The 72,089-nt window shown below is 41.8% G+C and overlaps 1 protein-coding gene, 1 long non-coding RNA gene and 1 other non-coding gene across 3 annotated transcripts; 1 reads left to right on the top strand and 2 right to left on the bottom strand.

Annotated features, from left to right (window-relative positions):
- Nucleotides 1-2,553: 2,553 nt before the first annotated feature.
- LOC141642553 (uncharacterized) lies at nucleotides 2,554-6,198 on the bottom strand. The gene is made up of 3 exons (XM_074451393.1): nucleotides 5,957-6,198; nucleotides 4,065-5,561; nucleotides 2,554-3,939 (listed from the first exon to the last, which is right to left on the bottom strand). The coding sequence occupies exons 2-3, from the start codon at nucleotides 5,555-5,557 to the stop codon at nucleotides 3,057-3,059; spliced, it is 2,376 nt and encodes a 791-aa protein (XP_074307494.1). The 5' UTR covers nucleotides 5,558-5,561; nucleotides 5,957-6,198; the 3' UTR covers nucleotides 2,554-3,056.
- A 38,295-nt stretch (nucleotides 6,199-44,493) lies between these two features.
- Nucleotides 44,494-44,931, top strand: LOC141629099 (uncharacterized). The gene is made up of 3 exons (XR_012537226.1): nucleotides 44,494-44,577; nucleotides 44,677-44,725; nucleotides 44,828-44,931. It is a non-coding gene; the product is annotated as an uncharacterized LOC141629099 (long non-coding RNA).
- Nucleotides 44,932-70,899: 25,968 nt separating this feature from the next.
- On the bottom strand, nucleotides 70,900-71,005 carry LOC141644899 (small nucleolar RNA R71). Its single transcript, XR_012544501.1, has one exon. It is a non-coding gene; the product is annotated as a small nucleolar RNA R71 (small nucleolar RNA).
- Between the last annotated feature and the right edge of the window lie 1,084 nt (nucleotides 71,006-72,089).

The following is a 72,089-nucleotide window of genomic DNA, read 5'->3' as shown; positions in this document are numbered from 1 at the left end:
TTTGAGCATTAAGATAAACTTTTTTGAGTTTTATTATAAAGTTTTTGAGTTTATTTACTTAAACTTTAATCTCAATAATTTACATTATAACTCAAAAAACTTATATATAAGCTCAAAAAAAATTGATTTTTGACATCATAAAACTAAGATGTAATTTATAAACTTTATAATACTCGAAAAAAATACACAAAAACTTAAAAAAATCATTAAGTATGATGTAATACATCTGATGTACAATCCTTTTTCTCGAAAATGTAACTTCATAATTTAATTTGATTTTTGATCTCGATTGTCCGTATTAGAAGTGCGCAAACATTTATATTGCACCGAACTACAAAATTATGCTTTAACTTTTTAATAATTTTGAAACTAGACTGTTATTTGTAAAATAAATGACCATCATAGGGAAAAAAAGAGTAGCTAAATACAATTACGGAGTACGAATGTTTGAGCCAAAGTTAATTCAACTTAAAAATTAACACAAATTCTCATTTAAAACGCTATTATCCGTCTTAAGATTAAAACGGATCAAGGATCATACCACTTGTATATATAAGACAAATTTATTGTTTCATATTCTCTATGTATTCTTATATATATAAGTGATATATGTTTGACCCGTCTTAAAGTTTAAACAAATAGTGTCGCCGTAAGGGAGACTTTCCGATTAATTAAAGATTATTACATATACAAGTTTTGCCCGTGACACTTGTTTTATTAATTTTTTTGTCATGTACTCGTACAACTCATTTTGTTGACTTGAAACATTTATGATAGATGAAATAACGTCAGCAATGTATATATTGTATTCAACGTTTAATTATGGGTTAATGGTAAATCCAAAATGTTTCATACGTCAATAGTCGTACAAAATGGTCATACGTGAGATAAATTCTCTACCTTACACGTTAACAATATTCACAAAATTCCACTCGGTATAATATATACTTATATTGATGAAAAGCTTATACTTCCACATCAGTAGCCAAAACATAACACATGTATATTTCTAACGCCAACTTATAAGTATAATTCCGAAGTAATAATAGGTTTTATTCTACACCCATTTTCTCTTTACTTTCATGCATAAAATTGGAGCCTTTGGATGAAACTAGAATACGATCCGTTCCGTTAAAAAGAAATGGGTCATCCATTTCTTTTAGAAAATGGAGAGAACCTTGATTGTCGTGTATGCCACTCGAAAAAGTGATAGCTAACATCAATCAAACAAACAATTAAAAAGTATATAAGCTAGAAATTAACATAGGATAAACCATTAACCACCACCAACAAACTTGTCGTCTCAATACAAATATATTCCGAAGCAGGGAAGAAGTTAGAATAAAATTATGACCGAGACATATCATCATTATTTTAGCAATTTCGATATATTAATTTTTACGAAACATACAATTAATATATATTTTATATAACTATTGAATTTAATATTTGTTTTTTCAACATACACTTTCGATATACACTAAAACTTGGGAGAGACGGTCTCTCACTAAGTTATTGAGAGACCAATCTTTCGTACCCTTTTATTTGTATTTCGTACCATTTTTATTGTAAATCGTGACATAGTAATTTCGTACCTATTTACACAATAAATTCACACATTTTATCATTAATCATGATTTGTACCTTTTATTATCTTTAGTACCATTTTTCCTAAAAATTGTACAATGGTTTCTCAATAGTGCTTATTAAAAGACCTTTTCTCAGGAGACCTACTCTTCGATATACACTAAAACTCCATGACGAGCAATTAAGAGTTGCAATGAAACTAAAATAAATAATAAATAAAATCCCTCTAAAAAAACCCTCTCTAAAAACCTAGCCTCCATTATTATTCGGGGGCTTCCATCGATCATCCATCGATGGTAAGCCCCACAAAAGCTTTCTTAAACAACTAATATTATGCAGATCTATCTTATTTTCAATAATAGTCTCCCTTTTGGTGAGATCTGTTGTTCCGTCCCTTCTTTCGGGGTTTTTCCATTTTTTCGTGGGATTGTTATCAATATAATAAGTTTTAATCGACGGGGAGATTATCAGATTTGTTTCGTGGATGAATACATCAAGACGGCTACACTGTTTCCCTCCATCAAGAAGGATGCAAAGACATCGATTATTCATAGATTCAAGAAATTTATGATTTTGGAGCGGCAGCCATTACCATATTTAGATAGTTATTTTGAATGTATTTTTTACGTTAGCAATCTTGATTTTCCTTTGTCTATTTGTTATCTTCATTGTAACCTACGCTTAGTTGATTATTAATGAGATGACAATTTCAAAAAAAAAAAAACTCCATATTTTATGTATAGAGTTTTTTTTTATCTATACAATGAAATAAATCCAAAACATAAATGCTAATCAACTTTGTAATTACAATGGTACTTGTTGACGTTAAAAATATAATAGGTCGAGTCATTGAGGGCGGATTATAATCAACGCTTGAGTTGTTGAAGGCGGATTATAATCAACGCTCGAATCTTTGAGGGCGGAGTATAATCGGCGCTTAATAAGAAAATTGTAAAAGAACAAAAATAACAAAAAACAAAAGCAAATGCTAAATATAATAGGTTGAGTCGTTGAGGGCCAATTATAATCGACTCTCGAGTCATTGAGGGCGGAGAATAATCGACGCTTCATAAGAAAAATTTTAGAAGGAAAAAAAAAAGAACAAAACAAAAGCTAAAAAAGGCACAACCGTGAGTCGAACCTACAACATCAGAGAGGTAGTCCAGGCAAGCGTAAACGTTCAAAAGGCCACCCGGGTCCCGGGCCATGGCCTATTCGGCTATAACCAAGCTTCGTTTGTGTTCCAAAGATTAGTTCGCTTATTAGCAAAACTTCCAATACATAAGTTAAACCTCTGTAAACTGAAGTTTAGAAACCTTCACATAGTCATTCTTACGAAACAAGTCTCATTCCTCAGCATGGGCGTCTTAAAATAAATGGAGATCCGGTACACCGAGAAAAAATGAGACCCTAAATATAAATGCACAAGGGTATCATACTTCAATTTTTCAGACATTAATCGATCAATATCACTCGGTGTTCGAAAGCTCAGGCTCGGTTCCTTCGCCCGTGATTGCACCGGGTGTTGGACGCCGATATTTCTGAGACATTAATCGATCAACATCACTCCATCGTACAGACACTTTAATGCTATAGTTCCCGCGCTCAATAATCTGCTGTTTCACAGAACCCGAATTAAAACAAACATCCAATTTCAAATCTTGTTCTAGCTGATGTTCAGGAGACAGCAGTCTTGCATGCAAGTTGACAGCAACCATTAAGACCGCACCACTTGGCACAGCAACCAAAGATTTTGAGAGTGGTAATGTACAACCTGATTCGAGATCTGAAGACTTACCTCGAAAAAGGACACTTTGATAATATGCCTTGTCATGTTCAGTCAAGTATGTTCCATTACTGTGTCTAGCAACAACACTGCCATCAAGACAATGTCTAGCATCCGGATATCCATTGCATTCGAACGAAATTTTGACTTTAGCCTGCACTGCGTTGGAAAATATTGTATAAAACACCGTCGCGTAACCATGTACACCTCGAATGATGGAGCAAGCACGCTTATCATACCAAGACATCGGGTTCTCAACACAGTATTCAGACCAGCTAATTTGTCCTCTGATAAATACCCGACCTTCAACATCCTTAAACTTTAGTCCCATAGACAAATAATCGGACATAAGAAAACAACGGCTTTTGACATCTATAGAAAGGGTTTCCTCATTTCCAGAAATTTTGAGAGGATTCAGCCCTTTTCTGTCAAATAATAATAAACTTGCCAAACCGTCACGAATTCCAATTCTTCCGGTGATTTCTAACTCACTATTAGTATCGTGATGAATCATAACTGTATACACCTCCATTAGATAATACCACGGATTACACGAAAAATTTTCCCTGCCAACAAAAAGTGGTGTCAAAAAGACAATCATTTGATAAAAGTATACAACACCAACAAACGGAAAATAATTGTGACTCAATGTAAGAGTCAAACAATAAGAGTAAACCTGATAAAGAATTACCTAAACGGCTGCCTAGTTTCAGGCTTCAGTTGATATGGGTGAAACCATCGCACATTAAAATGGACAACAAAATTTTGAGCCTCAATATAACGATCCTCTTTAAAAAGGTGTGTGGCAAAGAAGTCTACGCAACAATTAATATCTTGTTGGTGTGGATCATGTTGAGATAGTTGAAAATCAATTCTGAGAAATGAATACCCAGGCACAACAACTACATCTCTGCCAAGCTCAATAGGATCATTTGCCTCAATAGGCTGATTAGACACATGGTTAAGAAGCAGTATCCCGGGATACTTGTGACCATATGTGTTCCCACAACGAGCAATAATTTTTCCTGATAGATTAAGAGGCACTGGAGCAGCACTATCATTTTTCTTAATAAGCGTGATTTTAAGAATAGCCACAACTGCAGCAGGGAAGGCAACATAAGTGACAAGCACAGGACTATAAGCAAGTTGTCGGACTTTGTTGTATTGATTGATATCGGTCAGTTTGTCAAAATACAAATCCTTTTCGACAATGACACCATCACCAGCCTTATCCTTAAGATTCAAAGATATATGCGACCAAGAAGTGGAAACAAGACATTCGGCAGGCATATCAAGAGATAAGAGATTGTGTTGGGGAGTTAAAGTCTCGGGATAATCAGAGTCTCGACAATAGACTTGATAGGGAGTGCCATCTTCATCAGAAATTGTAATAGTACCATAAATCTCAATCTTATCACGATTCCCAAAATACTTGTGTTCAACTGCCACATAAAATAACTCAGAAGAAGGTGCAGCAAGAACATGACGGAGGTATGGTTGCTTCTTCAGATGATCAAACCATTTCTCATTTTTGACTGGAATTTCTTTAGGTGTGCGCACATCATCCCCGGCCACAGAAAATAACTCAGAAGCAGGTGCACCAATAATATGAGGGAGGTATGGTTCCTTCTTCACATGATCCAACCACTCCTCATTTTTTTTGATTGGAATTTCTTTAGTTTGAGGGATGTATGACCCAGGCACCATAATTGTAACATCAACAGCAAAATAAGTGACAAAAACAGATTTATAATCAATTTGTCGGACTTGGTTGTATTGATTGATATCGGTGAGTTTGACAAAAGATAAACCCTCTCTGACAATGACAGAATCATCAGCCTTATCCATAAGGCACAAAAATATAAGCGACCAAGAAGTGGAAACAAGACAGTCGACAGACATATCCAGAGATAAGAGATTGTGTTGGGGAGTTAAAGTCTGGGGATCATCACGGGATCGATGATAGAGTTGATAGGTATTGTAATGTTGATCATATAGAGTAATAGTACCATAAATCTCCAACATATCACGCTGCTGAAAATACTTGGAGTCGCGGCAGACTCCCACAGAAAACAACTCAGAAACAGGTGCACGATTAGTTTGAGGGAGGTGTGTCCCAAGCGCCTTAAGATTAAGCAACCAATCCTTATTTTCGATTGGAATTTCTTTGAGGGGACACGCCATAATTCTAACATCAACAGCAAAATCGTAATTAACAACACGGTAGAGAGATTGAAATTGAAGCAAATGAAGATGGTTATTCAATGCATCAATTGAAACTATAAATTAAGCGCACCTGAATTAAAAATCAAGTTACACAGTAAATATCATCAAATACTTGGAATTGAAATCCTAAATTAAGCACACTTCAATTAAAAATAAAGTCACACAGTAAATATCATCAAATAATTGGAGATGAGATAAAATCGTCTTTTTAGAACATATATGATCACAAAATCTCGCGCACGATATTCAAATACTTGGACATGAGATTAAATTACAGTTTTAGCACTTAGGCATAATTGAATTGAAAAATTGATGAGAATATAAAAAATTTACAAAGAAAATCAGGAGAAAACTTACCACAATAACAATCTGGAAGCGCAACAAAAAAAACAAAAACAATAATAATCTGGAACAAGATATGCTATTAGGTAATGATTTAGAGAACCAAATTGAGAATTTGATGAGAGAGTTAAACCTACAGAATGACGCAATTTGAAAACTGCAGCTTAAAGGGACTTGCTAAATTCCGCGCACTAATTTACTTAAACACGCGCATTTTAACCCTCTATTCCGAGTATACCCCTCCCATTTCTCACCCCCACTAAGAAAAACAGGAGAGGAGTTAGAAGAGGAAATCCTAAACCCCAAAAAAAAAAAGAGAAATGTTAGAGTATAAAACGAATCAAGGAACTTCAACCATCAGCTTAAGCTTTTGGTTGAGTTGGTTTCTTGACATGGTATCAGAGCCAGGTGACCAAAAGGTCACGGGTTCGAATACAGGCAAGGGAATCCCGCCTGCACCCACACTTCAAGCCCAAAAAATGGGCCTTCGTGTGAGGAGGAGTGTTAGAGTATAAAACGAATCAAGGAACTTCAACCATCAGCTTAAGCTTTTGGTTGAGTTGGTTTCTTGACAAGAAACCCTAACTACAACATCTTAGAATAATCAAATTTTATCAACCACAAATGTTAATTTGAAATTAAAACATGAATTTAAATCTGTAATTGTAAATTATTAAGTGGATTAATATTTTTTTATCATGTTTTTAAAGGTTTTTTCTTGTTAGGGTTTTGAATTTCTAAAATTAGATTATGGTTGACTGATTGTTTGGTGGAGGCGTGGCGGCTCGGGTGGAGGTCGACGGAGAGAACGACGGCGTGTATGGGTGGCTGGCGCCTATGGCTATGGTCTATGGATGGCGGCAAATGTTGATTTGTGACGGCGAGGAGAACAAGTGGTCGGTCTAGCGAGGGAGGCGGCTGAGTCTCCGAGTGGTGGCGCGGCTGGGTGGCTGGTAGTGGAGTGGTGGTGGTAATATGGCTGACGGCAACGATGAAAGGGTGGTTGACGGCAGTCGAAACGATGGTGGTTGACTATGGTGGTACGGCAGTGAGGTTGACAAATTAAAGGTGAAAAGCAAGAGGGTGGGAGGGATATTTTTTTTGAGGCTAAATTATCAATTACTCCATTTTATAATGCACTTTTTCAAAATTACTCCCTTTTAAAAAAAAATTAAAAATTACACCCATAAAATTGTAAAATTTTTGAAATTGCTCCCAAATTCCTATATTTCTACTTTTATGACGAAAATGCCCTTGATTTATTTTCTTCTCCTTCTCCTCCTTGTCTCCCTATTTTCTATTCTCCTTTTGTCTTAATCCCTATACACCGTTCAACCACAACAATCACCGTCTTTCACCGCCAACCACCACAATCACCCACTCTCTCTAAACTCAACCTTTCAATGATGAAATGAAACCCAACAACATATTTAATAACAAAATAAATAAAAAATTAGCCGAATTAAACGATAGGAACCAAGTAATAAAACTGTTCCGGGTGTAATTCCAGAGCAAGTATTGTTACCACCCGTGGCTTGTAGAATGACGTCTTTGCTTGAATCCTCCTTGCGGTCTCCTGAAACAATGAACAAACTGAGGGCTCGGCTTTGGCCGAGCGTACTCATCTCTAAACTTTCGAGGGCTTCTTTGTCTTCTAATTTTCAGAGTTGTTACTCCGGCGGGTATTTTTCTTCAAGGTAAACAAACAAACTTTCTTTTATTTTGTTAAGTAATTGTCGTGAACATGTCTTCTGCCGATGCCGGGACTAGTACTTCTGCGCCGGGGGGTTCCCCGTCGCGTCTTGATGAGGGCCCTAGGTCTCCTTTTCCTGAAGTTGATCCTCAAATTTTGGAGGAATGGGAGGATGATGATGATGATGACGATTTCGGTGATGGTGCTGGAAGGGCTCATCCTGATGAGGGGAGGCAGTACGTCATGGATCACGGGGATGCCTGTAAGGTCCGCCTTGACCGTGCTTGGACCCACAAGTTCGCCAGTTGTTCCGGCGAGACATTTTTCGAGGGCCATTTCCACTTTGGCAGTGGATACAAAATTGTTGTCCCTGAGGAGGGTCAGGCCGTTTGTTGCCCTCCACCGGGTTACATCGGCGTATACATGCGGCACTTGGAGTACGGGCTCCGGCTCCCGCTGAATGAATACGTTATGGCCATTATCAGGGCCATGAACGTCGCCGTGGCCCAACTGCACCCGTTGGCCATTAGGACCATAGTCGGCTTTGTCTGGCTCTGTCTCTTCAAGGGAGAGGCTCCAACGGTTAATTTATTTCGTCGTCTTCACCACCTTAAGCCGTCGTTTTCTGGTCGCGTCGGATGGTACAGTGTTCAGATGGAGCCGGGTTACGTCTCCGTTGATAAACTTTCTTCCTGCAAAGACTGGAAAGGTCGGTGGTGTATGTGGAGGTGCCAAATGACTATCCGCTGCCCCGGTATTTCCAGCACCAAGTTAATTTGCGGTGCGAGACTAAGGCGGAGCATGATAGATGGGTCTCCCAGAAAAAGCTTAAGATGGACGCCAGCAAGGTTCCTCTTAAGGCGGATGAGAAGCTGGCGATGAGGCTTTTTGAGGCGGACAAGAGTGGAGTGCCGAAAAGATGGATTCCCCAACGCAGATCATTCTTCAGGATGAGCCGCTCTGCCATGTCGGCCTCATACCGGCCCTAGCGTAGGGTGAGTGGGGTCGGTGTGAGGCCCATCTCTGCTCTCAACGTTTCTGTTTGAACCTCGACTTAATTCTTCTTCTTAACTCTTGCCTTGTTTCCTTTGCAGACCATTTTGGACCGGACCTGTCTGAGGATATCCTCCGGAGAATGGGGCTGAACAAGGATAAGACCGTTGCTGATTTGCACCCTAAGGCTTTGACTCGTGACCGCAGAACGTCGCCGAATGATCTCATGGATCAACAGCTGAAGGGCTTGAACATGGTGGAGGCCCAGGCGAAAGTCGTTAGCAGCATGGCGCGCCGGATGCGGAAAACAGAGTCTTTGGCGGCGGCGGCATCGACACCGGTTCCACCTCCCATCCCCCCCCTAAGAAGGAGACGGTGGAGATCGTTGATATTACCGATGGGGGGACTCTGATGCGGAGGAATCTCCCCTTGTCCGTAAGAGGAAGGAGCCGGCTACTGCTGAAACTGCTGCCAGCAAGGAAATGCGTCCTCCGGCCAAGAAGGCCAAGCACGGTACGTATCTATCCCGTGGCCCAGATTTAACCGGTTTATTAGACATGGATGCTTTAATTAAATTTCGTGCAGATCACTTGTTGTCGGCCGTTGCTCTTAACGAGCAGCGAGTGGAGAAAAGCCCCGTGCAGGCTGGTGATCAAAACGTCACTATTGTCCCTTCATCCCAGAAGGCTTCCCAGCAGGTGCAGGCTGGTGATCAAAGTGTCACCATTGACTCTTCATCCCAGAAGGCTTCCGTCTCCCAGCTTATAGTGGAAGGCACGGAGCTAATCAAGGAGCTGGCGAGGTGGAACGAGCTGACCGGTGCTCGTATCATAGAGCAGGAGAAAACCGTGGCTCAATCTGTTTTTGAGCTTAATGCTACTAAGAAGGTGGCCGTGTCGGCGAAGCTGGATCTCCTCAATGAGCAGATGCTTAGGGGAGATGCTGAAAAGGCGCTCTTGGCTGAGAGAAAACTCAGGGAGGACGCTGAAAAGGAGGTCCTTGCTGAGAGAGCCAAGGCCGAGGCTGCGGCGGCCGAAGCTGCTAAGCTGTTGGAGAAGTGTAACCTTGTTCAAAGGCACGCTGACCTTTATCTCCAGCAGAGGAACGAATTCAGGGGCCAGTTTCAGATCCAGGGGAAGGTTATTCGGAGCAGAGAGGCCGTCATTAGGCAAAAGGAGGAGGACATTGAGATGCTCCAAACCGTCATGCTCCCTAACATGTGTGTCGAATACCGGGATCTGGCCGAAGAAGCTGCCCGGGAAGTGATTGGGGAACTCTTTCCTCTTGATGGTTCCTTTCAGTGGGGCAAATTTGACGAGCTATTTGACGATAAGCTCGAAGCTAAGGAGAAAGCCGTGGAGGAGAGGGCCAAGGAGGCGGTGAGGGTGAAGATAGAGAAAGAGGCGGCCGCGGAGAAGGCGGCCCTTGCTGAGAAGGCTAAGGCGGCCAAGGATGAAGCCGAGAGAATGAGGGCAGCTGAGGCTGCTGAGGCTAAGGCTGAGGCTGCTGAAGCTGAGGCTGCTAAGAACGCTGCTGGGTTGCCCATTGAAGAAGATGCTGCTACCGCTGCTGATGGCAAGCAGCGCCAGGCATAGGGAGACGGGCGGTCGTCACCAGGCTCACCCGGCGTCTCGGATAGCTTCAGCTGTTCGGGAGCCAATTATTAAGCCCTTTCTCCCTGCCATCTTTTGTCGCTTCAAATGACATATTTGTAACTTTTTGCTTTTCCTTCCCTGTATTTTGTACAACTTTGGTAGGTTGTGTTTTGGCTTATCCCTATGGGGACGGCCGTCGTCTGTATTCTCCTCACTTGTAACTTTGTTATCATTTTTAATAAGAGTTCGTTTTTTTTGCCTTCGGCTTGGCCGAGGTCTTTACCTCACTTTGAGTTTCCTTGCGCTAATAGTTGAGCGTATCAACTGTACTTAGCGTCTTCACTTTGCCTCTGGCTTGGCCGAGGTCTTTTTTCGTCTTCGTCTGAGTTGTCTTTTTGTTTCCGCCTCGGCCTGACCGAGGCAGTCTAGAGTGCGCATCCCAACTGTGCTTAAACGCTTTTAAGTCGTTTTGATCATTTTTGCGGGTATCAACTGCGCTGGCCGTAACTGCCGCGGTTATCTGCTTCCTGTTGATGACTGCCGCTCTTGTCGGTATGACAGTGTGAGCTGGCGTCTGCTTCTTGGTAATGACGGCCGCTCTTGTCGATGTGACAGTGTGAGCTGGCGTCTATTTCTTGATGATGAAGGCCGTGGCGTCTACCACTTGGAGTGACTGCGACGGCGTCCACCTCTTGGGGTGACTCGCCGTGGCGTCTCGCTGGGGTGACTGCGACGGTAATCTGCTTCCTATTGATGATCGCCGCTCTTGTCGATGTGATAGTGTGAGCGACGTCTTCTTCTTGGTAATGACGGCGCTCTTGTCGATGTGACAGATGTGGTGGCGTCTATTTCTTGATGATGACGGCCGTGGCGTCTACCACTTGGGTGACTGCGACGGCGTCAACCTCTTGGGGTGATCGCCGTGGCGTCTACTACTGGGGTGACCGCGACGGTAATCGCTTCCTGTTGATGATCGCCGCTCTTGTCGATGTGACAGAGTGAGTGGCGTCGCTTCTTAAATGACGGCGCTCTTGTCGATGTGACAGTCGAGCAGGGCGTCTATTTCTTGATGATGACGGCCGTGGCGTCTACCACTGGAGTGATCGCGACGGCGTCCACCTGCGGGGTGATCGCCGTGGCGTCTTCGCTGGGGTGACTGCGACGGTAATCGCTTCGTTGATGACTTCCGCTCTTGTCGATGTGACAAAGTGGTGGCGTCGCTTCTTGGTAATGACGGCGCTCTTGTCGATGTGACAAAGATGTGGTGGCGTCTATTTCTTGATGATGACGGCCGTGGCGTCTACCACTTGGAGTGATCTGCGACGGCGTCCACCTCTTGGGGTGATCGCCGTGGCATCTACTACTTGGGGTGACTGCGACGACGTAATCTGCTTCCTGTTGATGATCGCTCTTGTCGATGTGACAGTGTGAGTGACGTCGCTTCTTGGTAATGACGGCGCTCTTGTCGATGTGACGTGTGAATCGCGCGTCTATTTCTTGATGATGACGGCCGTGGCGTCTACCACTTGGAGGATCGCGACGGCATCCACCTCTTGGGGTGATCTAGCCGTGGCGTCTCTTGCTTGGGGTGATTGCGACGGTAATTTGCTTCTGTTGATGACCGCTCTTGTCGATGTGATGTGGTGGCGTCGCTTCTTGGTAATGACGGCCGCTCTTGTCGATGTGACAAAGTGTGAGTGGCGTCTATTTCTTGATGATGACGGCCGTGGCGTCTACCACTTGGGTGATCGCGACGCGTCCACCTCTTGGGGTGATCTAGTGGCGTCTGCTGGGATGATCTACGACGGTAATCGCTTCTCGTTAATGACTTCCGCTCTTGTCGATGTGACAAAGGTGAGTGGCGTCGCTTCTTGGTAATGACGGCCGCTCTTGTCGATGTGACAGTGTGAGCTGGAGTCTATTTCTTGATGATGACGGCCGTGGCGTCTACCACTTGGAGTGACTGCGACGGCGTCCACTTCTTGGGGTGACTGCCGTGGCATCTACCGCTTGGGGTGACTGCGACGGTAACTGCTTCCATTGATGATTGCCGCTCTTGTCGATGTGACATGTGAGTCGGCGTCGCTTCTTGGTAATGACGGCCGCTCTTGTCGATGTGACAGTGTGAGCTGGCGTCTATTTCTTGATGATGACGACCGTGGCGTCTACCACTTGGAGTGACTACGACGGCGTCCACCTCTTGGGGTGACTGCCGTGGCGTCTACTGCTTGGGGTGACTGCGACGGTAATCTGCTTCCTGTTGATGACTGCCGCTCTTGTCGATGTGACAGTGTGAGCTGGCGTCTGCTTCTTGGTAATGACGGCCGCTCTTGTCGATGTGACAGTGTGAGCTGGCGTCTATTTCTTGATGATGACGGCCGTGACGTCTACCACTTGGAGTGACTGCGACGGCGTCAACCTCTTGGGGTGACTGCCGTGGCGTCTACTACTTGGGGTGACTGCGACGGTAATCTGCTTCCTGTTGATGACTGCCGCTCTTGTCGATGTGACAGAGTGAGCTGGCGTCTGCTTCTTGGTAATGACGGCCGCTCTTGTCGATGTGACAAAGTGTGGTGGCGTCTATTTCTTGATGATGACGCCGTGGCGTCTACCACTTGAGTGATCTGCGACGGCGTCCACCTCAGGGGTGACTGCCGTGGCGTCTCTTGCTGGGGTGACTGCGACGTAATCGCTTCCTCGTTGATGACTTCCGCTCTTGTCGATGTGACAGTGTGAGCTGGCGTCTGCTTCTTGGTAATGACGGCCGCTCTTGTCGATGTGACAGTGTGAGCTGGCGTCTATTTCTTGATGATGACGGCCGTGGCGTCTACCACTTGGAGTGACTGCGACGGCGTCCACCTCTTGGGGTGACTGCCGTGGCGTCTACTGCTTGGGGTGACTGCGACGGTAATCTGCTTCCTGTTGATGACTGCCGCTCTTGTCGATGTGACAGTGTGAGCTGGCGTCTGCTTCTTGGTAATGACGGCCGCTCTTGTCGATGTGACAAGTGTGGTGGCGTCTATTTCTTGATGATGACGGCCGTGGCGTCTACCACTTGGAGTGACTGCGACGGCGTCCACCTCTTGGGGTGGCTCGCCGTGGCGCTTGCTGCTTGGGTGACCTGCGACGGTGATTCGCTTCTGTTGATGATCGCTCTTGTCGATGTGACAAAGTGTGAGTCAGCGTCGCTTCTTAGTAATGACGGCCGCTCTTGTCGATGTGACAAAGTGTGGTGGCGTCTATTTCTTGATGATGACGGCCGTGGCGTCTACCACTTGGAGTGATCTGCGACGGCGTCCACCTCTTGGGGTGATCTAGCTGTGGCGTCTCTGCTGGGGTGACTGCGACGGTAATCACCTTCTGTTGATGACTTCCGCTCTTGTCGATGTGACAAAGTGTGAGTGGCGTCGCTTCTTGGTAATAACGGCCGCTCTTGTCGATGTGACATGTGAGTGGCGTCTATTTCTTGATGATAACGGCCGTGGCGTCTACCACTTGGAGTGATGCGACGGCGTCCACCTCTTGGGGTGGATCGCCGTGGCATCTACTACTTGGGGTGACTACGACGGTAATCTGCTTCTGTTGATGATCGCCGCTCTTGTCGATGTGACAAAGGTGTGGTGGCGTCGCTTCTTAGTAATGACGGCCGCTCTTGTCGATGTGACATGTGAGTGGCGTCTATTTCTTGATCATGACGGCCGTGGCGTCTACCACTTGGAGTGATGCGACGGCGTCCACCTCTTGGGGTGACTAGTGGCGTCTCTCGCTGGGGTGACTAGACGGTAATCTGCTTCTGTTGATGACTAGCTCTTGTCGATGTGACAATGTGAGTGGCGTCGCTTCTTTGTAATGACGGCCGCTCTTGTCGATGTGACATGAGGTGGCGTCTATTTCTTGATGATGACGGCCGTGGCGTCTACCACTTGGAGTGATCGCGACGACGTCCACCTCTTGGGGTGACTGCCGTGGCGTCTACTGCTTGGGGTGACTGCGACGGTAATCTGCTTCCTGTTGATGACTTCCGCTCTTGTCGATGTGACAGTGTGAGCTGGCGTCTGCTTCTTGGTAATGACGGCCACTCTTGTCGATGTGACAGAGTGAGGTGGCGTCTATTTCTTGATGATGACGGCCGTGGCGTCTACCACTTGGAGTGATCTGACGCGTCCACTTCTTGGGGTGATCTAGTGGCATCTACCGCTTGGGGTGACCGCGACGGTAATCCGCTTCCTGTTGATGACCGCCACTCTTGTCGATGTGACAAAGTGTGAGTCAGCGTCGCTTCTTAATGACGGCCGCTCTTGTCGATGTGACAAAGTGTGAGTGGCGTCTATTTCTTGATGATGACGGCCGTGGCGTCTACCACTTGAGGATCGCGACGACGTCCACCTCTTGGGGTGACTGCCGTGGCGTCTACTACTTGGGGTGACTGCGACGGTAATCCGCTTCTCGTTGATGACGCCGCTCTTGTCGATGTGACAAAGTGAGTCAAGGTCGCTTCTTAGGTAATGACGGCCGCTCTTGTCGATGTGACACAAGTGTGAGTGGCGTCTATTTCTTGATGATGACGGCCGTGGCGTCTACCACTTGGAGTGACTGCGACGGCGTCCACCTCTTGGGGTGATTGCCGTGGCGTCTACTGCTTGGGGTGACTGCGACGGTAATCTGCTTCCTGTTGATGACTGCCGCTCTTGTCGATGTGACAGTGTGAGCCGCGTCGCTTCTTGTAATGACGGCCGCTCTTGTCGATGTGACACAAGTGTGAGTCGGCGTCTATTTCTTGATGATGACGGCCGTGGCGTCTACCACTTGGAGTGACTGCGACGGCGTCCACCTCTTGGGGTGATCGCCGTGGCGTCATCGCTGGGGTGATCTACGACGGTAATCTGCTTCCTGTTGATGACTGCCGCTCTTGTCGATGTAACAGTGTGAGCTGGCGTCTGCTTCTTGAGGGTGACTTATGGAAAAATGAACACTTTGGTGAAAAACTTGGATTATTCTACATTAGATTTAAACATGCGTCGGGGTGTCTACAGCTGTCTTGGACACCTCCGCCGCTATACAGAGTTTTTCCCGAGGTTGTCAGTGTCCTCATGGCTCGTCAAAGACACACCCTCCTCATGGTCCCATCAAAAACAAATAAGCAAGAGAAGGGTAGAGAAGACAAAGAAGAATGGAAAATTGGAAATTAAGGAGAGAAAGAAGAATGAAAAAATAATATGAGAATCAAGGGCATTTTCGTCCTAAATGTACAAAAATAGGGATTTGGGAGTAATTTAAAAATTTCAGCAATTTTCTAGGTGTAATTTTTAAACTTTTTTTTAAAAGGGAGTAAGTTTGAAAAAGTGTACTATAAAAGGGAGTAATTGATGATTTAGCCTTTTTTTAATTATTTTTTAAGTCGAAGGGTACTTGTGGAATATCATGGGTAAAATGCGCGGGATTGAGTAAATTGGTGCGCGGGATTTAGCAATTGCGTAAATAATTTGATGAACTAGTTTTAAACCGTGCAATTTTTGCACGGGTATGTATTTGGGCCGGTATTAATGTTTTTGAATGATTTTTTTTTTTGCATTTCTATTGTGATTATCTAGTTGGTCTAGAACATCGATCTACATAATTAATGTTTACACTTACTTCAAATACGTGTTCAAATGCAATGGTTTAAGAGGAAATAACGTAATATACTATTGTAAATAAATTTTGCATACATAAAAAATTTACACCCCAAATAAAGAAATAAAATTTAATAACCTACTTTAACATATGCAAATTATTCTAAAAATTGAAAAATTTCATGATAGACTACATTAGTAGTCGGTAGTAGAAGTACGCATATCTAAATCACAAATTAGAATTTTCAAGCCTTCTTTTCTCGTGACCCTGGAAAGTGCCACATAAAGCTGGCCATGACTAAACACTGGTCTTGGAAGATAGATGCTGACCTGAGATAAAGACTGCCCTTGACTCTTGTTTATCTTCATCGCAAAACAAACAGCGATGGGGAATTGCATTCTACTGAAACGTACCGGAAATCTACTGGTGTCCGATGGAGTAAGTGTTAGTCGAGCAATATACACTCTATCACCTTTATGACTACCAGTTAAGACAGTACATCTTATCACGGGTGCCCCCAGATCAGTCACAATTAGTCTCGTACCGTTACACAACCCACGTGATTGATCAATGTTTCGCAGAAGCATCACCATAGCACCGACCTTCAACCTCAATTGGTGATTCGGGAGTCCGGCACATTTTATACTGTTGAGAAATACAGTAGAGTATATGTCATCGTCACCTGTACCTCTGTCATCACTATACACCTCATCAAAGCTTAAATAAATTCTCTCATCCTTTTTAATAAGCGACAAAACATATTTATTTACTGATTCAACAATCTCGTGAGTATAGATAGGTATTAGGATTATATTAGTTAGTTTGGGTATAAATAGGTATTATGATTATATTAGTTTTAAACCCGTGCAAATTTGTACGGGTATGCTATTTTAAAATTTGTTATTATAAAAAAATATTAATACTGATTATGTTTTATTTAATCGATTAAGTTGAGTTATAAAATGATATTTTAGATTTTAGATCTATAAATTTCATTTCCAATTAGCGTAAAAATGTATTAGAGTTAATTTGATGAGTAATTGTTGTAGAACGATATTCCCTCTTGTTATCTAAATTTGAGTCTCTATTTTGTCTTGTTACTCAAGTAACTTAAAAAAGACACCAACTCATATAAGATGAAATCAAATTATTCGGATAGAAATCAACCCAAAATGATAAATAGAACTTTTATAGTTCCACACCTTTGCAAATTGTTAAACTCATTTTTTTCATTTAGTCAAACCCGTGCCATTTAAAATGAAAATTTACCCATTTTACATGTTTAAAATGGAAATATTGACCCATTTTTCTTTTCGTACATATTATTAATTAGTGAAAAATGATGAATAGAACTTTTAAACCGTGCCTATTTAAAACAATTTGGTTTGCTAATTCTTTTGTTTATAATGGCGATGTACATGCTTTATATTGAGCACCAATTCTCATTTGTGACACCATTTCTTCTTAAACTATAACACCATTTCTTATTGATTCCCTTTAATATTTTAATAACAATTACTCTGTAAGATTTTCCAAGTTTGACAAATTATAGGTAAGTTTTTTTTTTACGAACAATATTTCTTGTTTGTGTATAAATAGTAACTTTTTACTTTGGTAATTGCAGTTTGTATTTTCAAAATACATAATAGAGTAGTAAAACAAATATGTCCTTACTCCTTAGCACTAATAACCCCATAGAGATTGCACAACGTAAGGCTCTAAGTAATTCGAACATGGGACGAAATATTTTTTTCAGCTTAGTGTAACATCAGAATGTCAAAGCTTATATGATTGATTGGTGAAATTAGTGCGTGTCAGTAAGCCCATATTCAATGAAGTACATGGATCGATAAATAATACTTCGTATTTTGTTTTGATAATTAAATATTTCTTATTTTTAACTAACAAATTCAAAGATGTCGTATTTATCATAAAATTTCGAATTGTTAAAATAAAATTAATAATCCGTATACAAATAAAATCAAAGTGTAAAGCTTGGGCTATTATCGCTTTGGACTCGTTGTCAGTCTTATAATAGAGTTGGCTGACCATGTTATTATTTTTCAAAAATAAACAATGCCTCTGGCCCATAATACTACTACTACTTAGCCCATAAATTGCACACATTGTACTCTTACGAAGAAAATAGCCCATATTATATACTCCCTCCTATCCTCTATTTTCTTCCCTATTTCCTAAAACAGATTATTTAGGTTTTCTTCCCTATTTTCTTTTCTGGAAGATTTGTGTGTTCCAAATTCATTTGCACGTGGGGTAGTGTGTTTTGTGTGGTCCAAATTCATTTCCTTATTTTTTGTGCAAAGAGGAAAATGGAAGAAAATAGAGAATAGGAAGGAGTACTACTCAGTACCACTAAGATCAAACCATATACCTGCCACATATATTTTGTCTACTGAAATCCAACCCTATGGGCTATGGCTCCCTCATTTCATCCGCCGCCCCTTTCGCTTTCAAACTCAACATCATTTCCCCTCATTCACTCCCCCTCTCGGCTTTCCCTACCCAATTACCTCCGTCTCTCATCCTTCTCAAGCTTGTTCATTCGATCTTCATGCATGAAGTGAAGATTATTTATGTATGTATGATCATGCACCAAAAATTGTTTTCTGACACCATTTTTCTATGAAATGAGCATTTTAATTTCTTTTATCATTCTTTCAATTTTTTTTTTTTAAATAATTTTGTTTAATTCTTTTTCCGTAATAGATGTGTCCCTTAATTTTTTTCAAGCAAATATTTTGTGTTATTTTCTCTGTTAAATATTTTTATTTTTGTTATGCTAAATTAATTGTAATCTTCGTTATTTTGTGTTATTTTCCCCTTTTTAATATTTTTTATTTCCAAGCAAATATTTTGGGTTATTTTTTCCCTTTTTAATATTTTTATTTTTCCACTCCATTGGATCTTAAAGTTGCCGTAATTTTTACTCCGAGTAAATAAATCCTCGGTGATGAAAGGCTTTCTCGCCAGATCTGAGAGGATTACTTTTTTTTTTTTTTTTTAATTTAGTTTAACAAATTATGTAATTTATTCACATTATTTAAAATAATTAATTAGTTTTTTGTTTGCGTTTAATTAAAATACTGCTAAAACACTCTCTCTCTAAAAAACCCTCTCTAAAAACCTAGCCTCCATTATTATTCGGGGGCTTCCATCGATCATCCATCGATGGTAAGCCCCTCAAAAGCTCTCTTAAACAACTAATATTATGCAGATCTATCTTATTTTCAATAATAGTCTCCCTTTTGGTGAGATCTGTTGTTCCGTCCCTTCTTTCGGGGTTTTTCCATTTTTTCGTGGGATTGTTATCAATATAATAAGTTTTAATCGACGGGGAGATTATCAGATTTGTTTCGTGGATGAATACATCAAGACGGCTACACTGTTTCCCTCCATCAAGAAGGATGCAAAGACATCGATTATTCATAGATTCAAGAAATTTATGATTTTGGAGCGGCAGCGCCATTACCAGTATTTAGATAGTTATTTTGAATGTATTTTTTACGTTAGCAATCTTGATTTTCCTTTGTCTATTTGTTATCTTCATTGTAACCTACGCCTAGTTGATTATTAATGAGATGACAATTTCAAAAAAAAAAAAAAATAATTAATTTTATAAATTTATGTAAATCGTCAAATTATATGTAATTCCGTGTGTAAATAATTTTCGTAGTTATATGTAATTTACGTAATTATCAGTATGATTCGACATTTTAAATACGTTGGTATGTTATTTATTTTCAATTTATAAAGATAAGATTCAATCCCGTAATTAAATTTAATTTATTCACGTAATTATGTAATTTTATTATTAATTATTCACGCAATTACATAATTTTAATTATTAATTATGTAATTCATTCCGATTATTTGTAATTAATTTCATTAATTCTGATTTGTAATTCACTCCGCTTATATGCAATTAATTTCATTTATTCCGAATGTAAAATTATTTCATAGTATTTTTTCTAAGACGGGAATTGTCGCATGTTTGCATTGGCGGACGATTTGAAGAAATTAATTCTTTGCACACCAACATGTCCCACCATAACCCGAATTTCCAAAAAAAAAAAAAAACTGTACAAATGACGTGGCGCATCCTGCATTCAACACTGTCTTCTGAATGAATAAAGATAAGATTACAAACACGTGCCCAAATAAATAAATAAATAAATTTATATAGACGGTTTTATAGGTGTGACACCCTTTGGCCTTTGGGGCATATCCCACGAGTGTCCGTGCTTGACACTGTGTTAGATACGGGTATGCTGGTTATGAGGAGTGACTGTACTATCTAGATAAATACTAGATCTGATAAAATTGACCAATCCAAACCAGACCCGCGTCCGAATTGAAGACCTGAACTCGACTACGACGATTTGTTATACTCATGGTGATAAAGCATAAACAAGTTTTAAAGATTGGAACTTTACAATATGTGAGATTGTGAGGGGTTGATTTTTATAACTAAACATGTAACAAGTCATTAATAGGTGATAGAAGACTAAGGCCCTGTTCTTTTGGACTTAAATTGTCTGAACTGAACTGAACTAAATTTAATAGAGCTGAACTGAATTTAATAGAGTTGAACTGAACTGATCTGAACTAAACTGAAATAATAAAAAAAGATATGATAATAACAAACAACAACAACAACAACAACAACAACAACAACAACAATAATAAATATTATAATAATAAATATTATAATAATATTATTCATTATCAATAATAGTAATAATGTATTAATATAATATAATAATAATATTATAAGATATATAAAAAAATAATAATATAGTAATAAATATGTAAAATAATAATAATAATAATAATAATAAATTAGTAACATAAATAATATAAATAATAATAATAATAACTAAAAAATAAATACGATCAGTATAATATAATAATAATAATATGAACTAGGTAGTATCCCGCGTTTCGCACGGCCTGTTTTAAAATTTTATGATTATAATTGAAGAAAAATTATATAATTCATATATGACCTTCAATATTTTCTCTTATAAATATTTTTTTCTCAAATTTAATTTTTTACGCTTCAATGTTTTAAAATAAAATACATAACAGTTGTAGATACCCAGTATCTGCTGAGACTCCAACAAACACCCGATGATTATCGGACTACAACATGTTTTGGGATCGCAGCGTTTGATCGACAGTTTGTGTACAACTTTACGTCGGAAAACTTAAAACAATTTCGAAAACAAAACATTTCAAAACATTTCAAAAATACCTGGAGTGTTTAATGCACGGCGACGGGGTCGCAATGACACTAACTAGAGTCAAAACCGACACCGGACCAAAAACCGACTCGAAAATTAAAAATCCCGACTCCAACAACGAGTCAAACCGAGTCAAACACAAAAACCAAAAATATCTCAAGCCTTCTATCTTAAGTTTTCCCGGATTCATGTTGGTCAAGTACCAAACATGTGACTACAAAATCTAGGATAGAACAAATCATGATTGCGTTTCTTGTGATAGTGACAACACAACTCGAAGTGCCGCGATTTGGCTCGCGCCTCTTTGAGCAGCCCAGGTGGCCACGTCGCTCAAAACTCACACAACCACTCATTCTCCTATAAATACCCCTCAAATGCCACCCATTTGAGACTTACGCGAGTGTCCGCCCCCTCTTTTCTCCCTTAAAATTCTCGACTGGACTTCTTAAGTCACAATCCGACGCGTGTTTACGACCTACCGATCGTAAACACGAGCCTTACACATTGTTTGGTATCGTCATCGTGCATTAAATCACTTGTCCGACCACTTTGACCACTACACCATCACTAAACTTTTAAAACACTCTTTATACTTACCAAAACGGTTTTAAACCGAGTTTTTTCCGATCAAACGAGTTGTTACACTTACGTCGGTCACTCGCCATAACCAAACATGTAAGTATGAGGGTGTAAAAATCCTCTTTTATTATGTTTTCCTTTGTTTCATGACTTTAACATGCTAAAACATGCATAATATGAACCAAAACATGGAATAAACGAGCCAAAACTGATTTTTGGTCTGAGGCAGAAGCCCCTTAGGTCGCCAACAGGCTCGCGCCTAAATGGGGTACTCAGACCAGAGATCAACCATGTTTGTTCTCGTCATTTCCCTTAATCCATTTTTCATATTTGTAATCGGTTTTTACCATTTCAAGTATTTTCGAATCATTTTCATTTCATTTCACATGTTTTAACCATAAAGCATTTTTCACCCTTGGTTCTTCATACCATGACGGTCAAATCCGTGTTTCGGTGATAATATTTGGTTAATGACATTCAAAAGGTATTTTAAAGCCTTTTATTTCATTTCTTTACATTTTCAAACAAACATATTAGTCACCAACACAAAATTATCCTTGGTTATACATACCATGCCGGATTTTAACCCGGGTACGATGACGAGTATCGACTAATTACATTCAAAATGGACTTAAAACAATTAGTCCATAATCATTTTCAAAACTATTCATGTCAAGTTTGTCAAATCGAACCCGACACCGAATATTATCAAATAATGATGATTATTCGAGTCTAGTTCTTCAAATCAACAAATGCGGTCCAAAACGACCCCTTCAAAACAAACCGGGTCCAAATGCCCATTTTCAACACGTTTTATAACGTTTTCTAAACAGTCAGAACACGGCATACAACCGTTGGCTAACCCGCGCCTCAAGCAGGCCTTTTCTTTCTCATTTTCAAAACCAGAGGGAGGCCCCTTACACCGTCGGCTGGCTCGCGCCTCTTATAGCCGTCTGGTACAGGGCCTGTTCCCTTCCAGCATTAGTCTAGGACGATCCCGACTCCGGTTAACCCGGATATAGGACGGATCAGATGACTATTCAATTATTCAAATCATATTTGCAAAATGCCTTACTAAGACAAATGGATCATGTTATGCACCCTAAACCTAATACAGTAAATGGATGTTTAATTTCCGTCTTGCATGCAAATCAACCATTAATCCAACTCGACATCTTATACTTGGTACTTGGATTAAATCAACCGACTTAGAAAGCTCTCACATGTTAGGTTTAAATCATTGGACGCGCATTCATGCATTTAAACCGTTTTATCAACTTCTGCATTCAACCAACCAAGATCGATCAGTAGAGGCCGCTAAACGCGGGCGGGATTGGGTGTCTGATTAAAGGGCTTCCCAATACGTACCTTCACCTCTTACTCAGAAACTTTGGATAGTGGATGACCTTATCCAGGGCGTACGAGAGTCATTCTAGAGATAAGATGCTAAAGAGGGACGATTTCTTTATCTTTAGTACCTATGTCAAAACGCTGCTATGTGCTTCGATTTGACCGAGGTATAAGGTGGAATTCGAACGGGTTCCAGGCATCCCACAAATGCTTGGTGGCGACTCCGAACATCTCTAATCGTTTCGAGACCCTTACCGAGACGAAACCGACCGATCTAAAGCGATCCGGTCGAAGGCATTTTTACGCCGCCGAGCGTGGCTTTCAAAAAGACCGCTGCATGTTCGCAGATCGAACCGGACCTGCAGGTGGGCCATGTCCACAGATTGGCGACTCCGCTGGGGAGAACTAGGACTTACGTCTTTATGATCCCTAGATGGTGAGACTCGAACGAGGTCTTGGTTGGAATGCATTATTTGATATTACGGTCACGGTCGGGTTCCTTGTCCGGGCCCACAACCTAACCCTTTTCGACCAATTGGCTCGTTTCGTCGGCGTGAGTTTTCTCATCCCCGCGTTTCGAATCCCGATTGAGTCAAGCATACCATTGACGTTACACATTTCTGTTTCGTCAAAGAGCTTTCATCACTTTCGAGCACGAGGCTAGGGCACCCTCCTTACACATTTTGTTTGGACTGGTATCCCTCTCGCAAATCGAGGTTTGATTGCTTGGTGTGTAACCCACCCTTCTAAGCCAAAACCCGTGTCAGCATAATGCATAATATAATGAACTGTGAGTGCTTATGTGCTACTTGATCATAAGTCTTTCCGTCTCATTTTCAAACTTTCAAAAACACCCTTTTGCGCCGTTAGAATGGCCATTTCAAACCTTGGTCTTTCGCCGACCGATGCACGCCTTTCTAGGCCGTCGTAATGACGATTTTCAAACCCGGTTTTTGTATAAACCACTTCAAATCGCCTTTCTAGGCCGTCGTAATGACGATTTTCAAAACCCGGTTTTTGTATAAACCACTTCAAATCGCCTTTCTAGGCCGTCGTAATGACGATTTTCAAACCCGGTTTTTGTATAAACCACTTCAAATCGCCTTTCTAGGCCGTCGTAATGACGATTTTCAAACCCGGTTTTTGTATAAACCATTTCAAATCGCCTTTCTAGGCCGTCGTAATGACGATTTTCAAACCCGGTTTTGTATAACCATTTCAAATCACCTTTTTACGCCGTTATAATCGCCGCGTCTAGACACGGATTTTAACCCGTTTCGCGCCGACAATGGCTCTTTCAAAACCCGAGGAAAGCACACACCCTTTTCTCGAGACACTTTCGGGATCCCGAGGACCATGCACCATCCCCGAGACCTTTTCAAACATTTCAAACTCGATTTTCAAAACATACAATTTTGAATTTCAAAACCGTCTTGGGAAACAATGCACTGTTTTCCGAGCCGACTCAAACTCAAACCGTCTTTTGCAAATAAACTTAAGACAACCCTTTTCAACTGATCGACTTGCGGAGATCTCTATCTTCGGAAGCCGCCCAATTAAAGCGACAAACGAATCTTTTTGAAAATTCCTATTTTCGAAAACTTCAGTCCACCATTCCAATTCCGCCTCGTGTCTATCGAGTCAAAGCAAACGTACTTATGGGTCTTTACTTATGAGTCGTCTCACCACGAGGCCCGTCCAATGGCGTCACGCCGTCATGTTGGACTCATGTCAAAGGTTCGGTCAAACACCGTCACGTCATAAATCGAGTCAGCACCGAGGGACCACACACACGGTCACCCCGTCTTGTTGAGTCGGTCTTTGTCCTGTTCTCTGTGTTGTCTGCGTTCAGTCTTGGAACCGTGTCGGATTGAGTTGTAATGTGAGCCGTTTTTCTGCCTCAGAGCCATGGCCCCGTCTTCGGCTTCGTCCAACAACAACAATGATAACAACAGAGATGTCACAACTGATCAGCTAGCCAGCCTGCTTACCGCTCTTAAGGTCACCCTGGACCGCGTCGAGACCCGTATCGACGCCCTGGAGAACAAGGAAACTGGGGAACATAATACCCCACCTCCGACTGAAACTGAGAAGAGGCTGAAACTTCTGGAAGAACAGCTCCTAGCCCCGGGCAATAATATCCACCTTGAGAATAACCGAAGGTTCGAACCGGTTGGGGACAAGTTACCTGAAAACTTCACCCTGACTGATGTGCCTAAGTTCAAGGGAGTGGAGGACCCACTCAACCACATCCGTGCTTTCAAGGACTACATGGCCATTAAGGGGGTCAAACAGGAGCTCTTTACCCGGATCTTCCCATCCTCTCTGGAGCCGATTCCTCGCCAATGGTACTACTCCTTGGACCCGAAAAACCTCACCACCTGGGATGAGATCGCAGTTGAGTTCGCCAAACAGTATGCCGACAACGTCGAGATCCAGGCCAACACCCGTACTCTCGAGGTGTTAACTCAAAACGACAAGGAAGGATTCACTGAGTTCCTAACTCGTTGGAGGAGGGTGAGTACTCAGTTGGTCAGTAAGCCGAGTGAGTCGACTCTGGTGGAGAAATTTGTCAACAACCTCCGGCCGGTTTATGCCAACCTGCTGAGGTATCAGAATATCAAAACTTTTCAAGATCTGCAAATTCTGGGGACACGTATCGAGGACGACCTCCTAAAGGGTGTCTTAGCAAAGACCACTGGCAGGGGTTATCAAGGATCCACCTCAACCGGATCTCGCCCTTACGGTCAGACAAACAAGATTGACGAGGTCAACCTCGTCGAACCATCTGCAAAGAAAGCTGAACGCCCCCAGAGAGTGTTCACCAACATGGGGTTGACTTATGCGAGTGCCCTGAAAAGGCTTATGGACCAAGGGAAGCTACAACCGATCGGGCCCACCCTGTACCCGACCGACGCCAAGAAATCCCGATTTTGGAACCCCAACGCCTACTGCCAGTATCATCGAGGGAAAGGGCATGATACCGAAAATTGCTTTAAACTCAAGCACCTCATTCAGGACATGATTGAGAAGGGAGATTTGCCCATACCCCCACCAACTAAACCAAACAACAAGACGAATCCTCTGGGAATTCACGCCATCTCTGACGATGAGCCGACCCTAGACTGCTCTCATCTCATCTTGCCGATTGACGACGAGGTGAATGTTCTGGAAAAGGACCCTTCAGACGGAGTGTTTGTATTCAATGCTGCCATCATGCTCACTATGTTTCATCAAGTTGAGGAGGCCATTGCCAGCCTTTCTAAGATAATCACCCGACTCGACGATGCCTACCGTCGGCTCATCTTCAATCCACCTACATCGCGCCCAAGGGAAAATTCCCCAAGCATTCAAAACTACCCACCCCAGGATGGATTGCTCCCGCGACTAGAGGTGCTCACTGGGCCGGGCCAGGTGCGGGCCAGGAGCGGGCTGTGCTAAGGGTTTGGGGCACTAGCACGGCACGGGTGAGGGACCGGGCTGGGCCGGGCCAGTGCTGGGTTGGTTTTGTCCAGCCCGAGCACAGCCCACACAGTGGCGGGCCAAGGCGGGCCAGGCCGGGCCAGCTATATTTTTTGATTTTTTTAGTGTTTGGACCGGGCTGGGCCAAGGAAAATGCGACTAGCCCGCCCAAGGAAGGAGCGGGTGTCTTTGGTCGGCACTAGGGCTGGCCGGGCTGGAGAAAGTCGGCCCACGAGACAGTGCTGGGCCGGGCCGGGCCGGATTGGCCCGCCATGTTGTCACCCTCTACCCGCGACCATTCTGGCATAGACCCCACGAAAATCACCCTCAAAATAACTACCCTCAAAATAATTACCCCCACAAAAATCGCCCTCACAAAAATATCCCCCACAAGAACTACTCACCGAGGAATACCCCTCCAAGGTATCCTCGAGACCCTGAAATTAACGGCATATGGTGGGATGACGCTGAGGATGTCTATATCATCCCGGAGAAGGAAAAGCGGATGAAGGAAATCGGACATCTCACCCGGTCCGGACGTCCCTATCAGAATCCGAGCAACCCAGCAGTCGTTCCAACGACGAACGACCAGATCGTCCCAGAGGTGGACACTCAACCAAGGGCTTCTGAGAACTCAATCCTAAAACAGCTCCAGAAAGCAAAAGCTGAGATTTCTATTTGGCAACTGATCGCAACGTCTTTTGAGCATCGACAGGCCTCGCTGCAGGCCTTGGGAAAACTAACTGTGCCCTCCACCTCTTCCCCAGAAGAAATAGTGGCACATATGACGAGAGACGCCCCTGATCTAAGTAACCCGATCGTCTTCTCCGACGAGGATATCCCCCTGTTCGGAGCCAATCATAACCTGGCCCTGTACATCACCGTAGAATGCCTCCAGAAGAATATACCGATGGTCCTCGTGGATGATGGTTCCGCCGTGAATGTCATTTCTCTCAAAACTGCCCACAGGCTGGGTATCAAGGAATCTGATTTAATCCCGATAAACCAAGGAGTACGCGCCTACGACGGCACTCGTCGCAAGGTCGCTGGGCTAGTCACTTTGACCGTCGCAACCGGACCGCTAGAAAGACAAACCAGTTTTCAAGTGGTCGACATCGACGCATCCTTCAACATGCTCCTGGGACGTCCCTGGATTCACGCCGTCAAAGCGGTCACATCAACGCTCCATCAAAAGATCAGGGTCCCCTTCGACGGCAAAACAATCACGATCCCCGCTTCCCGAATCAAAGCAGCTATGAGAAGAGGGGTAGCCTCCCAAGCCATTGAGGAGGACGACAATGAAATGTGGGGTTTCCAAGCTGTGAACGCCATAACTGGTGAATCGGCGCCCTCTGACTGTGACCCGTTCACCAACCTCACGGTCAACCATATCATGATGCGTCAGGGTTATTTCCCGGGTTTGCCGCTCAATCCACTGAAGGATCCATTGCCTCCCTTGAAACAGGCAAAGGTCCCCAACATCCCCTTTGGACTGGGATACGAATCTACTGACAAAGATATCCGGGAGATGAACCTCCTAATCCGAAAACGCAAGAAGCACGGGGTTATCCTCCGTCCCTACCATCTGACTCTCAACGGATACTTTGTCCCCAAGGGAGAGTCTGAACTTTACCATGGCTTCCCGGAGCCAATCTATGACCCTGTGGTGAAGACTAGATACCCGGGAGTGGAAGTCTTCCAGGACTGCTACTTTATTCCCGACAACATCGAAGCTGCATCAACTGAGTCCAAACCGTCACCATGCCTCGACGGACAAGCTGTCACACTACTCTTTGGGGAAGATAACATCAAACACCTCGACTATGAGGATATCATCAACATCGCCCGAAAGACAATCGTTTGATCCAATCGCCTTGATCTCCGATCTCGACCGGAGAAAGCTACCCAAGGCCGGAGGAAGACCATCAAGTGGACCGATCGCCGGGCCGCATTCTCAAGATCACAAAATCGGAGAAGGCCCTATGTTCAAAAAGGAAAGTGAAGAAGGATCTCGAGTCTGAGTCCGAGTCGAGTCGAGTCTGTCATAGCTCCTAACACTCCTGATGTACCAGTCAAGGTCCCCTTCCCACTGTTTTATCACAAAGTCGTGGCTGATTCAGAGGCTGAGTCTACTAAGGTCACCCCCACTCGTACGAAAGGTAACAACCTGGAGCCTGTTCCAGGGGCCACTTCCTCTGTTGTGTCGCCTCTGACTGACCACGAGATGTCTGTCCTTTCCGAGCTTTTCGCTCGTGTCAACTTAATGAACGCTAAGTTTGCTTATGACTCGTCTCAATTTAACTGCAATGCAATTCTGAATGACTATGAGGAATTTGACTTGAGTGACTACTCACCTCACTTAGCCAAAGAACTTGACAAACGGGAAACCAGAACACCCATCATCGAGGAAACCGAACCTATTAACGTAGGAACCGACAATACACCTCAAGAACTTAGGATAGGGACAACCCTGGACCCCTCGGAAAGACAGCAGTTCGTTGACCTCCTCCACGAATACAAGGACGTGTTCGCCTGGTCTTACAAAGACATGCCTGGGATTGACAGAGAAATCGCAGAGCACCGGATACCTATCAAACCCGGGGCTAAACCTGTGAAACAGAAGCTACGCCGGATGCGTCCTGAATGGGCTCTAAAAATCAAAGAAGAAGTGGACAAACAGTTCAAGGCTGGGTTCATCAAAGTGTCTGAATACTCGGATTGGGTGGCCAACATTGTGCCCGTGCCGAAGAAAGACGGAAGAATTCGGGTTTGCGTCGACTTCAGGGATCTGAATAAGGCAAGTCCAAAGGACGACTTCCCTTTGCCACATGTTGACATTCTGGTGGACAACACCGCCGAGCATGCTCTCCTATCATTCATGGACGGGTACGCCGGGTACAACCAGATTAAAATGGCTGAGGAAGACATGCACAAAACTGCGTTCACTATACAGTGGGGTACATATTGCTACACGGTCATGCCTTTCGGCCTCATCAACGCCGGAGCAACCTATCAAAGAACCGCTACCACTCTCCTACATGATATGATGCACAAGGAGGTAGAGGTATATGTCGATGACATGATCGTCAAATCAAAAGAACGGGAAGGCCACATCAATGCCCTCCGGAAATTCTTCGCTCGCTTGCGGAAATATAACATGAGGCTAAATCCTCAGAAGTGTGCATTCAGAGTCACCTCCGTAAAACTCTTGGGACATGTCGTCAGCAAAAGAGGCATTGAGATTGATCCAACCAAAATCAAAGTCCTTCAACAAATGCCTCGGCCTAGAAACGAGAAGGAGATTCGGGGATTTCTCGGTCAGGTCCAATACATCAGCCGGTTCATTGCCAAGCTCACTATGATCTGTGAACCAATATTCAAGAAGCTTCGTGCCTCCGATCACACCGATTGGGACGACGACTGCCGGAAGGCATTCGACAGGATAAAGGAAATCCTATCCAAACCTCCTATCCTCCTGCCACCTTAACCAGGGATTCCTTTATCCCTGTACCTGACTGTAACCAACACAGCCATGGCCCATGGGAGCAATGCTGGCACAAACAGTTGGCAACGAGGAGCGAGCCATCTACTACATCAGCAAAAAGTTCATTGAGTACTAGAGGAGGTATACCCAACTGGAAAAGACGTGCCTTGCCCTAGTGTGGTCAACAAAGAAGCTGCGGCATTACATGCTTAGCTACTCGGTCCACTTCTACTCCAAGATGGACCCAGTCAAATACATCTTCGAAAAACCCGTACTAAACGGAAGGCTGTCTAGATGGACACTGATGCTGTCCGAATTTGATCTCAAGTTTGTACCTCTCAAGGTTATCAAGGGAAGAGCAGTTGCCGATTTCCTATCAGAAAATCCCGTCAACGAGGATCCAACGACCGACACATGGTCACTTCCTGACGAAGACATCCTTTGTGCCGACTCCGACGCATGGGACCTATACTTTGATGGTGCATCTAATCTGAGAGGCTTCGGGGTAGGAATCCTTCTAATATCACCAGAGGGAGAACATGTTCCGATCTCGGTCAAGCTAGACTTCGCCGTCACCAACAATGCCGCTGAATATGAAGCATGCCTCATCGGCCTACAAGCAGCCATCAAACTTGGCATCAAGAGATTGAGGGTCCACGGCGATTCCTCACTCATCATCAATCAAGTGTCCGGATCATGGAAAATCCGATCTGACAGCTTAGCTCCCTACCGAGCAAAGATCAATCAAGAGGCCGAGTTCTTCGACCAAGTCGACTACTTCCACTTGCCACGAGAGGAAAATCAATTTGCTGATGCCCTGGCAAAACTTGCCGCGCTCGTCAACATACCTGACGACATGACATCAATGCCCCTATGTGTCGAGAGAAGGAGCGAGCCAGCTCACATTTGTGCCATCATCGACGACGAGGAAAGCCATGATGAACCTTGGTCCCAAGCCATCCTCAATTACAAAACCAAAAACAAATTTCCTCCCAACTCTGATCAAAGAGGACAAAGAGCCATCCGTTTACTTGTATCACAATTCGTGATAAACCAAAATCAACTCTACAAAAGAACACCCCAAGGAATTCTCCTCCTTTGCATTGACCATCACAAAGCCAAAAAAGTCATGGGAGAGGTTCACGACGGAGAATGTGGCCCTCACATGAGTGCAATGATGCTTACACGGAAAATCACGCGGCTAGGTTACTACTGGACAACCATGGAAGCCGATTGCCGTAACTACGTCAAACATTGCCACAATTGCCAAATCTTCGCCAACATACAACATATACCACCATCCCTTTTATACACCATGACGTCACCCTAGCCATTCTCAACCTGGGGCATCGACATCATCGGGAAAGTCAACCCGGTAGGCACCAAGGGGCATCGCTTCGTCCTCGTCGCCATCGACTACTTCACCAAATGGGTGGAAGCACAGTCATATGCAGTCTTGACCGCCAAACAAGTGGCCAAGTTCATTCAAAACAACATCATCTGCCGATATGGGGTACCCCATGAAATCATCAGCGATCAAGGCTCTCACTTCCGGGCGGAAACTCAAGCCTTGCTGGACAAATACAAGATCAAACGACATCGATCATCCCCCTACCGTCCCCAAACCAACGGAGCGGTGGAGGCAGCAAACAAAACTCTTGTTACCATTATCAAGAAAATGCAAGACAACTACCGCGATTGGCCGAGCAAACTCCCATTCGCACTCTACGGATACCGAACCTCCATTCGAACACCGACAGGCGCCACACCCTTCTACCTAGCATACGGTATGGAGGCAGTTCAACCGGTAGAGTTAGAAGTCCCATCTCTACGCATCCTACTAGAGAGTCAGGTCCCTGAGGCGGAATGGACCCGTCGAAGGTACGAACAGCTCACTCTTCTAGACGAACGACGTATACAACGGGCATTCAATAAGAAGGTCAAACCCAGAAACATCCAGGAGGGCGACTTGGTCCTCAAGTCAGTCCGAGCATCATTACCCGTCGATCCGAGGGGAAAATTCAAACCCAACTGGGCCGGGCCATACCTGGTCAAGAAAATACTTTCGGGGGGCGCAGTGAGACTGAGTGACCTAGATGGGGAGGACTTTACAAACCCGACCAACCTAGACCAACTCAATAAATACTACCCTTGAACCCTATCAATCAACAACCTAGCCTAGTTTTGCAACTAGCATCGACCTCAACCCTTTTCAAGTCAAGTTCCTCATTGCGTTCTGATTTGAAATTGCATGTTTTATCGAGTCTAAGCTGCGGCACCTTGCCCGTTTCGAATGTCCTTGGATCCAACAAAGGCAACGTCCATTTGCACCACAAAACATCCCTGAACTACGAGCATGGTTTGATTTCACCTCTTCAGGTGAATACGTAGGCAGTCCCTCTTATGCCTGAGGGATACAACCACAAAACCCAATTCAAATTCACAAGACATTCCGAACTACGATCATGGTTTGATTTCACCTCTTCAGGTGGATACGTAAGCAATCCTTCCTTACACAAGGAGGATACAACCATCCCCACAATCAGAAAAATCCCACATACAAAAAAACATCAAAAAAAAGGAAGGGGAAAACCATTCCCTTTCCCACCAAAATACAAAAATGAGCCTTTCTCCCTTTCCACAAAATACCACTTTCCCAAGTGCAAGTGTTTAGGACGATTCAAATCGAATTGCCTTTACAAAACGGATGGAAGAAACAAGCGTTCACAATTTTCGACACGAGCAATCCTCTTATTTAATTAATAATGGGAGGGATTACAATTTCAACAACAAATAAAGCCCGACGAGTCTACAACTTGTCGAAGCTAAGGTGTCAACTAACACACCTCACATAGTAAAACTAGCATAAAACACACAATAACTAGCTAGTACAACATAATAAAAACCTACAACAATAATACAACATAATAATAAAGTGGGTAATGGAGGTCTTCACTCTTCCATTCTACCCTTGCCTTTTCCCTCGGGGTACATCTTCCCCTTGTTCTTCTTGTTGGCCCGCCTAGCATGGACTTCCTCCTCGGAACGGATCCTCAACGGATCTAAGACGGCGACGGCCTCCGGTCTAGCACAAGACCCCATGTTCGACCCAAGACGAGCCAAGGCACGGACCACCATACTCTAGGGGCCGGAGTTCCTCCTCTTCGGTGGCCTCATCACGTCGGGAGTAGCTCCATCAACATACTCTTCAAAGAAGGCACGGTTGGCCTTGCCAACCTCTCGGTACTTCAAGTCGACGACCTCGTCCTTACGGAATTTGGATCTCTCTTCCAAGGACGGAGCTCGTGACCACTTGACATAAGCGGGAGTCACCCATGTCGTGGCAACGGGGTTTGGCACCTCCCAAAGTGGCCGAGCGGCCCACCACCTTTCGAAGAATTCCACAAGCTCGGAGTTCCGGAAAACATTCTCTTAGACAAGAGTATCTTGAGCGGGCACCTTTTGTTGACGCCCCATTTGCCTCATGAGCCTTTCGGGATAAATAAAGGAAACAACCTTCAAGCCTACCACCATCAAAGAACGAGGACTAGCACCCGAAGCGGGCAACCCCGTGAAGGACCTCAAGTGCCACCACGGCACCACCCAACGGATATGAGGACCACCCTCCTCCGCCAATCTTGCGGCCCAATAGGCCTCGGTGGAAGCAAAACTATCCGGGTACAATTTCTTCCTCAGGGTAAGGTGACGGAAGGAATAAGAAGAAGGATTAACCGGAGGCTCTACATACCTTAGCCTCTCCAATAGCCACACTTGGAGAATCCTTGGCGATCCAAAAGAGGGAGCTTCTCCACAAGAGCCTTCCTTGTCCAAAGCTTGGATAATCTCTCCAAGCACCAACCATGATGGATCTCTACCATGCTCCATTTGCTCAATCACATGGATAAGGGTCATGCTACCATGGCATCTTGGCCCCTCCTTCTTCAAGACATCAACAAAGAGGTACACATGGACAAGGCAAAATGCAAGAGCCCTTCTCCTAGCCACCTCCGAGACATTAGCATCTAACCGATTCGAGAAGATGTTGATAAGAGCCAACATATCCACACCATGTGGAGCAAGGAGGAAGTTGACTTGGCTTGTTGATAAGCCCAACATGGTGCGGAATTTCTCCTTGTAGCACAACCGAGTCGGAGGAAGCACCGGAGTGCAACCCGACCATCCACCAATGACGCCTACTTCTTCGGCAAGAGGACAAATCTCACCCTTCGGGAAAACGAAAACATGATGTTTCGAATCCCAAAACCGAGAACATGCTTCAAGAAACGAAGGTTGCACCTTGACTTGACGAAGCACCAACAATTGACCAACTCCCATGCAATCGAGTTGATACTTCTCGGGAGGCGACAAATCCCGGCACCATTGTCGCAAGGCGTTCTCAAGAGCATCCATGAAATATTTTTGTGGAAGAAGAAGAGGTTTTGTAGAGATGTTTTTGTGTTTCGGATGCTGAAATCATGAAGCGCAAACGTCCCTATTTATACAAAATGATCAGCGCACTTTTCAGAAAAAGAGGAGAGCCGGCTTCCATCGCCAAGACGCTCGCGCCTCTTTGAGGCTTCCCCAGGATTCCCGCTGTTGACTTGTCTCTTTCAACATGTGTTTTCTCCTGACACCTCAAAAATCTCGCCAGAAACCTCGCGCCTCTTCGGGATGATCCGGGAAATTTTGTGTTTCTTCACACTCACATTTCCTAGTTTTCGCGTTTTACGAAATCCGACACGGTTTCCATGACGCAGCTTTAAAAATACGGGGTTTTCTTTCTTTTTTAAAAAGGGGGAAGGGCTAGTCGCCCCGATCCGCGACGGATCGTTTCCATGTCAGTCGAAATTCTGAAATTTTTTCGCTTTTTCGCAAATCAAAATTCGAAAATTGATAACATGACATCAGTTTTTCTCAAAAATTCAAGCACTCACAAATTCGAGTCTTGACCTCAAAAGCCAAACGTACTCGCAAAAATCCTTTTCTAAGATTCTTTCCTGACGGTTTGAGTTTTGCATTTTTTTCGAGTCAATTTTCAAAAAATTTCGATGCAATTTAATTCACGACACGAGTTAATTGCTCAAATTTTCAACAATTCCTTTTTGAATTCCAAACGCGGCGATTTTCTCACGGAATTTTAAAAATTCATTTCAAAATTTCAATTTTAACTTCAAGTCATCTTGGTTAATTTTGATTTTCAAACAAATGCTTTACGTGTTTACAATCAATTGCTTTTACGTGTTTACATTTTTGCGTATGTGCTATCTGTTGCCTGTTTTCTTTACTAACGATGCAGGAACTGGTGCAAAGCAAATGGAGAATCAACAGCCGACAGCGCTCCTCCGAAACACAACACAAAAAAAGCCAAAAATCACAAAATGAACTACAATCCAAAAACACATATATACAAACTGCCTCACGCAAAACGTCTATCATACAGACACTGGCCTAAAACAAACGTCTATCATACAGACACTGGCCTAAAACAACCATCTATCATACAGACACTGGCCTAAAACAACCGTCTATCATACAGACACCGGCCTGAGACAACGAACTGGGGGCTATCTGCCACCTACCGAACTAAGCATCTCTATCCTCTCAAACGGAGAAGAAAGGGAGCAACATAGGGAACAAAGAAGCGACAGCGAAAGCAGAGGAGGTTACCATGACGATAACCCTCCGCTCCTGCTCCATGACAAAAAAGAAGACAATGTCTTGCAGATTTCGGACGATGCGACAACCGGGGACCGTAACTTAGCATACTACCCCGATGTTGGACCCCACTCAGCTGAACTCAACTGCGATCAAGGTCAACAACAGGGGATAACACACTCGTACTGACCCCCAAACATCAGTCATCCTGTCCATGAGCCACAACGAAAAGGACAAACCGGCCATATGGGCCGCCTATCCGAATCTCTACAGACAACGACCAACGATCGATACCCGATCGTTGGCCAGACAAAGGCCGCCAGGGAGAAACACAACCAAGCCTGTAAAAAAAAACAGTCGACTCTCCCCCTCCGGGACCGACTTCCTCCTCCAAAGCCTCAACGACGGACCCCGTCGGTCCCAAACGATACCCTACAATAAAAAAACAACAAAAAACGTTAGCCGAAATTTCGGCATTACGACGGCATGAAATGGATAAATCCAAAAACAACAACAACCCGCAATACAAAAACACGGGGCAATCCCGCCCCAAACCATTCACAAAAAAAAACACAACAACGGCTCGCCCCTCTTTTCAAGCAAAAGACTAGTCAAAACCACAAAAAAGCGGCATTTCAAGACCCACACAAGGTCCGCCAACAACCCAAAATACATTCCCAACACAATGGGTATATTATTTTTCCTACGGTTCAAAAAGGCAATTCCTACGCTAATTTGAGCCCAAGCCGGTCAAAAATTCAAAAAATGACCGCAAAAGGCAAACGTGATTTCATCACGCCCAAAGGTGACCTAAAATACCAATGAGGTCCATTTCAAGGCAGACTGACTCAATTGAAGCCCAAATAGACGCTTATTTTGTCAGACGTAAGGCCGTCGCAAAAGGCAAAAATCCAATTTTGCCCACAGACATCCAACGAAGGTCCTTAAATGGCAAATACGGGTTTCCCCAACTACAATGCAACCTAGTGGGACCCGCTGCCCAAGCAAATAAACTTGGCATTGTGAAATGAGACGGTTTCTCGCCTCACTCACGTTTTTCGAGCACAGGGAGCGGGAACGGGGACCAAAATGCAAACTAAAAGTACCCCTATACTCCTAAACAGGTTTCTAACCTAATGCAATCATCAATTTCACTCGAATTTGGCTCAATAAAAAACGCCCAATTCGATTTCTTAGGGCAAAATCCGCCCTAATTCAACTAGGCTCACAATCAACAAATTTGAAAGGGTTCAAGAAGAAATACTTACCTTGAGATGACATTTGTTGACAATGGCACGGATGAAAGCGAGCTTGAAGGTCCTTTAATGGCGATTTTGCGGGATTTTGCGGTTGAAGATGAATGTTCATCCGCAACTCAACCTCGCGTCTTTTTAACAAGAAATAGGGAAGCCGGCTTGCATCGCCAAGTGGCTCGCGCCTAAACCAGGCCTCCCCTCGTCTTTTTCAGCGAAATTTGGGCTTTGGCCCAATTTTCCACGACAAATTCCAAAATTTTCGTTGACGATACTGAATATCGTCATTTCCTCGAAAACGAACAAAACAAATAGTGGAAATTCAAAATTCGCTATTTTCAAACAAACGGCGATCAAAACCGCCAACTTCCAAAATAATAGCGAAAATTCGAAAACCGCTATTCCAACCACCGACGGCACATAAACCGTCACTTCAATCAATAGTGAAGATTGCAAATTCGCTATTTCTGTCAAAATGTCAACGGTGGCACATAAACCGTCACTTCAATCAATAGTGAAGATTCCAAATTCACTATTTCTGTCAAAATGTCAACGGCGGCACATAAACCGTCACTTCAATCAATAGTGAAGATTCCAAATTCACTATTTCTTTCAGATGTCAACGGCGGCACATAAACCGTCACTCCAACGAAATAGCAGGTTCAAAATTGCTATTATCCTTCAAAATTCACACAAACGGCGATCAAAACCGCCACTGCAAATTCAAACCGAATGGTGAAAATTCCAAATTCACTATTCCTTCAAATACCAGCAGGGGGCTTCCTCGCGGAACCCGCTCATTCCAAAAACAGCGATAGTGAAAATCCAAATTCGCTATTTCCACAGCGGCATCATGAGTTCGCTACTTTCAATACGAGCCCATTTGACGCGACTACACACATGGTCCATTAACCGACCGCACCATGGCTGGCGAGCCTTTATCCGCAAGCTTTCGAGGATAGATCCCGAAGATGCCTTGGGTACATTTCCTTGTCTCGGCTGGCGAGCCTTACAACGCACCGCGGCTGGCGAGCCCTCCTCATATACGCACCATGGCTGGCGAGCCTTTATCCGCAACCTTTCGAGGATAGATCCCGAAGATGCCTCGGGTACATTTCCTTGTCTCGGCTGGCGAGCCTTACAACGCACCGCGGCTGGCGAGCCCTCCTCATATACGCACCATGGCTGGCAAGCCTTTATCCGCAAGCTTTCGAGGATAGATCCCGAAGATGACTCGGGTACATTTCCTTGTCTCGGCTGGCGAGCCTTACAACGCACCGCGGCTGGCGAGCCCTCCTCATATACGCACCATGGCTGGCGAGCATTATCCACAAACTTTCGAGGATAGATCCCGAAGATGCCTTGGGTACATTTCTTTGTCTCGGCTGGCGAGCCTTACAACGCACCGCGGCTGGCGAGCATTTATCCGCGACCATGCAAGGACATATCCGAAGATGCCTCAGGTATGACTCCTTCTTGTGGCTGGCGAGCCTTTATATGTAGTCTAACGGACTTTAAACGACCCGTACGGACAGTCGACAGACGTTAAAATGTCCCCGACGACAGGTCCTTGATTCGTACCCTCAAGTCGCCTTGGCGTCGCCCTTCCCGACGGCAGGTCCTTGGCCCGAATCCTTTCGAGCCGCCTCGACGTCGCTTGGGTCTTCAGGTTGTAATCTTCGATTGACCTGGGGACTCTACTTTGACTTTCGCGCTGTCCAAGCCTCAGTCAAAGTGGGGCTGAGATACCCGAGATCTGCTGAGACTCCAACAAACACCCGATGATTATCGGACTACAACATGTTTTGGGATCGCAGCGTTTGATCGACAGTTTGTGTACAACTTTACGTCGGAAAACTTAAAACGATTTCGAAAACAAAACATTTCAAAACATTTCAAAAATACCTGGAGTGTTTAATGCACGGCGACGAGGTCGCAATGACACTAACTAGAGTCAAAACCGACACCGGACCAAAAACCGACTCGAAAATTCAAAATCCCGACTCCAACAACGAGTCAAACACAAAAACCAAAAATATCTCAAGCCTTCTATCTTAAGTTTTCCCGGATTCATGTTGGTCAAGTACCAAACATGTGACTACAAAACCTAGGATAGAACAAATCATGATTGCGTTTCTTGTGATAGTGACAACACAACTCGAAGTGCCGCGATTTGGCTCGCGCCTCTTTGAGCAGCCCAGGTGGCCACGTCGCTCAAAACTCACACAACCACTCATTCTCCTATAAATACCCCTCAAATGCCACCCATTTGAGACTTACGCGAGTGTCCGCCCCCTCTTTTCTCCCTTAAAATTCTCGACTCGACTTCTTAAGTCACAATCCGACGCGTGTTTACGACCTACCGATCGTAAACACGAGCCTTACACATTGTTTGGTACCGTCATCGTGCATTAAATCACTTGTCCGACCACTTTGACCACTACATCATCACTAAACTTTTAAAACACTCTTTATACTTACCAAAACGGTTTTAAAACGATTTTTTTCCGATCAAACGAGTTGTTACACTTACGTCGGTCACTCGCCATAACCAAACATGTAAGTATGAGGGTGTAAAAATCCTCTTTTATTATGTTTTCCTTTGTTTCATGACTTTAACATGCTAAAACATGCATAATATGAACCAAAACATGGAATAAACGAGCCAAAACTGATTTTTGGTCTGAGGCATAAGCCCCTTAGGTCGCCAACAGGCTCGCGCCTAAATGGGGTACTCAGACCAGAGATCAACCGTGTTTGTTCTCGTCATTTCCCTTAATCTATTTTTCATATTTGTAATCGGTTTTTACCATTTCAAGTATTTTCGAATCATTTTCATTTCATTTCACATGTTTTAACCATAAAGCATTTTTCACCCTTGGTTCTTCATACCATGACGGTCAAATCCGTGTTTCGGTGATAATATTTGGTTAATGACATTCAAAAGGTATTTTAAAGCCTTTTATTTCATTTCTTTACATTTTCAAACAAACATATTAGTCACCAACACAAAATCATCCTTGGTTATACATACCATGCCGGATTTTAACCCGGGTACGATGACGAGTATCGACTAATTACATTCAAAATGGATTTAAAACAATTAGTCCATAATCATTTTCAAAACTATTCATGTCAAGTTTGTCAAATCGAACCCGACACCGAATATTATCAAATAATGATGATTATTCGAGTCTAGTTCTTCAAATCAACAAATGCGGTCCAAAACGACCCCTTCAAAACAAACCGGGTTCAAATGCCCATTTTCAACACGTTTTATAACGTTTTCTAAACAGTCAGAACACGGCATACAACCGTTGGCTAACCCGCGCCTCAAGCAGGCCTTTTCTTTCTCATTTTCAAAACCAGAGGGAGGCCCCTTACACCGCCGGCTGGCTCGCGCCTCTTATAGCCGTCTGGTACAGGGCCTGTTCCCTTCCAGCATTAGTCTAGGACGATCCGACTCCGGTTAACCCGGATATAGGACGGATCAGATGACTATTCAATTATTCAAATCATATTTGCAAAATGCCTTACTAAGACAAATGGATCATGTTATGCACCCTAAACCTAATACGGTAAATGGATGTTTAATTTCCGTTTTGCATGCAAATCAACCATTAATCCAACTCGACATCTTATACTTGATACTTGGATTAAATCAACCGACTTAGAAAGCTCTCACATGTTAGGTTTAAATCATTGGATGCGCATTCATGCATTTAAACCGTTTTATCAACTTCTGCATTCAACCAACCAAGATCGATCAGTAGAGGCCGCTAAACGCGGGCGGGATTGGGTGTCTGATTAAAGGGCTTCCCAATACGTACCTTCACCTCTTACTCAGAAACTTTGGATAGTGGATGACCTTATCCAGGGCGTACGAGAGTCATTCTAGAGATAAGATGCTAAAGAGGGACGATTTCCTTATCTTTAGTACCTATATCAAAACGCTGCTTTGTGCTTCGATTTGACCGAGGTATAAAGTTGAATTCGAACGGGTTCCAGGCATCCCACAAATGCTTGGTGGCGACTCCGAACATCTCTAATCGTTTCGAGACCCTTACCGAGACGAAACCGACCGATCTAAAGCGATCCAGTCGAAGGCATTTTTACGCCGCCGAGCGTGGCTTTCAAAAAGACCGCTGCATGTCCGCAGATCGAACCGGACCTGCAGGTGGGCCATGTCCACAATAGTTTTAATTAAAAATAATAAGTGAGAATTAATTTTGCATGATCAACGTTTATAAATAAATTTGTGACTGGTGAAATATCATATTAATCAAAATAAAATTTATTCGAATAATACAACAATCAATAATAAGTTCTCAAATTATATCATTTCACGATACTTATGTGTCAAATTAATTAATATTTATTCAAAATGATATGAACATAATTTTATGTAATTTTTAACTTTTTATGTATAACGTCTAAGTTGCACAACCAAAAAGTTTTTATGTGATATTTATCTATCAAACATATAGAGTTCAAACTCAATTTATTTGTGTCTTGCATGTGATATGTGTCAAACATATCTATGAGAAATTTGAACCTTTTGTCTTTTTAAACGACTATATATAATGAGGTTTAAGAGTTTACCTGTAAATGTAAATATAATAGGTTGAACTTTCTCAAATATTATTTTTTGATGTTTAACTTCAAAGTATTTAAAAAATAACATATAAAATATTTAACTGAAAGTAATACGGAGTATTTGGTTAGTCATAATCAATATTTTATATTTGACTTATACATATTTAATTAAAGATGGTAAAGAAAAATGTAACGTGTTTTCTACTTTGTCATGTTGTTTATAATACTATATTACTTAATAATCATTACTTTTGTTTTGATTATTCAAATGCACTCGCGATCACTATATACATACACTCTCGTACACATACTCGTTATCACACTATTAACACCTATCCAAATCTCATATGTATTCAATTTGTCCAATATAATTTTTTTCATTCCCACGCTATAAAAACTTATCTCTTAGTAGTTTTTTTCAAAAGTATAAGTTTAAAAATATCTTTTAAAAATATAATTTTGTCCAATACAATCACTCTTTCAAATATATTTTGCTTAATGGATTTAATAGTATAAGTTTTATAACTTTCTCAAAATATTTTTTTACGTAAATGTAAAACATTGTGAGACACTCACTTTAATCAGATCATCTCTACATATCAAAATAAATATTTCAATAATTATAATGAAACTTATACTCAATTGAAAGCATTTTTCACAATGAACGTAATTATTTACATTTTAGAATTTTTATCAAAATAATTTTTTAGTAAATTTAGAATCAAATCACCGTAATTATTTTATAATAAAATTTATTAAACTATAATTAATATTTTGCTGAGATTTATATAACATTTATTATGTTTATATTTAATTTCAGCTGTAATTAATACGTGTATTTAAAGCTGGGTTGACACGTGGCGCATCCACAACGTTTCAACCCGATTTTATATATATATATATATATATATATATATATATATATATATATATATATATATATATATATATATATATATATATATATATAGGTAAGGCGGTATTGTACCCATCCTAAATCGTTAGATTAAAAAACTACAGATGCACCAGATGACGCCACGTGTCCCCATACAAAACCCCATCTAAAACATATTTCCCCTTCAATTTCAGTCATTTTACTCCGACTCACTCACTCGCACTCTCTTCACTTTCTCTCTCTTCTACTGTAGTTCTTCAACTCGTGTTGTAGCTCATCTTGGCCGTTCATTTGCATTTCGATCGCCATTTTATCTCTCAAATTTTGATCGTCATCATCATCATCCTAATTTTTTCGGATCTAGGTAATTTCGATCACCTAATTTTTATTTTAATTCATCCTGATTTCATTCTGCATCCATCACACTAATTTCGATCAACTTATTTAATTTGTTAAATTATCTGTGAACTAGTTTAATAACTGATTTTCTTTCTTCTTTATGCAGGCTTTGATCGATTTCTCCGCTAGATTTCGATTTTGTTGCTTATTCTGTTAAATTTTTGGTTAGAAACTTATGAACGATTTGATGTAACCTAGGTTTGTGGAAAAACACTCATGCGATGACGCAAACTTTTGCGAAGCTTCGATTGTATCGTCAAATCATCTTCAACCTCCTTATTCATCTTTTACATTCTGCAATTTCTTCAATCTTTCAGTGGTAATCTTCTTTCCTTTTGCTTAGTATTATTTCTATGTTTATTCCTCTTTAATTTTTTTTATTTTTTGCTCTTTTTTCGATTTCATTTATTGTTAATTTCCGTTTAAATCATTAGTTTTTGTATTTTAAATTTCTTCTTTCTTCACCATTTTATGATCTAATTAGTTAATTTTTGCTAGTTTTTGTGTTATTGTTCAAGATTTATAATTCTTTACGATTAATAGCTGCCTTTGATTTTTAGCTGCCTTTGATTTTCCTGGGGTTAAACATTGTTTAAGCTAATTTAGTTATGAGATCATTGTGCGTTTCAAATAGGCATTCATTTTGTCAAATAGATTTGCTTAATTTTACTTGTTTTTTTTTTAAAATTACTATCACGATTCGAGCGCTTGCTTGATCGTTTTGAAGTACTCGCTCATGTTAGCAAGATGGTTGAGCTTCTTTGTCACACTGATGTCGGTTGTATGCTTACTTTAATTTAATCTGTTTTATGTATTTTGTTAAATTTTGTGCTTGATTAGATTTTTTTCTTGAACTTCAATTAATAGTCAATTAAGTCGATGATTGACATCTTAATGGTTATAAGTTAGCTTAAAATGCTTGTTGAGAGACTTTTCAACTATCACTACAGGATCACATTGGTTTTGTTTTGCATTCGTCTAGTATTTTTATTTCAGTACGAATTATAAGTTGGTGTTTATTTGCTACTGAACTCCAGTAGTAGGAATTGACTTTAAACTTCACTTACCTAGACCTCGTTTCACCCATGCGTGTAGTACATCGTATTGCCCGTGTAAGTTTGTAATTTGACTCTTAGTTCTTGCTCAAAATTCTAACTTCCTGGGTTTTTTTATCGAAAAAGTACTACCTCTATGGTAAATTATTTCATCGCCATATGATTCTGGTGGTCTACTGATATCGACTTTGAATATTAGTAATTTTATCTCTAGATTCCAAATATAAGAATAGATAACATGGAAATTTGTCATGATTGAATGTCAAAGTCAATGGGGGCGGAGAATGTAAGTTTTGAAATAGTTTGATATCAACCAGCTGAGTTTGACATTTAAGGTTCACAAGATCATGTTTACAGAAATAGGTCCCTCTTTGATCGTGACTATATTTGACTTTGGACCCGATTTTGTGAATGTTGGAGCTAATATTGTGAACCTTGGAGGTGATTTTGTGAACTTTGTACCTGATTATATGAAACCTGGACTTGATTTTGTGAAGCTTTGACCTAATTATGTGAAACCTAGACCTGACTTTGTGAAACCTGATTTTGTTGTGAAACCCGGACTTTATTTTGGGAAGCTTGGACTAGATTATGTGAACCTTAGACTTGACTTCGCGAAACCTGATTTTGTCAAACTTAGACGTGATTTTATGAAACCTAGACTTGATTTTGTCGTACTTCTTTTTATGGAGAAAACGAACTTTATAATCATATGTCCAGGGAACACTTCACTTGTCATTTTTGTCAAAGGTTTCTTTTACTTCCCTTTCTTTCTTTCTCCCTGCTTTTATCAGTTGCTTCTCAATCCAACACATGAACCCATTTAACATTTTGCCAATTACTTCCCAGGCAACATCCTGAGCGATACGAATATTTTAAAGATTATGACGACCTCGAGGCAAGGACTCTTGTCTCATAGTTAACTTGAATACCCTTCTACATTGTCAACCCCATGCATATGTTATGTTACTTTCTCTTTCTTTCTTTTTTTTTGTTACAGAATCATTTTCGTCATGTTCATCACCTGTGTGAGGATGAAGAATGCCTTCGGAAAAAGTCTATCGCTTTCCAAACAGCCGAGGATTTAAAGGTATAAGGGAGAATATGGGCAGGCCAATTGTGTTAAAATACTTAAATCTGTCTTTCCAGTTTTTAATTTCAAACCTCACCCCATGCTACCGTATGCTATGTCTATAGAAAATTAGGGAATTTCAAATGAATCCTTTTTGGTGTCTTGTTTCTGCATGCTTTGGAATTTTGGATCCTGATCCACGGATTCTCAAGTACTCTATCTGTTCAATGCTGTACTGTTACCTTTTAATGATTGGGACTACCTTTTTTGTATGCTTTTATGCAGAGATAATGATTTGGAACATGGAGGCCGCATGTCTAGGTCGAAACGGAATGCTGTGCTTCAGGTATGCTCGAAGTTACGTGTAGGCTTATCCAGAATCCAATAGTTGCCGGGAATTGTTACTGCCATCGGGTGGGGATTATCAACTGATGTAACCCTCAAATAAATAAAGAACTGATTTCCATTTTGAGGGGCTGAAATGCAAGCATGTAAGAGGTTGATACCTCAGGGCCGTGTCATTGCAATTTATGTTCAATCACTTCTTCCTTGTTCTACTTACAGATACCAACCAGTTTTAGATACCGGAGCAACAATGAGTCGGGTTATCATCGTGGGCGGAGGCGATCTTTCCATCATGAATCTTCACCGGATAGTGAGCAAGATATGGCTTTCCAAAACATTGTTGAGAGTATTAACTCAAGTGTCGTGTTGCCTGATCCTTCTTCAACCTCAGCTTCCTCCGAGCCAAGTCTTGTGCAATCATTTGAATCATTGGGTACTAGTGAGTCTGAATCATTGAAAATTTGTCATGATTGAATGTCGAAGTCAATGGGACGGAGAATGTAAGTTTTGAAATTAGTTTGATATCAACCACTATTGCTGAGTTTGACATTTAAGGTTCAGAAGATCATGTTTACAGAAATAGGTCCCTCTTTGATCGTGACTATATTTGACTTTGGACCCAGTTTTGTGAATGTTAGAGCTAATATTGTGAACCTTGGAGGTGATTTTGTGAACTTTGTACCTGATTATATGAAACCTGGACTTGATTTTGTGAAGCTTTGACCTAATTATGTGAAACCTAGACCTGATTTTGTGAAACCTGATTTTGTTGTGAAACCTGGACTTTATTTTGTGAAGCTTGGACTAGATTATCTGAACCTTAGACTTGACTTCGCGAAACCTGATTTTGTCAAACTTAGACTTGATTTTATGAAACCTAGACTTGATTTTGTGAATGTTGGAGCTAATATTGTGAACCCTGGAGCTAGTTTGTGAACTTTGTACATGATTTTGTTGTGAAACCTGGACTTGATTTTGTGAAGCTTCCACCTGATTATGTGAACCCTAGACCTGATTTTGTGAAACCTAGAATTGATTTTTTTGTGATGCTTGGTCCTGTGAGAGGAAGCGAGCAATAAAGCGGCCTTAGGAATGAAGTTTAAGAATATATATAATATATAAAGACATTACTTATTTCACAGAATGCATATAAGTAAGGGAATGCGCTTGTGTGATGTGAGAGGACTGGGCACACAAATAGCATGTTTGATTGGTTGGAAGAATAAATCGATTGTGTGGTTGAATCGATTGATTGGTGACCTGGATTGTATACTAATATTGTTATATATATATATATATATGGTTGAGTAACATTCTTATAGCTAGCATCATCATGCACCTGTTGATGGGTTCGGGTTCCCCTTTCCCTGACTGACTGGCAACACTCCTTTGTTTCACTCTGGACTATATTGATTGTAGACTCTCGCTATTAATTGAAGAATTATTTTCCTAAAATAACACACCATGTTGGTACTTTTCGCAGGAAATGAAGATAAGTATTGCTGGAAGAGTGCCCTGGCTTTGGGCTTCGATTATAAGCACAAGCTTCTTTCCATCGTCATCCTAATTTCTTTTCGGATCTAGGTAATTTCGATCACCTAATTTTCATTTCGATTCATCTCGATTTCATTCTCCATCCATCACACTAATCTTCAATCAACTTATTTTATTTGTGAAACTTGGTCATAAATGGTTGAGATCCCCTATTTTGCTCTTTTTCTTATTTCGTGAATCATAGACCTTATTTTGTGAATCCTAAAATTTATATTGTGAAACTACAAAGTGATTTTTTGAAACTTGGTTATAAATAGTTGAAATCACCTATTTTACTCCTTTTCTCATTTCGTGAATCCTATACCTTGTTTTGTGAATCCTAGAGCTTATATTGTGGAACTAGATTGCAGTTTTGTGAAACTTCGTCATAAATGGTTAAAATGACCTATTTTGCTCATTTTCTTATTCTGTTAATCCGGGACATTGTTTTGTGAATCCTAGAGCTATATTGTGAAACTTGAAGGTGATTTTGTAAAACTTGGTCATAAATGGTAGAAATTCCCTATTTTGCTATTTTTCTTATTTCGTGAATCATAGACCTTATTTTGTGAATCCTAAAATTTATATTGTGAAACAAAGTGATTTTGTGAACTTGGTTATAAATAGTTGAAATCACCTATTTTACTCCTTTTCTCATTTCATGAATCTTATACCTTGTTTTGTGAATCCTGGAGCTTATATTGTGGAACTAGAACGCGATTTTGTGAACCTTCATCATAAATGGTTGAAATGACCTATTTTGCTCTTTTTCTTATTCTGTTGATCCTAGACTTTGTTTTGTGAATCCTTGAGCTTATATTGTGAAACTAGAAGGTGATTTTGTGAAACTTGGTCATAAATGGTTGAAATTCCCTATTTTGCTCTTTTTCTTATTCCGTGAATCATAGACCTTATTTTGTGAATCCTAAAATTTATATTGTGAAACTACAAAGTGATTTTGTGAAACTTGGTTATAAATAGTTGAAATCACCTATTTTACTCCTTTTCTCACAAGCGTTCATCTTCGTCAAAGCTTTTCTTTTATGATCTGCATTGGAGCGGTGTCACGGTACAAGTTATGCCTGATGCGAGGGAACGAGTCTTGATTATTCTTCTACTTGATGATATTGTTATGTCTTATGTAATGACTGCTATATTTTCTTTGGAGGTGTTGATAAGATAATTCCTTAAAGTTGAATGTGTATCGGTGGCTTTCCTGCCGTCCTGCAGCTGGTGCCTTATGACTTCTGTCCCTATCGCCAAAACTACCATGTAAAAATTAAGATTATCAATTTGTTCAGCTAAAAATCCATTTCACTTCAGTATAAAGAATGGTAAGCAAGTCAGAAAAGCTTCCTTTTTTTTTCTTTTTTTTAACTCCGGAATTTGAAGAAGTGTATATACTAATTATTTGACGTTTTATTAGTCCGTCCAGAGTAATTGATCTCTTTCTTTATCCACTACAGGTGTGGCCTTTATGCTGGCGTATATACGGCTTCTGAAATTATTAAGGGAAGTTGACTTGGTATCCGTGATTCGCTTGGATATGTGTTGTGTCATGTGTGGCTGAAACACTGCTAGGAAATCTCATTCAGTTCCCTGCTTTAAAACATGAAACTGGTGGAGAAGAATATTTGGTCTTTACTGTAAAAGGCTGTAACATTTCTGATCTGAAAGGTAAGTTTTTCAAATGTGCATCAAACTACTGGTGTTTTGAAGTGTGTGTTATTTTTTTATTGCATGAATTAATTTTTGCACTATATCATCTATTAGCTCAATAGGTAGAGCATTGTGCCATTGCGCAAGGTGTGGGTTCGAGTCCCATATAGATGAACAAATATAGTTGTACGATTATTATATAGTTTGTTACTATCAATGTATGTCAAAAATACCCAATCAAGTCTTAGATTCACAAAATTAAGTCCATGGTTCACAAAATTGGGTCGAGGATTCACTAAATTTTCAGCCCCATGAACAACTGAAAATCAGCCTGATGAATTTGGTGAGGTCGATCGCATCGCCATAATTAACAGCCTCACCGGATCCTACCTATATATATATATATATATATATATATATATATATATATATATATATATATATATATATATATATATATAATATGAATAATATAAATATTACAAATATTATAAATAATAATAATAATAATAATAATATAATTTATTAATATATATATATATATATATATATAATATGAATAATATAAATATTACAAATATTATAAATAATAATAATAATAATAATAATATAATTTATTAATATTATAATATTTAATATTATAATATTAATAAATATTTTATTAATAATATTAATAATAATAAATATATTAATAAAATAATAAATATACTAATAATAATACTAATAATAATAAATATAATAAATATACTACTACTACTACTACTACTACTACTACTAATAATAATAATAATAATAATAAATACTAATACTAATAATATTGTCTTTAGTCATAATAATATAATAATAAATAAATATATTAAATATAAATATAATAATATAAACAATAATAATATAAACAATAATTATAAGAATAAATATAATAGTAATATAATAGTAATATAATAAATATAAAAAATAATAATATAATAATAATAATAACAATAGTAAATAAGTTAATATAATAATAATGATAAAAATAAGAATATAAAATAAAAAAAAAATATTAATGTTGAAATAAACTAATCTGATCTGAACTGAACTGATGTAACACCCCTAATTTCCATAATATATTTCTTTAATTTTATTTTCCCATATTTCATATTTTATTTTCTGGGAAAATATCCGTCTCTCGTCTTTTTAGCCCGTTGGGTTCGAAAACAGTGAAGACCCATTCTTTTCTTGGGTTTCACGTGTGGTTCAGTGTTTATGGGTGAATTTTGGGCCTAAGCTTAGAATAAACCCATGAGCTTCTCTATAAATAAGAAGGGAAACTAAACCCTTGCTTTTCTTTTCTCAAAACCCTAAACCTAATTCTCTCCTTCTCCTTCCTCCCTTGGTGCCGTGAGATCCCCTCCTCCCTAGGGTTTCGTGCCGCGCCTTTTTTCCTCCTCCCTTCATCATCTTTCGTGCTTAGATCGATCCTACTTCTTGGATCTATCTATCTTCTTCGTAAGTTTTATGTTTTTCGCGTAGTTTATATAGTTTTATAGTTTTAATATATATATATATATATATTAGAATATTTATTAGATTCGTTATCTTTGGCACGTGGATGATTTCAATAAAGGCGTGGAGACTGCACCTGGAGAAGACGTTTATATCGTTGAAGACGATCTTTAGGATTATTTGCTTAATAAGGTAACTAGGTGTTTTCCTTTAATTGTGTTTATGCCAATTGATGTAATTTACATGATTTAATAATTGATTTGTGTAAATTGGTACGTGTTTGATTGTTTATTATCATGTTTAATTGTGCTTGTGTGTTTACGTATGTGTTTTATTGTTTAAATTGCATAACGTATCTTGCCTATGCTCCGTTTGGGTGTTTGGGGCGTGCGACTAGGGTTCCTAATGGAAACCCTAGTGGCGGCTTGGGGGTGGCATGGGAGAAGACCCAGAGTTATAGCTAAACTAGTATAACCTTGAGATTATGGCTCAATGTTATAGCTGGGTTAGTACAACTCTGAGGTTGTGATAGAGTTATAGGTGGAGCCGTATAACTTTGAGATTATAGCTCAATGTTATAGCTGGGCTACTATAACTTAAGTCACATGTCGATGTTATAGCTAATGCTAATGTAACATTAGGCTAATGAAGTCAATGTTATAGCTGAGCTAATATAACGTTGAGTTGCGAGGTAAGGTTAATGTTAAAGTTATAGTTGGAGTACTATAACATTGAATGGTTAATGTTAAAGTCATAGCTGGAGTACTATAACATTGAGTGGTTGATACTTGTTTCACATGTTGTGTTGTGTTCAGTTACTATATGACATTGTGTTTGCATATATCTTTGGTTACTCTTGTTCATATGAGAAGTAGGATGGTCAGTTATACGATCCTATGGGTCGAGTCGTGATGTTGTTCACTCATGTTAGTACAGTCAGTTATACTGTGCATTTGTTTGTTGGCTGGTTTGAATAGATGACGGCAGTATCAGTTATATACTATCGGAATGAACCAACGCCACCCGCTGATACGGGATTTATTCTGGTCTGTGTTCGGGGGTGGCCAGAGGCAGTGGTTATACGCTCTGGGTCTAGAGTGTCGTTCGATTTGCACCGAGAGTCTGGCCAGGTCTTAGACATATAGGCAGTGGTTATACGCTATACATAGTACCGATGGAGGCAGTGGTTATACGCTCTATCAGCTAGAGGCAGTGGTTATACGCTCTGGCAAGTTAGAGGCAGTGGTTATACGCTCTAACGGGCGTTCGCTCTATTCGCTATGCTTGATTGCTAGCTTTGTGCCTTCTGTTGCTGTGGATTGTGTGTTACCATGTTCGCTATGCTTTAATGATAGCATTGTGCCTTATTTGTTATGGGTCGTGTGTTTTGTAAGTATACATGGTCTAATGGTTTTATATGATCTAGGTTTGCTTGGTTTCGTCCGTTTATGATTGATTAAGTTATGGTAAGTTGTATTGGGTTTTCATGAGTATAGATGGTCTCACATGTTTACTGTTTATGCCTTTCAATTGTTAATGATTGTTGATTATATTCAATTGTTGTAAACATGACTGCGAGAGCATCTAGTTACTCCCGACTGATTGTCGACTCCCCATTCTCAGGTTGTTCAGATTGTTGCTGACTGGTTGATGCTTGCTTGGGGAATGTGCGAAGCGAGTTTAATAATAAAATAGGAGTTTACTTTATGTTTTAAGAACCTTCGAATAATGTATTAGTTTGTTTTGGTTTTAGTAGCGAACCGGATTGGTCAGGTGTTTCCGCCACCTTGACCCTTTTATCAGTCTCGTACTCTGATATTTACTTTATATAAGTTTTTCCTTTGTTTTATAATCCGGGTTTTTACAGTTGGTATCAGAGCGAACACGCTCCCAACTCTCGCTTAGTTGATGACTAAAATAAATGACCTAGTTAATGAGTGAGAGTAAATAGAGTAGAAACAACTAGGATTGGTTGGTTTTCTTATGTTTGTAAAGTGTATGAGTAGTTGTTTGGAGTGGTACTTAGGTTCTACCACTTATAACGAGATTTCGTTCTTGCAGATGGTGCATAACGCGAATAGTTAGACCGACGCTGACCGCATCAGAAGACTTGAGGCCGGTTTGGCATCTATGGCCGAATGTTTCACCAATCACCTCAACAACAACAACAATAACAACAACAACAACAACAACCATCCACAACCGACTGTGTTTGATCGCTTTGCTCGTCACCTTCCTCCGACTTATGATGGTGCGAATGATCCTACCGCTTTGGCGGCTTGGATTCGAGAGATGGAGAAGTTGTTCCTCGCTACTGGATGTCATGAGGATCACAAGGTGGATATCGCCACCAATTATCTGAAGGATGAGGCCGACAACTGGTGGACTCTTGCTAGAGCTGGTCTGGAAGTTCAACCAAGATATGGTTGGGCTGTTTTCTCTGAGGCGTTGAAGAAGAGGTTCTATCCCGAGGAGATGCGTTGGCAGAAGGAGCAAAAGTTCCTTCGCCTACAGCAAGGTTCCATGACCGTTGAGGAGTACACCAACAAGTTCATTGATACGTGCAATTTATATAGTCTTTTTAGTTTTTTATTGCACGCATTTTTATGCCTTTTTGTATCGTTATGTATTGCAAAATGCCCCGAATTGGCTACTTTGGTTTGTTTTGTCTGATTTGCAGAAATGAACGTGGAAGTGGTGAAACCGTGCCTTATCCGTCTTGTTTAGCATGCATTATAAGGAGACGGGAATTATTAGAGCAAGAGATGTACATTGAAGTGCGTGAAGGAAGGTCAAGGAAGCTGTCAAAGACGAGTTAGAGGATGACTTGGTGGAAAAGCACTCGATCGAATGGTTTTGGTGGTCGATCGAGTGGTTTGGCTGACACGAGGATTCGATAGAGTGGTTCTGTTGGCTCGATCGAAATGGAGATTATGAGAGTTCCTCGATCGAGAGCTTTATCTGCTCGATCGAGAGGAAATGCTGGAGAAGACCTCGATCGAGTGGTCCGAATCCACTCGATCGAGAGGTTTATTAGCTTATGCGGGTTTACTAAGCCCGTGATGTTTTATTTTGATAAGTATTACGCTTCCCTATATAAGGAAGTCGTAATTAGGTCATTAATCATTTTTTCACATACTTTTCACTGCTTAAACTTCTGAATCTCTTAATTACTCTTAATCTCGTACTTTTCTTTTGTGGATTGATCTTTACGCCGGATTGCTATAGATTGTAATCATTCTTTCCTCCTTAATTAAATCTTAATACTTTGTTGCTTTAATTCTTGTTCTCTCCTATTTACTTTTGCCCTAATCTCGTTTATACTTAATTATTATTGTTTCATCATGTCTCTAATTAGCATTCTTATTATTATTATTATTATTATTATTGTTGACACCCTTAATAACATGAGTAGCTAATCCTCTCTATGTTAGGATTAGGGAATCCATGGTAGGATTGTGACGATGTAGCGAATAGGCTAGATAATTTATATGTGAGAATCTGTCCCCATAGCAATTTACTTGTAATATCAATTTAGTTGAGTGCATGCTTCTAAATTATATTAATCTGGTTAACTTTACTCCTGGATCAGAAGATTGGAATAAATAGACCTGCTATGAAAAGTAGTCTACTCTAACGAGGACGGAAGTTAAGTTAGTGGAATTCTAGGATAGAAAGTGGACCGGAAGGACCTTTCCCTTATCCTTCTCACAGTAGATTGTCTAGGCTATTTGCAACTGAGTCGATAGACTACCATGGTGAACCGAAATCCTGGCACACTCTCTTTATCTGATCACTTATACCAAATTTTCTCGCTTTTATTGCTCTTGTTTATTTCTCTTCCCTTAAATCTTTTGTAGCTTAGAAAACCAAATTAAAACCCCCATATTGTGATTCAAATAGACGGACCTTTAGACAGATATCTTGCCTCCCTGTGGAGAATCGACCCTACTTATCGCTAGCTTTCGTTAGTATAATTCGGTTTATTTTTGGTACACAAACGACAGTATCAAATTTTGGCGCCGTTGCCGGGGAGGCAATAGCCCTATCTGTTTTTTTTGTTTCGTTTATTTTTAGCCGTCTCAGGGAATTTTCATTCCTTGAGACAGTTCTCACTTATTTCTTTCAGTGTTGTGTATGCCCAGGTTAAACATGGCGGAATTAGTCCCAGCTGATCCTGAGCTAGAGAGATCTTTTCGGTATAGACTCCGTCTGCAAAGAAAGATTCAAAAGGAAGACTTGAGTACTTTCGAACCTGAGCTACAACACTTTCTTTTTGCAGAAGACTCGTCTTGTGAAGAAGACAATTCTATTTCTGCTATCAAGCCAATAAAGATGCCTAACATTGCGAGTCACTCAGAGCCCACAGCTGCCTCGATTCTCAAAGGTTTCAAGCTCGCGACAGAGGATGGTAATACTTTTGATATCCGTCCGTCTTACATAAATTTGGTCGAAAGAAATCTATTTCGAGGTGTGGCGGGCGAAGATCCGCGAAAACACATGGAGGTCTTTACTGACTACTGCTCTACCATTCCCGCCACAAAGGGAGTGACTCAAGACAAGATAAAGGAAGTCTTATTTCCTTTTTCACTGACTGATGGAGCCAGGGAGTGGCTCACCGATCTTAATCGCACTGCACCTGGTATTACCAACTGGGAAACTCTTTTTTCTCGCCTTTTATAAAAGGTACTTTCCTCCACAACCTACTAATCATCTGAGAGGAAAGATCATGAGTTTCAAGCAGGCACCTGATGAGAATTTCTATGAGGCTTGGTGTCGGTTCAAGAAGCTAGTGAGGTCTCTTCCTCACCATGGATTTGATCAGTGGTTTTTGTGCAACCAATTCTAATGGGTTGTACGATGACCACCGTGCTATACTTGATGCCTCATCCAATGGGAGATTCCAAAAGAACATTGATGATGATAAGGGATGGGGCATTATTGAGGATATGGCGACCCATTGTGCTGAGTATGGGAACCCGAGGGACGGTATTCGGATGGTGCATTCGGTCGACAATGCTGTTGTGGCTCAACTGGAAGCCATGAATGCTCGTTTTGACAGGTTGGAGTTGCAGCAAGTTGGTGATCAACAGACGGTTCATCTGTTGACTAGACAGCAAACTGTTACTTGTGAGAGATGTGGGAGCAATGACGGTCACACTACTGTTGACTGTCTGACAGAAAAGGAACAAGTCCTTGCCTTTCAGCAATATAGGCAAGGAGGAGGTTTCTACTACGATAATCAAGGGGCAGTCCATCCCAATTTGAGGTGGACAAGCCAGAATGTTCTTAATCATACTCCTCCACCGCAGCAGCAGCAAGCCTATGTCCCTCATCATAAGGCTCAACAAGGCTTCCAAAAGCCTCCTTCTTTTGCTCCACCGCATCAAGGAGCTTCATCTTCTAGTGGGGTGAGTGAGTTAACTGAGTTAAAGACGATGATTCAATCATTGACTAAGCAGCTGTAGATGAGTGACCAACAAAAAGAAGCTTCCATTAAGTCACCTGAAACTCAAGTTGCTTAGTTGGCCGCGAGCCAATCCACGAGGAAACCGGGTCATTTGCCGTCTCAATCTGAGAAAAATCCGCACGAGACAATAAATTTGATTAACCTGCGAGGTGGTCGTTCTTATGAAGGACCAAAATTGTCAACTTTTGAAGACATATCAGACCCGAGGAGTGCTATTATTGATGATGAACAGGCGTCTAATGCTGAAAATATGCCTAGCACGAAGAAAATACTCAAATCGAATTATTTCTGGTGGTCGATCGAGTAGAAATGTCGAAGAAAATGCTCGATCGAATGGTTCTGGTGGTCTATCGAGTAAACTGGATATTCAAGGAACTGATCGAGAGGTTGAAACCACTCGATCGAGTGAAAATTTTGAAGAAACCATTCGATCGAGTAGAATTGTTCCTCGATCGAACACTGTTGATATTGAGGAACTTGATCGAGAAGCTGCTAATGCTCGATCGAGTGAAAAGTCACCCGAAAGGCCTCGATCGAGAGGTAAAAAGACTCGATCGAGTGAAAAAGAGTTTGAACCCGCTGAGGCATTGGAAGAAAGGAATAAAGGGCTTGAAATTCCGATCACTGTGCCCTTTCCAAGGCGATTGCAGAACAACAAAGCTAACCAACAGTTCGGGAAATTTGTCAAGCTCCTGAAAAGTTTACATGTTACTGTTCCATTCGCCGAGCTGCTTACCCAGGTACCCTCTTACTTAAAAATCATGAAGGAAATCTTGTCACGTAAGAGGCATATAAATGATCATGAGACGGTAGCTTTAACTGAAGTAGGGACTGCCTTAGTTCAAAATAAGTTGCCACCCAAACAGACTGACCCGGGTAGCTTTTCAATTCTGTGTCACATAGGTACCCATTTGATTGATAACGTGCTATGCGATCTAGGTGCTAGAGTGAGCGTCTTACCCTTGTCCCTCGCTAGGAGACTCGGTCTGACCAAGTTTAATTGCACTAACATGACCGTTAAGATGGCCGACCGTAGCATATCACGGCCACTAGAAGTTATAGAGGACATACCTGTCAAAATCGGGAGATTATTTATTCCCGTAGATTTTGTAATTCTTGACATCCCCGAGGATACTCACACCTCTATTATTTTAGGGAGACCATTTATATTCACTGCTCGTGCAGTGATCGATGTCGGGGGCAAGACACTTACGTTTCAGGTCGGAGACGAGGAGCTGATTTTCCATCAGTCCAAATCTCGTAGAGCTCCCATGTAAGCTCAACCTTGCAATGCCCTATCCTCTACCGATTCAGATATAGACACTCCAGCAGAGAATGTTGAATTTTGTGCTGCTATTGTAACCCTTCCGCCTCAGACTGAGAGCGAAAAGGAGGAACATTCTTCTGTTTTCCTTGCTGCAGGTACAGATGGAGTGGATGCTGGAGTGGTCAACGGTCAAAGTGCAGTTAAAGTCAATCAGAATGGAGATGCCGATGTTAATAGGAACGACAGAGGGAAGAAAAAAGTTCGTGCATACGTGGACGTCAACTACTCTCCTTCCACTGGTTCAAATTCAAGCTCATGGAGATCGAAGAGGATGGTCCGAGATGCTGAAGGGACCTCCTCCAGTCAGAAGCCCTCTTGTGGGCTACTGAAGCGTTTTGGGCAATAAGCGGGGAATGCCCCGTGTAACAATTTGTAAAACTTAAATTTCTGTTGGACTTCTTTATTGTGTTTTTAGAATTGTTAGACTTTAGTTTAATTAGCTTAGCGAATATAGACTATGGACTGCTTATTTTGTGATTTGGTATTGTCGGGATATATTTTTGCGTGTTTTTATGCAGGTTTGGGGAAATTATATCGCATTGGGATAATTTACATGAGAAAACAACTCGATCGGGTACTTTTTGTACTGTACTCGATCGAGAGGAATGCCTAAGGAAAGTGTTCGATCGAGTAGATTCAGTTACTCGATCGAAATGCCCAAATTAAGGAGTTCTCGATCGAAAAAAAAGTTGTTCGATCGAGAAGAATGAAGACCAGAATTCTCGATCGAGTGGTTTCAAATCACTCGATCGAGTAAAATTGCCTATAACACGCAGGGAGTTTCTTTTTCTCCCTTCATTTTCATTCTTACTCTTTCATCCTCTTATTTGTGCGATATTTTGAGCGAAAAAACCCCATTCTCTCCATTAATCTTCCCCTTTTACCAAATCAAAAACCCAGATTATTTACCTTGCTAATAAATCGACCAAAGCCCTCATTCACCCCCTGAAAATTCGTCCTTCTTTGCGGTCAATTTGGGAATTAGGGTTTTGCGGGTTTTCGATCGAAAATCCGTCTTTTGCTGCTATTTGTGTCGATTTTCTTGCTTATTCTTGTGGGTTCATCATCAAGTAAGTATCCCCTTTACTCTTTTGTTGATTAATTACTTATTTCGAGTTTGATAGAGTAATTAGGGTTTAGGGTTTAGCATTTTGGTTCGAAAACCCGTCTGTGATTGGGAATTTCGTGTTTTATTGTTTAATTGATTGCATTATCCCATTGATTACTTGATTAGGATGGAAAGTAGCTCCCTTCCCTCGACTAGCTCGACTGCTACCCCATCCATGACTGAGACGGTGGTCCCTGCTATTACCACTGTCACTCCGACTGTTAGTACCACTGTTTTGTCTACTGTTTCCCCTACTGTTACTGCTGGTACTATTTCTGCTGCTCTTGCTAGCTCCGTTTCTGTTAGTGCTAGCTCTGTTTCCGCCTATGTCAGTACTGTTACTGCCTCTGCTAGCACTGCTGCTAGCTCTATTTTTGCTTCGTCTACCATTGCAGCTACCGCCTCCACTTCAGGTACCGTGTTTACTCCGGTGACGACCCCTGCTACGTCGTCACCAGCTGTCACAGCCGCTTACCGGGCTGCCTTAGTACCTCGCCCCGCTACTGGATGGGCTTCTTCCTCAGGTACTAGAGGCCGAGGTCGCGGACGGGCCACACATGCTGCTGGCCGGGTCACGATCCGTGTCGATGAGTCTCTTGACCCGCACCCCAACTACCCCGAGGTACGTTTCGTTAACGGTATGCATCGTACTCGTTTCTTTGCTTTAGAGAGCTGTGACTTTGCTTCGACGAAGTTTTTGTGTCGTAAGTCGCTTGAGAGGCTAGGTATTTACGAACCCGTAGTTGAGATACTGAACGGGACGGGGATGGCTGGCCTAATTACCATGAGTGCCACGACCTACAGGGAGCTGACCCTCGAGTTTTTCAGCTCCTTCACTTTTTCTGCTGCTGCCTACGCCACGGACCCCGACAGTTCTTGTGTCTCCTTCCGGTTATTTAACCGGACCATGACGTGGACCCTAGCTGAGTTTGGCAGTAGGTTAGGTTTGTCTTCTACCGGTGACTCGGACCCTCCTAGGAAGGTCCTACGCATCTTGTGGCGGACCTTGGCACAGACACCTTATGCGGAGGGAAAGCTCGCTCACATCCACCTTCCCCCGGCCCGTTACTTCTTGCGTCTCATTGGTGGGACCATTTGTTGCCATAAAGAACCAAACAATGTGAACAATATTGAGTTGTCTATTCTCGGGGGCTATCTGAACATCGATAGCGAGGGCCCCTTTGTGCTTAACATTGCTTATTTGACTGCTCAGTATTTTCATACTGTGGGGCAGAAGACTTCGGGCACCATTCTCTGCGGTGGCATAGCCACTTTTCTTGCCCGATCTATCTTCCCCGCCTTCCCTCGTGACTTACAGCACCTAGACAATGATAGGTACCTTGACCAGGCAGCTATGCTGTCTATGACTTGGCTTGCTTCTGACCAACGGACTTGGAAGATATGTGGTTCCTTGTCCGAGACCTTACCTTGAACCACCCTACCCCATCTTGTCCCTTTGCCTACTGTTAGGGGTAGGATACCTCCACCACTACCCATGTTTCACCTCCCACTTGCTACACCTCCTAAGAAGAGGAAGAGACCTCAGACCGGAGAGGGATCCACACCTTCTACGGGTGGCCAGTCTTCCACGATCATTCCTACCCTGATCCCTACTCCTACTCCTACTCCTGCACCTGACCAGACACAGCCGGTTTATCCGGCTAATTTTGTTCCACCTCCACCTTTTGAGGCGTCCGCGGTCCTAGACCAAGGGCGCCGTGACGGTTTGCTTCTTGAGCTTCTTACCAGGCTGGCTCGTATGGAGCGGGACATTGCACTTGCTTTGTTCCCTCTATACGAGCATCACATGAGGAGATGACGTCCTATTCCTGAGGGCTGGCCGCACCCGTCTTTCTACCGGTACCCGGCGGAGGGGTACCCACAGCCAGCCAGTGAGGCAGACACCGCTGAGGAGGAGGAGAGAGTACGAGTTGAGGATGGGAGGCGGAGGGAGCAGGAGGTGGACCTAGACTTCTCGGTGGAGGACGTGGAGGATGACGGTGACGAGTAGCTAATGGTCTACTCACTTTCCCAGTTTTCTGGCTGGTTTGGGGAAGTTCGTGTTTTGTATGTACATTCTTGCTCTTTTATTTATTTTTGTCTCATTTTTATTTATTGTTTTTCATGCATTTATTGGTTGTTTTTACCTCGTTCCCATATATATCTGCTGATGTATGCTGGAGGACAACGAGGGCGTTGTCCGTTTTGTTTTGGGGAGGGTAATGCATCCTTTGAGTCTGCATTTGCATTTGTTTTTGCATTCACGTTTCCTTTTTCTGCTTGCATTGTATTTATTTCTTTTAAAAAAATCATAAAAATTCAAAAAAAAATTAGAAAATTCAAAAATTCAAAAAATATATTTCACGTTTTATTTTGCATATAGGTTGAGTCGGACCGGTTGATTTCCGTGATGATATTGCACTTTAACTTGTCATTTTACTTGAGCCTTGCACTTTTATTGACAGTTATTAGCTTAGTCTTGCGCATATCTAAGAGTTAATGTCAAAAAATTTAGCTGACTGTGTAGACTTGACCTGATAGATTGACAACTTACTTTACAACAGTTCATTAGAAATTGAGAGTAGTACTCCTTGCATAACATGTTCATCACTTTTGCAAGTTTATGAAATTCGATTTCTTGTCAAATGCATGCATTCGGGTTTGTGGTCGGTGTCACATGCAGGGAGGTGCTTGCAAATTTTCCCTTCTTTCATTTTTCACCCGATTAGCTCCACTTTAGCCAAATATAGCATTTTTAACCCATTAGCTACACCCAAAACTAAGCCTGCCCAGTCAAGCTAGTTTAGTGTGATTATTGTGGTATGTTTATCCTTGTGCGAGTTTGGCCGTTTCATTGTTTGGTGTTGGTGGAAAAATGAGAAGGACTAAAAAAGAGAATGGGACGTGTGATTGAAAAAAAAAAAGAAAAAAAAAAGTTGAAAAAAGATTGAATCAGACGTGAAAGAAGAAAAAATGGAAAAAGTAGTTAGTTGAATAAATGAGACCGTATTAAAAAAGGGAAGTTTGTGACGGTCTCACTCCTCTGTTCTTATTTACATCTTTTTGAGGAGATAGTGTATCTGGTTAGTGAGTTGCGTGCCATGAAAGGCAGTTGTGCTTTATTTTATAGTCAGTTGAGACTCGGATGATTTCATATGGTCTTGCTTATGAACTAGCTTGACGCTTACCTCCACTTTTCCATAATCTGTTTTGCCTTTTCTCACCTGTAGCCTCACTTTCCCATATCATTTGTAAGCCCTCGGCTGTGACGGACATTGTTGGTTGGAATGTGTGCATATTAGTTTAATCGTCTGTCATTTTTGTTGCATGCATGTTATGTAGGTCGCAGTTTAGGTGAGTGACTGTTTCTATTTCTCTCTTATACATATATATTTCACCCTTTGCTTCATGAGAGAAGAGTGACCCCTTGAAAGTCCGATTTTGTTGGTCTTGCAAGGTCGATAGGTCAGCTTTATTTATGGAGATCATATTACTCGTTTGCGTATTGACTGCTGTAGCTATGACTGTTGATTTTCGTTTGCATTAAATTGGTTCAAGTAGACAAGTTATAGCTGGCTCTGAGATTTCTTTTCCGTTCCATTAGTTTGCATTTAGTTTACTCGAGGACGAGTAAAGGTTCGGTTTGGGGAGATTTGATACGTGCAATTTATATAGTCTTTTGTTGCACGCATTTCTATGCCTTTTTGTATCGTTAAGTATTGCAAAATGCCCCGAATTGGCTACTTTGGTTTGTTTTGTCTGATTTGCAGAAATGAACCTGAAAGTGGTGAAACCGCGCCTTATCCGTCCTGTTTATCATGCATTATAATGAGACAGGAATTATTAGAGCAAGAGATGTACATTGGAGTGCGTGAAGGAAGGTCAAGGGAGCTGTCAAAGACGAGTTAGAGGCTGACTTAGTGGAAAAGGACTCGATCGAATGGTTTTGGTGGTCGATCGAGTGGTTTGGCTGACACGAGGATTCGATCGAGTGGTTCTGTTGGCTCGATCGAAATGGAGATTATGAGAGTTCCTCGATCGAGAGCTTTATCTGCTCGATCGAGAGGAAATGCTGGAGAAGACCTCGATCGAGTGGTCTGAATCCACTCGATCGAGAGGTTTATTAGCTTATGCGGGTTTACTAAGCCCTGATGTTTTATTTTGTTAAGTATTACACTTTCCTATATAAGGAAGTCGTAATTAGGTCATTAATCATCTTTTCACATACTTTTCACTGCTTAAACTTCTGAATCTCTTAATTACTCTTAATCTCGTACTTTTCTTTTGTGGATTGATCTTTACGCCGGATTGATATAGATTGTAATCATTCTTTCCTCCTTAATTAAATCTTAATACTTTGTTGCTTTAATTCTTGTTCTCTCCTATTTACTTTTGCCCTAATCTCGTTTATACTTAATTGTTATTGTTTCATCATGTCTCTAATTAGCATTCTTATTATTATTATTGTTGACACCCTTAATAACATGAGTAGCTAATCCTCTCTATGTTAGGATTAGGGAATCCATGGTAGGATTGTGACGATGTAGCGAATAGGCTAGATAATTTTTATGTGAGAATCTGTCCCCATAGCAATTTAACTGTAACATCAATTTAGTTGAGTGCACGCTTCTAAATTACATTAATCTGGTTAACTTTACTCCTGGATCGGAAGATTGGAATAAATAGACCTGCTATGAATAGTAGACTACCCTAACGAGGACGGAAGTTAAGTTAGTGGAATTCTAGGATAGAAAGTGGACCGGAAGGACCTTTCCCTTATCCTTCTCACAGTAGATTGTCTAGGCTATTTGCAACTGAGTCGATAGACTACCATGGTGAACCGAAATCCTGGCATACCCTCTTTATCTGATCACTTATACCGATTTTCTCACTTTTATTGCTCTTGTTTATTTCTCTTCCCTTAAATCTTTTGTAGCTTAGAAAACCAAATTAAACCCCCATATTGTGACTCAAATAGACGGACCTTTGGACAGATATCTTGCCTCCCTGTGGAGAATCGACCCTACTTATCGCTAGCTTCCGTTAGTATAATTAGGTTTATTTTTGGTACACAAACGACAGTATCATTCGTGAAGCTGTCACGTTTCGTTACTTCTGTGGCTATAGACGAGGTTTCGAGGACTCGTCGGTATGAGAAGAATCTAGCTCCTAAAATCCGGACTGCTATGTCTAGTATTCCTTCAACTTCTTTCCAGCAGGCTTACGATCGTGCTCTTAGTATCTATGATTCAGTTCTTGCTACCGAGGCTGAGGAGAGTGCAAAGAGTAAGTTTGTGAAGAGACCTTATGTTGCTCCCCGTGCTTCCCAGAAGAAGCAGAAGTTCGAGGTTCGTCCGTATACACCGCGTGATCAGAGTCAAGCGAAGAAGGGCATGACTTGATACAAATTTCGAAAGCCTTACCATCCGGGAAAGAGTTGTGCTTCTGATACTCCGATCACATGTTACACATGCAAAACTCCGGGACACAAGGCTGTTGATTGTCCCTTGAAACCAAAGATGGAAGCGCCGAAGGTTGATGCTCCAAAGACTGGACGAGTGTTCGTGATGAGTCGTGCTGAGGCCTATGCTAATCCAGATGTGGTTACGGGTACCTTTCTCGTTCACTCTTTATCTGCTTTTGTTCTTTTTGATACGGGTGCGTCGATGTCTTTTGTATCCGAATCCTTTTTCGTCCGAGCTAGACTCACATCCTCATCATCCGTTCGTACATCTATATCCCTTCCTACGAGTGAGATTATTTCTTGCTCCATTCTTTTCAAAGACGTACCTGTCAGTATCGTAGAGGCGATCCTTCCTGCGGACCTTGTCCAATTCAAACTAGGAGAGTTTGATGTGATTTTGGGCATGGACTGGCTATCTCGCTATGACGCTAGGTTCCTGTGTCGTGACCAGAAGATCGTCCTTAAGAGTCCTACAGGATCGAGGGTTTCTTATCAGGGTGTTAGGGTTACACCTACGGTCAAGTGGGTTTCTGCTTTGAAGATGGTTAACATGGGTAGAAAGGGTCATCAGATCTATCTGTGCAGTGTTCAGGGTGTTTCAGTTTAGCCTAAGTTAGAGGATATCCCTGTGGTTAGGGAGTTTCCCGATGTCTTTCTTGAGGATCTACCTGGCATTCCTCCTGAGCGATATGTAGAATTCTCGATTGAGTTGTTGCCTGGAACTGGTCCCATTTCGAAAGCTCCATATCGTATGGCACCGACTGAGTTACAGGAACTTAAGAAAAAACTTGATGAGATGATCGATAAGGGTTTTATCCGACCGAGTGCTTTGCCGTGGGGTTCTCCTGTTTTGTTCGTTAAGAAGAAGGATGGTAGTATGCGGTTGTGCATTGACTACCGTGAGCTGAACAAGGTTACTATCAAGAATAAGTATCCTTTGTCGAGGATCGAGGATTTGTTTGATCAGCTCCGTGGTGTGAGTGTGTTCTCGAAGATCGATCTGAGGTCTGGTTACCATCAGATTCCAGTTAGGAATGAGGATATTCCTAAGACTGCGTTTCGTTCGAGGTATGGCCACTATGAGTTCGTGGTGATACCATTTGGATTGACGAATGCACCTTCTATTTTTATGGATCAGATGAACCCCATTTTCAGCGAGTATTTGGATAAGTGTGTCGTGATGTTCATAGACGACATACTGATTTACTCGAGAGATGTGGCCAAACACGAGAGTCATCTTCGTGTTATCTTGGAGACTCTGTGTATGTAGAACTGGTATGTTAAGTTCTCAAAGTGCGAGGTTTGGATAAGGGAAGTTACCTTCTTGGGTCATGTGATATCTGGCGATGGCATTATGGTTGATCCGTCAAAGATTCGAGCTGTGGTTGAGTAGGAGAGTCCAAAAAATGTGAATGAGGTTCGGAGTTTCCTTGGTTTAGCTGGGTATTATCGTCGGTTTGTGCATGATTTCTCTAAGATCGCAAGACCAATGACTCAGTTAATGAAGAAAGAATCCAAGTTCATTTGGACTAAGGCTTGTGAAGCCGTTTTCCAGGAGTTGAAGAAGAGGTTGACTACCGCTTCTGTGTTGACTCTACCTGAAGAGGGTGTTGAGTTTGATGTCTTCTGCGATGCGTCAAAGTTTGGGTTGGGTTGTGTCTTGATGCAGAAGGGTAAAGTCGTGGCTTATGCTTCCCCTCAGTTGAAAGTTCACGAGATGAACTATCCGACTCACGACCTTGAGTTAGCAGCAGTGGTGTTTGCACCTAAGCTGTGGCGACACTACTTGTATAGAGTATCTTGCAATATTTATATGAATCATAAGAGCTTGAAGTATATCTTTACTCATAGAGATCTTAACATGAGGCAGAGACGTTGGTTGGAGCTGCTTAACGACTACAAGGTTGAGCTGCAGTATCATGAGGGTAAGGCAAACGTTGTTGCCGATGCTTTGAGTCGTAAGGTGTGTCATGCCATGAGATCTGTGTTGGTGTTACCTGATGACTTGAGTCGAGAGTTCCAAAAGATGAGCCTTGAGGTAGTTCTTCCTGGTACTTTAGATTTGAGTGCGATGGTTACTGAACCCGAGATCCTTCATGAGGTCCGAGCTAAGCAAAGAGAGGATGGATTCTTATAAGGAGTTCGAGTCTCTATAAGCGAAGGTCGCGCCAAAGACTTCGACGTTGGACCTGATGATGGTCTGCGATTCCAAGGTCGCTAGTGTGTACCTAGCTGTGAGGCCTTAAAATGTAAGATTCTCAAGGAGGCTCGTAGTACTCCCTATTCGGTTCATCCTGGTGGTGATAAGATGTATAAGGATCTGAAGCTATAGTTTTGGTGGCCGGGTATGAAGAAAGAGATCGCGGAGTTTGTGAGTCGTTGCTTAGTTTGTCAGAAGTTTATGTTTGAACATCAGAGACCTGGTGGTCTACTGCAACCTTTGGAGATTCCCACCTGTAAATGGGATTCGATTTCGATGGATTTTGTCATGGGTTTGCCGAGGTCGTCGAGAGGAATGAATGCGATTTGGGTGGTGGTTGATCCTTTGACTAAGGTCGTGCATTTATTCCGATGAAGGAGACTTGGAGTCTCGAGAAACTAGCGAATGCCTATCAGCGAGAGATCATTCGTCTTCATGGGGTTCCTAAGAATATGATCTCTGGCCGTGATCCGAGGTTTTTTTCTCAGTTTTGGAAGAAGCTTCTGTCTACTTTGGGCAGTGAGGTTAAGATGAGTACGGCTTTTCACGGTGCAACTGATGGTCAGACTGAGCGTACGATGCAGACGCTCGAGGATATGTTGCGAGCTTGTGCTTTGGAGTTCCAAGTTAGTTGGGAGAAGAGTTTACCGCTTGTGGAGTTCTCCTACAACAACAGTTACCAAGCGAGTATTCAGATGGCTCTGTTTGAGGCATTGTACGGAAGAAAGTGTCGTAGTCCTTTATGTTGGGACGATTCTAGTGAGGCTGTCGTTCTTGGTCCAGCGTTGGTTTAGGAATCGATTGAGCAAGTGAGGTTGATCCGTGAGAAGCTTAAGGCAGCCCAGGACCGACAGAAGACGTATGCAGACTTGCGGTGTAGGCCGATTGAGTTTGAGGTTGGCGATAAGGTTTTTCTTAAGGTTTTGCAGATGAAAGGTGTTAAGAGATTTGGGCTTAAGGGCAAGCTTAGTCCTAAATACATTGGACCGTATGAGGTGCTCGAGAGAGTTGGCGAGGTAGCCTATAGGTTGGCTTTACCTCCGAATCTGTCAAAGGTTCACGATGTTTTCCATGTGTCGCAGTTGCGTCGTTATCGTAGTGATCCTTCTCATGTCATTCAGGCTGATGTTATCGAGGTTGAGCCTAACCTGACTAATGAGGAACGACCTGTTCGTATTTTGGAACGTCAGGAGAAGAGGCTAAGGAATAAAGTTGTACCTTTGGTTCGGGTTCTGTGGAGGAGTCAGAAGTTCGAGCAAGAGACTTGGAAAACTGAAGCGTCTATGCGAGAGAAGCATCCGCATCTTTTCGAGTGAGGTAGTTCTCTTATCAAGTTTCGAGGACGAAACTTCTTTTCAGGGGGTTGGATTGTAACACCCCTAATTTCCATAATATATTTCTTTAATTTTATTTTTCCATATTTCATATTTTATTTTCTGGGAAAATATCCGTCTCTTGTCTTTTTAGCCCGTTGGGTTCGAAAACGGTAAAGACCCATTCTTTTCTTGGGTTTCACGTGTGGTTCAATGTTTATGGGTGAATTTTGGGCCTAAGCTTAGAATAAACCCATGAGCTTCTCTATAAATAAGGAGGGAAACTAAACCCTTGCTTTTCTTTTCTCAAAACCCTAAACCTAATTCTCTCCTCCTCCTTCCCCCCTTGGTGCCGTGAGATCCCCTCCTCCCTAGGGTTTCGTGCCGCGCCTTTTTTCCTCCTCCCTTCATCATCTTTCGTGCTTAGATCGATCCTACTTCTTGGATCTATTAGATTCGTTATCTTTGGCATGTGGATGTTTTTAATAAAGGCGTGGAGACTGCACCTGGAGAAGACGTTTATATCGTTGAAGACGATCTTTAGGATTATTTGCTTAATAAGGTAACTAGGTGTTTTTCTTTAATTGTGTTTATGCCAATTGATGTAATTTACATGATTTAATAATTGATTTGTGTAAATTGGTACGTGTTTGATTGTTTATTATCATGTTTAATTGTGCTTGTGTGTTTACGTATGTGTTTTATTGTTTAAATTGCATAACGTATCTTGCCTATGCTCCGTTTGGGTGTTTGGGGCGTGCGGCTAGGGTTCCTAATGGAAACCCTAGTGGCGGCTTGGGGGTGGCATGGGAGAAGACCTAGAGTTATAGCTAAACTAGTATAACCTTGAGATTATGGCTCAATGTTATAGCTGAGTTAGTACAACTCTGAGGTTGTGATAGAGTTATAGGTGGAGCCGTATAACTTTGAGATTATAGCTCAATTTAATAGCTGGGCTACTATAACTTAAGTCACATGTCGATGTTATAGCTAATGCTAATGTAATATTAGGCTAATGAAGTCAATGCTATAGCTGAGCTAATATAACGTTGAGTTGCGAGGTAAGGTTAATGTTAAAGTTATAGTTGGAGTACTATAACATTGAATGGTTAATGTTAAAGTCATACCTGGAGTACTATAACATTGAGTGGTTGATACTTGTTCCACATGTTGTGTTAAGTTACTATATGACATTGTGTTTGCATATATCTTTGGTTACTCTTGTTCATATGATAAGTAGGATGGTCAGTTATACGATCCTATGGGTCGAGTCGTGATGTTGTTCACGCATGTTAGTACAGTCAGTTATACTGTGCATTTGTTTGTTGGCTGGTTTGAATAGATGACGGCAGTATCAGTTATATACTATCGGAATGAACCAACGCCACCCGTTGATGCGGGATTTATTTTGGTCTGTGTTCGGGGGTGGCCAGAGGCAGTGGTTATACGCTCTGGATCCCGAGTGTCGTTTGGTTTGCACCGAGAGTCTGGCCAGGTCTTAGACATATAGGCAGTGGTTATATGCTATACATAGTACCGATGGAGGCAGCGGTTATACGCTCCATCAGCTAGAGGCAGTGGTTATACGCTCTGGCAAGTTAGAGGCAGTGGTTATACGCTCTAACGGGCGTTCGCTCTATTCGCTACGCTTGATTGCTAGCTTTGTGCCTTCAATTGTTATGGATTGTGTGTTACCATGTTCGCTATGCTTTAATGCTAGCATTGTGCCTTAGTTGTTATGGGTCGGGTGTTACTATGGTTGTAAGTATACATGGTCTAGTGGTTTCATATGATCTAGGTTTGCATGATTTCGTCCGTTTAAGATTGATTAAGTTATGGTAAGCTGTATTGGGTTTTCATGAGTATAGATGGTCTCACATGTTTACTGTTTATGCCTTTAAATTGTTAATGAGTATTGATACGTGCATTTTATATAGTCTTTTTAGCCTATTTTTACACGTATTTTCATGTACTTTTGTACTGTTTTATATTGCATTATGCCCCGAAATGGCTACTTTGGTTCGTTTTGTCTGTTTTGTCGGAATGAACCTGAAAGTAGTGGAATCGTACCCTTTTCATCCTGTTTTGCATGCATCTTGAGGAGACGGGAACTTTAGAGCGAGAGCACCGCATTGGGATGCGTGAAGGAATGGTCAACGAATCAGTCGACAACGAGTTTGAAGCTGTTTTGGAGGAAGAACACTCGATCAAATGGTTTTCTTGGTCGATCGAGTGGTTTCACATGCAGAAGAGGTCGATCGAGTATTTTACTTTACTCGATCGAAATGCTGGATATCAGGTTTCCTCGATCGAGTAACATTTCTGCTCGATCGAGTGTTTTATATGTTGTAGTCCTCGATCGAGTTGTCTCAGACTACTCGATCGAGAGGATTGGAAGTTTCACGGGCCTTAATTAACCCGTGTTGCTTATTTTAGTTATGGACTTTGTTATTTTCTATTTAAGCGTGGAATAGTTAGGTTATTAGCATCTTTGAATTACCTTTAACACTTCAGAACGCCCCTCTACTCTTCTCTCTTTCCCTAAAATTTTCTACTGTAAACTTTGCTCTTTGGTTATTTTGCTTGGATCTCGTTGTTTTTTACGCCGGAATTCTTGTTATTGTAATCCTTCTCTCTTTCTAATCTTAATCTTGCTTTTATTTACTTTAATTCCTTTGTTCTCTCATCTTTAATTTCTGCCCTAAGTTTTATTTATGCAATTTCATTATTATTTCATCATGTTTATTATTAATTCATTCATTATTATTAATCTTGACAACATTAATAGCATGAGTAGCTAAATTCATTCATGTTGGGATTAGGGGATCTATGGTAGAAATGTGACGATGTAGCGAATAGGCTAAATGACTTATTTGTGAGAATATGTACCCATGGCAATTTAATTATAATACCGACTTAGTTGAGTGCACGCTTCTAAGTTACCCTTTAATCTGGTTAAATTTATTCCTAGATCGGAAGATTGGACTAAATAGACCTGCTAGGAATAGTAGACTACCCTAATGAGGACGGAAGTTAAGTTAGTGCAAATCTAGGGTAGAAAGTGGACCGGAAGGACCTTTCAACATCCGTCTCACAGTAAATTATCTAGACTATTTGCAGTTGAGTCATTAGACTACCGTAGTGAACCGTAATCCCGACATGTCCCCTCTTTATTGATCACTCTTATTCACATTTTCTGCCTTTTTATTGCTCTTCTTTACTACTCTTTCCCTTAAACCCTTTTAGTTTAGGAAACCAAATTTAAATCCCCATTTTGTGACCAAATAGACGGACCTTTAACAGATATCTTGCCTCCCTGTGGAGATCGACCCGACTTCCTTAGATATATTAGTTAGTGCCAGTTGGTTATTTTTGGTAGGTACACGACTAGCCTGTCAAATTTTGGCGCCGTTGCCGGGGAGGCAATAGCCCTATCTGTTTCTGCTTTTCGTTTATTTCTATCCGTCTCAGGGAATTTTTATTCCTTGAGATAGTTCTCATTTTTCTCTTTCAGTGTTGTGTATGCCCAGGTCAAACAGGTCGGAGTTAGTTTCAGCTGATTTTGAGCCAGAGAGACTATTTAGGCATAGACTCCGTCTGCAAAGAGAACTCCGAAAGGAAGATTTGAGTACTTTCGAGCCCGAGCTTCAATATTTTCTATTTGCAGAAGACCAGTCTTTAGAAGAAGACAATCTCACTTCTGTTAACCAACCAGTAAAGATGCCAAATATTCCAAGTCACTCGGAGCCTAAAGCATCTTCTATTCCCAAGGGTTTCAACCTCCAGACCGAGGACGGCAACACCTTTGATATCAGACCGTCTTATATTAATCTGGTGGAGAGAAACTTGTTTAGGGGTGTGGCGGGTGAAGACCCAAGGAAGCACATGGAGGTCTTTACTGATTACTGCTCTACTATTCCCGCTACAAAGGGAGTAACTCAAGACAAGATAAAGGAGGTGTTATTTCCTTTTTCTCTGACTGACTCAGCCCGTGAGTGGTTGACCGATCTTGACCGTACAGCTGCTGGCATCACCATTTGGGAGACTCTCGCGCTTGCCTTCTACAAAAGATACTTCCCTCCACAGCGGACTAATCAGCTGAGGGCGAAGATTACTAGTTTCAAGCAGGCACCTGATGAGACTTTCTATGAAGCTTGGTGTCGGTTCAAGAGGTTGGTGAGGTCTTTTCCTCACCATGGTTTTGATTCGTGGTTTCTGTCCAATCTGTTCTACAATAGGTTGTACGATGACCACAGAGCTATACTTGACGCCACATCCAACGGAAGATTTCAAAAGAATACTGATGATGATAAGGGATGGGCCATTATTGAGGAGATGGCGACCCATTGTGCTGAATATGGGAACCCAAGGGATGGTATTTGAACAGTCCATTCGGTTGATAAGGCAGTTTTGGCTCAGCTGGAAGCCATGAATGCTAGGTTTGATAGATTTGAGCTGCAAAATTCTGGGGAGCCACAGACGGTTCATTTGCTGACTAGACAGGAAACTGCCATTTGTGAGAGATGTGGAGGAGATGACGGTCATACTGCTATTGACCGTCTTACTGAGAAAGAACATGTCCTTGCTTTTCAACAATACAGGCAAGGAGGGGGTTCTTATTACAACAATCAAGGGGCAGTCCATCCCAATTTGAGGTGGACAAGTCAAAATGTGCTCAATCTCACTCCTCCACCACAGCAGCAGCAGCCATACGTCCCTCCTCATAAGGCTCAACAAGGCTTCCAAAAGCCTCCTTCCTTTCCTCCTCCCAATCAAGGTGCATCATCTTCAGGTGGGGTAAGTGAGTTATCTGAGTTAAAGACAATGTTGCAGTCGTTGACAAAGCAATGGCAGTTAAGTGACCAACAGAAAGAAGCATCCATCAAGTCACTTGAAACGCAAGTCGCTCTGTTAGCCGCGAACCAGTCCACGAGGAAACAAGGTCATTTGCCATCTCAAGCTGATAAGAATCCGCACGAGACGGTGAATTTAATTAATTTGAGAAGCGGTCATTCATATGAAGGACCGGAATTACCTGTTGACAGGAGATTTTCAGACCCGAGGATTGAGGTAAATGATGATGATCAGTCATTTGTTGCTGAAAAAGACTTAACCACGAAGAAGATACTCGATCGACTGGTTTCTGGGGGTCGATCGAGTAAAATTGATGAAGAAAGGACTCGATCGAGTGGAATTATTACTCGATCGAGTGAACAGGATAAAGAAGAGCTCGATCAAGATGTCAAAACCAATCGATCGATTGATATTGCTGAGGAAACCGTTCGA

The sequence above is a fragment of the Silene latifolia genome, chromosome 2 (assembly GCF_048544455.1).
Source record: "Silene latifolia isolate original U9 population chromosome 2, ASM4854445v1, whole genome shotgun sequence".
Classification (NCBI taxonomy): Eukaryota; Viridiplantae; Streptophyta; class Magnoliopsida; order Caryophyllales; family Caryophyllaceae; genus Silene; species Silene latifolia.
Note: the sequence above shows the minus strand (reverse complement) of the source record. Positions and strands in the feature narration are given on the sequence as shown.

Coding starts and splice junctions, on each gene's coding strand:
- LOC141642553 (XM_074451393.1), bottom strand. CDS start 5,557: ATGGCGTGTCCCCTCAAAGAAATTCCAATCGAAAATAAGGATTGGTTG. Junction 3,940..4,064: donor GAAACTAGGCAGCCGTTTAG/GTAATTCTTTAT, acceptor TTTTGTTGGCAG/GGAAAATTTTTCGTGTAATC.